The following is a 71,340-nucleotide window of genomic DNA, read 5'->3' on the forward strand; positions in this document are numbered from 1 at the left end:
TAAAAAAAGTTAGGAGAACTAGGGTTGAAGGAACTCTAAGACAGTAAGCTAAGTTTCAATGTTAGGAGTTTAGATCTGTTAGGAGCAGATGCGTTGCTGAATGATAAGAGAAGATTGAGGGTGATTGAGTATCTATACTTACAGTTCCCAGCAGGAAGATCAAGGTAATTGTGGGTGTATTTTTTTTATAATCAAAAGTTTGAAAGTCAGGGATTAGAGGTAGGACTGAGAGTGGAAAAAGTGACACTAGTGGTGATAGATGGAAGTACAAGCAAAGAGTTCAAAGCTTTGGGGAAAATGAATGAAGTAACAACAATGACATCAACACTTCAGTCTATTATAACAACAGTGAGAAGCAATTTAACTCTTTCAACATTGATAGTTATTAAAGCCATAAATATATCGCATTTGATTATAAGGGAACCAATAGCTCCAGCACCAATTTTAGGGGGAAAAAGACTTTTTAGGGTTAGGATGTGGACGTTCCTCCCACATGGAGAGATAATTATGGAGAAGAAGTATTGTTATCAGGACCAGAAGTAGAAGCTGTTGCACCTAATCAAAGGAGGTATAGTTTGTACAACAATATGAAGTGGAAGAGGGTTATGAGTGATTGTTCACTTATTTTGCATAATGTTACAGAGAAAGATCAGGGAGAATATACTTATCTAGTGCAAGCATAAAAATGTGTTCCGGTTAAGAATTATTGGTTAAAGGGCTATGTAATTCGTAAAGTGACGCTTATAATGGAAGATTTGAAGTCTGTTGAAGTTTCCGCAGTCACCAAAGGAGTTCAGGAAGAATATGTTACAGTAGTCACTCCAACAGTAAATAATGCACATAGGATATCGGTAGCTTTCCCACTAGAAATAATTAAGGTTAATACATCAACTAAATCAACTACTTTAATGGTAACTTTGGAAAGGGATTAATGATACGATGGCAATAGCAAATGTAGGAAGTATGACACCGACACCGACAACAACTTTTCTGAAAATAAAGGAGGTAGCAAGAGAGACTCAGGGGTTTATGATACGGATAGAGAGTCAATATAGATTCATCTGAAATAGTGAAGGATACTATCATGGAGGTACAGGATGAGGTCTTTGATTTTAATGACAGACAAGGAGAGGTATCTGATCAGTACCGCTCGTTAGGGAAGAGAGAAACTAAATGCATGTAGTTTGATTCTTCTGTTGTGAAAATTAAAGATAGCTGGGCAGGGAGGAATCTTTGGTTCCAGCTAGCTCATTCTGTAAGATCAGTGAGGAATCTTGAGGGTCCATGTCTGTTGAGAATTCCAGCACCAAACATTTTAGAGACGGTCGTTCGACCTCTATCAAGTATGTGTCAATCTTATGCTTTGTCATGACTGTGGTATCAGCAACAGTCAGTAACAGATAAAATAATGTCGTTGTCAGAACATTTGTTTAAGCCTAGGTTTAAGTGTTATTGGGTTAAGTGAATTAACTTGGGGGAATTTGTTAGATGGGAAGTAAAATCAGGTAACAGCGAACCCTGAAGCATTGGAGGTGAAACCAGTGAGGGCTAAAAGTTGGTTTGTTCTAATAAAACATATGATGTAAGGGGTATGTTTATGGGAATATCAGATTGTGATGATTATATGATGACTTTGGGTGTGCATGACCTTAAGGGTAGTAATGAGAAATATAATGTTACTTTTTATGTTCCAGTTAGTAAGAAAAGCAGGACTTTGATGGTTAAAAGATTAGCTTTTGCCTGGCAATGTGACTATTGGGAATTTTAGAGATATTTTGTGGGTTTGTGGTGATAAAGCATATATATTCTTACCCTATGGATGGACAGGATGTTGTTACATGTCAACGTTGAAGCTTCCATATGAGGCTTTTACCATTAAAAGAGGGGTAGCACCGAACACAGATCAATCTGAAACTAGAGTTGAAAATAGGGTGAAAAGAGACATGGCTACATTTCATAGTCTTGAAGCCTACCATTGGAGAATAAGTCTGGGAGAGAAGTGGGGACTCGGTCTTTTTCCATGGTATGGTGTAACATTTTTGGCAGATCATATTGATAATATTACATATATTTTGCAGGGGTTTGCGAATGAAACAATAAGAGGGTTTAACCTTCTGTCAAATACTCAAAGAAGTCACAGACTGACGCTGTTGAAACATGACATGGCTCTTGACTATATTTTGGCAAAACAAGGTGGCTTATGTTTGGCTATGAATCTGACGGGGGATGATTGTTATACTTTGATCCCAGATAGTTCCGATAATATTACGAGTGTTATAGATGCGTTGAAGAATATAAGGGATGCGTTTGGTAGATCTGAAGGAGCTGGATGGTCAGCGAAGTCTTGGTTGCAAGATCAGTTAGGCCCAGTAGGGGCAGTGATGGTTCAGATTTTAGTTGCAGCTCTGATAGCGTTGTGTGTGATGTTTTGCTTTTGTACTTTGTTACTGACCTTTGCGAAAGCTATGATTTTAAGATGGGTTGGTGTTGTGATGCCTGGAGACAACACTCAGATGCCGTTGTTGACTGTTCCTGATCTGGATGAAGATGGACAAGGGGGTCTGGATGGAGTACTAATGGATAAATATCCTTTTTGATTATTTGATAATTAAAAAAAAAAAAAAATTCAATATTAGTGTGATTTTTAGTATGATTTTATGAATCAAAGGGGGGAATAGGATAATGTGATTCATACATCATTTATATATCATTTTTATATTCTTAGTTGATATCATTTATATATCATTTTTATATTCTTAGTTGATATTGATGTTTAATTTGAAAGTGTTGTTTTGCAAAAGATACTGTTTGGTCTTTTCTTTTCTTCCAGAAGCATTTGGGGGAATATGTGGAGATTGAAATACTCAAACAAGGACAATATGAAGGGACAATATGAAAGGACAATGACTGGAGGAGATGGAACCAGGAAGGAGTGGAAAGGTTCTGATTCCATCATCAACAATGCATTGGAAGTCGAGACTACGGGAGGAGATGAAGTGTAGTGGACTACATTCCAGTGTCTGCAATGAAATATAGACATATTTGCATGTGTAATACATAATTTGTGTCATAGTCTTAGGTATTAATTTTTGTAGAATGATATTTGATGTTATTGGATACATGTGGGGATCTTAGATGTTTTTGTTTATTTCGTTGATGCTTAGGGACAGGGAGTCTAGGCAGGGAGAGGTCCACTGTAGGGTCCAATGGGTTGACCAGCCTTAGAGTGGAAATTTTTTGGATAGGATTTTGTTTGCAGGGGCTTTCATGTGTATTTAATTGCATCATAGTTTCAAATGCATTAATAAGGATTTATGAGTTCATCGGGAGTACCTAGGTGGTTGCCTGGGGCAGAGGGACTGTGAGAGAATTTTACTGTCTTGATTGATGGATGGATATTTGGAACGAAGGTTGCCAGACAGTTTTTCGCTCTCACACTCCATAAAGATTTGTTCATATTTCATAGTAATGTATTCACACTTCATAAACAGTTATTCATATTTCATAGAAAGGTATTTACACTCTAGAGGAGAATGTTTTTGGTTTAATGTTAAAAGATACTCAATAAGATAAATTGTTACTGGTCATAATCCTATTCTGTTTGTTTTCGAGACTTTTAGTTAGTCTCGAAGGGGGGAAATGTAGTGTATTAGGATTATGCCTTTGTTAAATGTTTTTCATGAAGAAATGGAATGTTGTTTATGTTAGTTCAAAAGTAGTCAGTTGTAGGGTGACGCCCTAGGGGAGACCGGTGATTGGACGGAAGAGGGAGCAACCCATATTCTGCCATTGTTTATAAGTATGAGCTAGACAAAGAGGGGGCAGAAACAGACAGATTATGTTTGGGATGCTGTTTCTCCAGACCCTGCAAGTCTGTAACTCATGCTGAAAGCTTGTGATATGAATAAACATGATCAAAGGTTCAGTATGAGCGGACTCCTTTGTTTGACAGCAATGAGCACCAGCATTCGACGCGACACGATATTACCACAGCCACAAATTCATAATTATGGCTAAACCCAGCCTATTTCTACAATGTATCTTCTTAAAATCTGATTTTAAACCTAACCTTAACCCTAACTTTAACCACACTGCTAACTTTATGCCTAACCCTAACATTGAAATTAAGACCAACAAGCACATTTTTGTTCCCATGACCACAAGCACCATCAGGAACCTGTTTCTTTTCAAGCCATTACTGGTGATTTCAAGACAACTGGGAACTCGCCCCCCCAAAAAAAACGAGGTCAAATCATGACATCAGTGATCTTCAGGTTGGAAAGTCGGAGCTCTAGAAAGATGCCATAGTTTCCGACCAGGAATTCCTCGTTGGTTGACCGTTCAAAACGATTTTACCAGTCGGAGCTCGTTTTTTCCCAGTTGTCTTGAACACATTGAAGTCTGAGATTACCGAGTTGCGAGTTCCCAGTTGTTTTTAAGCGCTTCTCTGTAACCACAGCAGGCCTGTCCATCTGGCCTACATCGGCTATGTAAAACCAGTTCTGGAGTATGCTCTCCATGCTTGGCACCCTGTCCTCACTCCAACCCTTACTACTCAGCTGGAGCGTGTCCAGAAGATAGCCTGCAGAATAATTATGGGTGGGTCGTACACCAGCTACCGGGAAGCCCTCGAAAACCCTCAGAATCATGTCCTTGAAGAGCAGACGGGAGCGGGAGCAGATCTGCTAAATCCCTGCAGAACTCCCAGTTTGCAGACTTGCTCCCCCCAACCAGACAGCAGAAAACTGCACGGTAGGCCTAGAGGTGCGCGTGTCAGCTTTTTGTTCATCCGCACCTGCCCGCAAATGCTAATAACACATCAGCAACTGCCCGACTATAGGCCTAACCCGCTAATAGCCAATAGAAAATGGCTATAGGCTACAGTCAGAGACGGATGAATTTGTCTGATTCAGATAGGCTAACAGGGCTGCCAACTTTTGAAGAAAGCTTGGAGTGAGATTTGCTATATGAATTTCATTGCCCCCTGGCACAACCCCTAAATGGAAAATGTTAATGTTTTAAAGCTAATTTCCTGCAATTCTACATATTTTGACTTGGCTTAGGCCTATGACCAGGGTGGAAAATAAAAATGTTTAAACCACAGGTCAGGTGTATTCAGTATACTTTGAACATTAAATAAACACTCAAAATTCGACGACTTTGTTTCTTTAAGATTTTCTGGGGATTAAATTGAAATGATAATATTTTTGTAAACATATTTTTTGGGTGGTTTGACACTTTATTCAGACAGTAATGAGATGGGTAGACAGGCAAATGCTAACAGTGGGAAGGTTGGAAGCAGGGATTGAGCCCTGTTCTCAGGTGGAAAGTTGAATGCGACACGAGCCGGGGAGTGTTACCACTACACCAAGGCTCTGCACAGGAAATAATAATATTAATGGTTGATGGCAGTGGGTAATCAAATCATAGATTTCAAGGTAAGGACACAGACATTTTGTATTTTGTAATTTGGGTGAACTGTCTCTTTAAAATAGGGCTGGAAGAAAATGCTGCTTGCTCTCCGGGAGTGTTGGCCATCCCTGATCTATGCTTCCTGGGTATTTGAAAATGTTCTTGTTATAACAATAATTTCTCAAAATCACCCAACCTTAAAGAAAAATCTAATGAATATCGATATTCAGGTGATTTATGCCTACTAGTTAAAGATCCCTGTCATCTTACTCTACATTGACAAAATATGATGTTTATGAGTTGTGAATCCCCCTACCATCTCTGCCTAGCATGTGCACAATACTAAAATGTCAAAACGTATATTTGATTCCTGGAGCATTTCAAATCCAATGCTTATTTGCATGACTTATTAAAAACTGGCCATGACTGGCTGCAATAACACATAGCCTCATATCATTCATTTTCAAAGACAAACGTAGGCAATATCAGATTTCAAATATGTGATTACACTGGCAAAATTGGGAAGAAGTGCAATAATAGAATACGTGTGGGGAATAACAGTAGGGTTCTTGCTGACAAGCACAGTAATTACCCTGTATTTTAGCCCATTGTTAAGAATGAGAATTGTTCCACTGATCGGACTAAACAAAGTAAATAAATAATACAATCTCCTGAAGACAAGATTACATAAATCTGCCCCTACACCCTAATTAAATTATTTGTATATTCATTGTCCCTCCTCTAGAATCAAATTTAGACTTTTCAGGTTCACAATTTGTTTGATAAAATTATTTTCATAGTTACAAATCAGGTCACCCTACCAAACTTCCCTGCTAAAACATACTGTAGGTCTGTCTGCTGCTGCCTTTTCGTTGTCACAGCCTAAATGCCAATCACCAAACGAGGGAACTAATGCAAGTGTGGATTAAATCGAATTTAGTACATGCTGTCAAAAGGCAGCATTCTGCAATAATAGGGACGTGAGTAACAGCAACCTAATTTTGTTGACAACACTGTACATAAAACAGCATTACCGTGGTGCTGTAAACTCAGCGGAGAACGTTCTCGCTCTCCTTTCAGCTCCACTCTAATTTTGAGTGGCGTTTCTTTAAAATATGCATCCAATCCCCTTGATCCCTTACATAACTAGACAAATCAAATGATTCAATGTGCCGTGGTTCACAGCGCCGTGGAAAAACAGGACAATGATATAAGTTCCGCTCGTGATGTTAAATTGCAGGCGCAGATGCTCCGAATTCAAAACGATTTGGAGCACAGTTGAAAAGTTAACGCGCTGGACTAATTAGAAAAATAAAAGCAGTACTTTTCAATGCGTGAGATATAAGAGGTGTGCGGTGAGAAGAGGGTCAAATGTGTGTGTTTCACGGCCAATGCGTGAGAGTGGCCGCTCTGTTTCTGTTTATAATTTCCGACATTTTGGTGGTAGGCTATTTGTTAGTCAACTTGTCTATTATTAGATACATGCAGCTTCTCTTATGTCATTAGGCTATATGTTGCCCTAGAAGACTAAATAAACCATTGCTCTCCAGAATAATGTCAGAAATCGATAGAATGAATGCTTCAATCCACACTGAACAAAAATATAAACGTAACATGAAACAATTTCACAGTTCATATAAGGAAATCAGTCAATTGAAATAAATAAATTAGGCCCTAATCTATGGATTTCACATGACTGGGAATACAGATATGCATCTGTTGGTCACAGATACAGTGAGGGAAAAAAGTATTTGATCCCCTGCTGATTTTGTACGTTTGCCTACTGACAAAGAAATGATCAGTCTATAATTATAATGGTAGGTTTATTTGAACAGTGAGAGGCAGAATAACAACAAAAAAATCCAGAAAAACACATGTCAAAAATGTTATAAATTGATTTGCATTTTAATGAGGGAAATAAGTATTTGACCCCCTCTCAATCAGAAAAATTTCTGGCTCCCAGGTGTCTTTTATACAGGTAACGAGCTGAGATTAGGAGCACACTCTTAAAGGGAGTGCTCCTAATCTCAGTTTGTTACCTGTATAAAAGACACCTGTCCACAGAAGCAATCAATCAATCACATTCCAAACTCTCCACCATGGCCAAGACCAAAGAGCTCTCCAAGGATGTCAGGGACAAGATTGTAGACCTACACAAGGCTGGAATGGGCTACAAGACCATCGCCAAGCAGCTTGGTGAGAAGGTTACAACAGTTGGTGCGATTATTCGCAAATAGAAGAAACACAAAATAACAGTAAATCTCCCTCGGCCTGGGGCTCCATGCAAGATCTCACCTCGTAGAGTTGCAATGATCATGAGAACGGTGAGGAATCAGCCCAGAACTACACGGGAGGATCTTGTCAATGATCTCAAGGCAGCTGGGACCATAGTCACCAAGAAAACAATTGGTAACACACTACGCCGTAGAGGACTGAAATCCTGCAGCGCCCGCAAGGTCCCCCTGCTCAAGAAAGCACATATACAGGCCCGTCTGAAGTTTGCCAATGAACATCTGAATGATTCAGAGGAGAACTGGGTGAAAGTGTTGTGGTCAGATGAGACCAAAATCGAGCTCTTTGGCATCAACTCAACTCGCCATGTTTGGAGGAGGAGGAATGCTGCCTATGACCCCAAGAACACCATCCCCACCGTCAAACATGGAGGTGGAAACATTATGCTTTGGGGGTGTTTTTCTGCTAAGGGGACAGGACAACTTCACCACATCAAAGGGACGGTGGACGGGGCCATGTACCGTCAAATCTTGGGTGAGAACCTCCTTCCCTCAGCCAGGACATTGAAAATGGGTCGTGGATGGGTATTCCAGCATGACAATGACACAAAACACACGGCCAAGGCAACAAAGGAGTGGCTCAAGAAGAAGCACATTAAGGTCCTGGAGTGGCCTAGCCAGTCTCCAGACCTTAATCCCATAGAAAATCTGTGGAGGGAGCTGAAGGTTCGAGTTGCCAAACGTCAGCCTCGAAACCTTAATGACTTGGAGAAGATCTGCAAAGAGGAGTGGAACAAAATCCCTCCTGAGGTGTGCAAACCTGGTGACCAACTACAAGAAATGTCTGACCTCTGTGATTGCCAACCAGGGTTTTGCCACCAAGTACTAAGTCATGTTTTGCAGAGGGGTCAAATAATTATTTCCCTCATTAAAATGCAAATCAATTTATAACATTTTTGACATGCGTTATTCTGGATTTTTTTGTTGTTATTCTGTCTCTCACTGTTCAAATAAACCTACCATTAAAATTATAGACTGATCATGTCTTTGTCAGTGGGCAAACGTACAAAATCAGCAGGGGATCAAATACTTTTTTCCCTCACTGTATCTTGAAAAAGGTTGTGGATCAGGAAACCAGTCAGTATCTGGTGTGGCTTCCATTTGCCTCATGCAGGGCAACATATCTCCTTCGCATAGAGTTGATCAGGCTGTTGATTGTGGCCTGTGGAATGTTGTCCCACTCCTCTTCAATGACTGTGTGAAGTTGCTGGATATTGGCGGGAACTTGAACACGCTGTCGTACACGTCAATCCAGAGCATCCCAAACATGCTCAATAGGTGTCTGGTGAGTATGCACGCCATGGAAGTACTGGGACATTTTCAGCTTCCAGGAATTGTAAACAGTTCCTTGCGATATGAGGCAGTGCATTATCATGCTGAAACATAAGGTGATGACGGCGGATGGTCTCTCTGTGCATTCAAATTGCCATCGATAAAATGCAATTGTGTTCGTTATCCATAGCTTATGCCTGCCTGCCCATACCATAACCCCACCGCCACCATGGGGCACTCTGTTCTCAACGTTGACATCAGCAAACCGCTCGCCCACACGACGCCATACACGCTGTCTTCCCATCTGCTCGGTACAGTTGAAACCGGGATTCGTTCATTAATGAGTCCCCTGTAGCTCAGTTGGTAGAGCATGGCGCTTGCAATGCCAGGTTTGTGGGTTCGTTTCCCACGGGGGGCCAGTATGAAAAAAAATATGTATGCACTCTGGATAAGAGCGTCTGCTAAATGATGTAAATGTAAATGAAGAGCACACTTTTCCAGCGTGCCAGTGGCCATCGAAGGTGAGCATTTGCCCACTGAAGTTGGTTATGGCGCCGAACTGCAGTCAGGTCAAGACCCTGGTGAGGACGATGAGCATGCAGATAAGCTTCCCTGAGACGGTTGCTGACAGTTTGTGCAGAAATTCTTCAGTTGTGCAAACCCACAGTTTCGTTAGCTGTCCGGGTGGCTGGTCTCAGACGATCCCACAGGTAAAGAAGTCGGGTGTGGAGGTCCTGGGCTGGCATGGTTACACGTGGTCTGCGGTTGTGAGGCCGGTTGGACGTTCTGCCAAATTCTCTAAAACGACGTTGGAGGCGGCTTATGGTAGAGAAATGAACATTAAATTATCTGGCAACAGCTCTGGGGACATTACTGCAGTCACCATGCCAATTGCAAGCTCCATCAAAAATGGAGACATCTGTGGCATTGTTATGTAACAAATCTGAACATTTTAGTGGCCTTTTATTGTCCCAAGCACAAGGTGCACCTGTGTAATGATCATGATGTTTAATCAGCTTCTTGATATGCCACACCTGTCAAGTGGATGGATTATCTTGGCAAAGGAGAAATGCTCAGGGATGTAAACAAATTTGTGCACTAAATTAATGACAGAGAAATACGATTTTTGTGTGTATGGAACAATTCTGGGATCTTTAATTTCAGCTCATGAAACATGGGACCAACACTTTACATGTTGCGTTTATATTTTTGTTCAGTGTAGTTGACATCAGTAAAGTTTTCTCTGTCATCTCTGCTTCGTTCAGAGCAAAGACGTTTAGGGACCGGGGAGAAAATGCAGTAGCCTAACTAAAAAAACGGGAAACATTTCCAGTTTGACCGGTTGTAGGGAAATAGAAAGCTGTGAAAACTGCCCAACATGTTTCTGATAAGATTTCATTTTGGCTTGGATGCATATTTTATGTGCTGAAATACTATCAGCTTTCATTATGCTGATAAAAATAGCACCTCTACAGACGGTATCTAACTGGTACATTCACATTCTCTCGAGATCCTCAAATAAATCAATCATATTTCTTCCACTCCTGTCCCCAAGTCAAAATTTAGTCTACATTTAGTGTATCATTTTACTGTTAAGAAATTCTTCATTCTACAGGAGTTACTATTAAGGCTATGTGAGAGGTTATAGACCTACAGTCACTGTCCAGATTTCAGTTTCCATCTAACCCATCTGAACAGTAGGCTACAGTTCCCTTGACGTGCCATAGGCCTATTTCAAGCTCCCTCTTGTGACTGTCAAATTTGTATCGCGCCTCACAGTAATTACACATAACATGGCCGGCACTGCTATCATCCTCTTAACACTTCACCAAATCTTTCCCAAACAGTACTTTTCAGACCCTCCCTTGTCTTTATTTTCAACTCTCCATTTCGCAGCTTTTCTCTTATTGAATAAACTCCAACATTGTCCTTTTTGCCTCTGTGGATCGATTTTTCTGCCCATTCCCAAAAGCATTTGGTGATTGGCATGTAGGCTATTTGTCGCACTTAGTTAGGCCCAAAAGCTTAGGCTTATGCACTAATGCCAGATAGCCTAAAATAATGAACTAAAACCTCAATATATCCTATAGATATAAATTGCACAAGAATGATACATTTATGGATTTTTGAATTTGTTGTTTTCTCTGTATTCAATCCGCCAGCCACCGAACCGCCCTTAATCCACACAATATTTAATGACCCTAAACCCGCCTGCCCCACGGATATAACCGTGGGAACTCAACCCACACATCACTACTGGAAGGGCAATCCGCAAAAGCAACAAACTGAACACTCCCAACGCACAGGCCCCTATCAGAACTCTCCCATTCCATACTTCACTAAACTGATGAATTCACACACCATATAGCCCAGGGGCCTTAGAAATACCTACCTAAGAACTCAAAATATTTATTTTCTAAAGCTGCCACCCAAACCTTGTTGTAGTATTGTTGTTTGTATATATTGCATATTATAACATTGTATTATGGTAACCCAGTGGGGAAAACCTGGTTGAAAAGACGTCAGTATGACATCTTTTTATGACATCTTATTCGGTTTGCAAACTGGTTGAAAAAGGTTTGACCAAATATGAGGTGTTTTTCTGACCACCATACGACCAGTTAGTCATAATTGTGACCTCTATCTGACCAGCTGGTCATAATTACGACCACTATATTAAGTGTTTTGCTAGTTTAGGATTTTACTATTTGATCATTATATATGATCGATGTTATGATTTTAAATTGGTGTACAAGTGTCTGACTGCGAGAAACGAATAAAACCTACTATTACTACTACATACATTTTTACAATAGACAATTTTTACTTTGTGGCTGTGGTAATTAGTGACAACCATAGAACACTCTCGGCTTGTTTACTCATAATTGAAAAATCACTTTTTGCTCAAGACAATTCTTATGAGTAATGCACTCAGTTCAGTGCATACAAATGTCCACTAGAAGAAAAAAAAATGGTCGTCTTGATGGTCCAAATATAATTGCTTTTCACTTATGCCAGAAAGATTGAAGATTAGCTATTTTCAGTGGCGTGTATTCATGGATGCCAAGGGAAGCCAGGCTTCCCCAAAACATTTACCAAGAAAAGAAACATATGAAATAATTTATCTTTCGTCTCTCCGTGTTTCATAATTTTCCTTCAATTCGGAAGTGGCTGAATGTATCTCACCGGAGAAAGCATCAGAGCGAGCGAAACAGCGCCCCTCTGTCTCTGTATGTGTAGCCCATCTATCTGATGCTGTCTGGTCAAAAAGAGTATGACACTGTTACTGCCTGTAGCATTGAATGCAAGGGGAGCAAGCGAGCATTTGGCCTCCCTTGATATTTAAAAAAATTTAATAATAGCCAATCAGCGTTGAGTTAAACTGAGTGAGCTCAACTGTGAATGGTGCTGGCACACCAGAGCAAATTGTCAAGGGAAGCCAGTTTGGATTTGGCTTCACACCAATCACATCAAAGGCTAAATGTAATTGACATAAAAAAAAACTTGTGTCGTTGTCCTCCGGTGGCTAGCTAGCTAGCTAAAAATGTCCCTTTCCTAAATTAGCAATAGATGAAGATAGGGATTTGGACTTGAGGTTTTACTTAATTCTCCGTACTGGCCAATGATTATAACTGCTATTCTGATCCAACCATAAATGCATACATTGTGTCCCTTGCCTGAGAGGATGGAAATTCAATATGTAGCTAGATGTAGTAGGCTAATTTTAACTGACTGGCTCATCGTTGCCCATGAAAGGATGTTAGGCTAGCGAGCAAGCATTTTAGCCAGGTAGCCTAGGATAACAAAAACTAAAAGCATGTACTGCATGACAGAGTCATAGACCGTTCCGTCAACATGAAAGAGAGGAGGATGGCATTGGTGTTTCTCTACAAGTAGGGTCAGTTTTCTACTCGCACGCACGCACGCACACACACACACACACACACACACACACACACACACACACACACACACACACACACACACACACACACACTGTTTTAAAATCACCATTGGCCTCATGGTGAAATCCCATAGCGGTTTCCTTCCTCTCCGGGAGCTGAGTTAGGAAGGATGCCTGTATCTTTGTAGTGACTGGGCGTATTGATACACCATCCAAAGTGTAATTAATAACCATGCTCAAAAGGATATTCAATGTCTGCTTTTTTTTTATTACCCATATACCAATAGGTGCCCTTCTTTGCAAGGCATTGGAAAACCTCCCTGGTCTTTGTGGTTGAATCTGTTTTTGAAATTCACTGCTCGACTGATTGACCTTACAGATAATTGTATGTGTGAGGTACAGAGATGAGGTAGTCATTCAAAAGTCATGTTAAACAATGTTATTGCACAAAAAGTGAGTCCATGCAACTTATTATGTGACCTGTTAAGCAAATGTTTACTCTTGAACCTATTTAGGCTTGCCATAACAAAAGGGCTGAATGCTTATTGACTCAAGACATTTCAGCTTTTCATGTTTAATTAATTTTAATAAACTTGAAAAACATAATTCCACTTTGACATTATGGGGTTTTGTGTGTAGGCCAGTGACAAAAAAATCTAAATTTTATCCATTTTAAATTCAGGCAAACACACAACAACATTTGGAAAAAGTCAAGGGGTGTGAATACTTTCTGAAGGCACTGTAGCTAGCAATGGTAATGTTACCCCCTCCCCCACCCTCCCATAAAAAAAAAGAAAAGTGTGGTTGTCCCACTGGCTATCCTAAGTTGAATGCACCAATTTGTAAGTCGCTCTGGATAAGAGCGTCTGCTAAATTACTTAAATGTAAATGTAAATCTAGCTAAAATGTCAGTGCTCTCCCCTAAATCTTAGCTAGCTAGCTAAAGTTATACTGTATCTAAAGTCAATCTGGCGACATCACAATGATGACAAAAAGCTTGTCCTACTAATTATTTGACTCCTTTTGAAATGTCATCGCGTTTCCAAGCCAAAGTAATGCACTTTAGACTAAATCTTCATCAGCACCCATTGAGACTGCATTGAGTAGAATGTTCAGCTGGGCATCAGTCCTAAAACGAACATTTAAAACAATATTGTGATGAAACGTGCAATCCATGAATATAAGGCCACGTGTGCTTTCCCAAATTGTTTTCAAAGTGACAGAGAACATCTGAAAGCATTTCCTTTTCATCAAATGGCAGGTAGCACAGACTATCATACCAAAAGCACTTTCCCAAAGTTTTGGGATATATATTTTTATTTATTTTACCTTTATTTAACTAGGCAAGTGAGTTAAGAACAAATTCTTATTTACAATGACGGCCTACACCTGCCAAACCCGGACGACGCTGGGCCAATTGTGCGCCGCCCTATGGGACTCCCAATCAACAGTTCACAAGTGGCATGAACCCTGATCAACCCTATCTCACAAACTGATATTGCTAGAGTTGAACAAGCCTTAGCCCTAACCTAATTCCAAGGTCATGTAGGATTTTCAGCTGACGCTCCATTGCTTTGATTGTTGCTGCCATCAGGTGGGGCCTGTCCTTTGAAGGTCCTCGCAGCCCCGTTGGTGGACACGCATGTGCTCAGTGACCCGGTACTGTCTGGAGAAGGTCATGGGACACTGGGGGCAGGAGTAGGGCCTAACACCCAGGTGGGAGCGCATGTGTCTGTTGAGGGAGCCTCGCTGGCTGAAGGCCCTATCACACATAGTGCACTGGTAAGGCTGGACAGAGGCAGAGGCAGAGGCAGGCACACTCAGCTGACTCCCATTGGAGTCAGGGTATCCTGCCGAGGGATGTTTGGCTGAAATGTCCAGTAAAACGAAATCTGAGGCGCTGGCTTTGACATTTATGCCAAGACCTTCTCGGAGGTCAGAGTTAGCAATAGCACTATACAGACCATCGTCGTCTGAGTCACTGGATTGTACAGGGTGATGTTTTTCCCTTGCAAGATAGTGATAGCGAACTTGTCCTTGATACGTTTCCATTTCGTTGGTGTTAGTGTTACTGCCCTTGCTATCACTTCTGCTCTCGTTTGATGTTACCTCCTCAGATAATTTGGGGTTTAGTGTAGAGTAGCTCGCTGCCTTAGTCCATAGATTTAATCTAGAGGCACTCTGAAAGCATTTTGTTTCGTCGCCCTGGGGACAATATCCACTGGTGACCTTTGAACTCCATAAATCCTTGAATTTACCCATAGGGGTGTTTTCTTTGGCATTATCAGGGATGTACTCATTAGCGGCTGAAATATTTTCTAATTGCCGTGTGGGGTGGCATTTAAAACATTTCTCTTTGTTTGACTCTAACTGATCTATTGTAGAAAACCCCTCACTGTTACTACCTTTGGAAGTTTTATCTAAGTGAGGACAACTATGAATCCTGGAGTCATGACTTGAAGTATTGAAGTGGGATGTAACTTCCTGATTTGTGGTGTTTCCAGTATCATCCTCCTCACCAATTTCTGAACATACAACAGTATGTGTCAGGATAGCATTCCCAGAACTTTGTAATACAGATTTTCCATCCAACTCCCTTTGACGCCTTCCTTTATAATATGCAGCATCCTCTGGGGCAGCCATGGGCAGATCCTGGACATTGGAGCCTGCACTGCCAGATACAATCTTTATTTGTTTTGGTTGTGACTCATATAAAGCTGCCTCATAATTAACATCCTTTTGTAATCTATAGTGCTTTAAATTGTGTCCAGGGCCAAGTGTCACCTTTCTCTCACTGACTCCTGCCTCCTTTCTGGTCACGTCAAACTCAATGTTCAATTTTCTGCTTTCAGGTCTGGGTTCTGACAATAGAGAAGGCTTTCCAGTTGTACTGACATGGCATATGACGGGGACGACTTCACAACTTAGAGGGGATGGTGTGCAGTGCGATAGAGAATGTTCATTCGTCTTGTTTTGCTGCTGATCTGAACATTCCCTCTTTAGATTGGGTTTTATGTCTGCTGGACGAATGAACATAGAAATGAGAAAGAATAGATGATTTTAGAAATTAGAACAACAATGTGATATTATTCTTACACAATTTAAATAATTAATAGATGGATCATTTTACCTGCAACAGTGCAGTCAGACACAGGTGTTGTGTCCAGTCTGCTCCTTCTTATTAAAGCCTTCTGGAGTTCCTCCATTTGCAGATAAGTAGCAGCAGAGAAAATAGATTCATCCTGATCTGGTGGGGGTAGTGTCCCAGTGTAGATAAATTCCAAAAGAGACCCTAGAATTTCAGTCGAAGGGGATGGAAACTGCAAGTCCAGCAGTGCACCTTTACTGGGGAGAAGGGAAGCCAATACGGGACTAGAAGCTGACAGGACATTTTTGTGGGCCAGATAAAGTTTCACCGGGTTCAGATGTTGTCGAATCACACAGTCACAAAATTGCCCCTCCATTCTCTGAAAATTGAGTTTCCTCAGCAGGGCCACAGCATGGGTGCTGACCACTAAAGGATATGTTCTCATCTAGGTAACAGATTAGAACGAGTCATTAAAACAAACTCATCATGGTGTGGCATGAGTCTTTTTGTTCAATATGTTTGAAGTTTGCACATACTGTATTGAGCATGTTGAGATCTGTAGGCTAACTAGACCATTGCAAATATTATGATAATATTATGACAATTTAAATAGGCAATGATTCTAGAGGGGCTTCTGTCCCAATTCTATGGTGACAATAAACAACTTTTCAGACCTATAGAACTGTTGAGTTTCATGCACAGAACAGGTTGATTTGGTTTTGCATTTATAACATACAAATAATCTCACAATATGAAACAAGACAGAATAACAAGAATGTATAGGCCTATCAATAACTAGATTATATACCTATTATTACAGCCTATTATTACATTCTGAAACAATAACATTTTCATTCAGTATAGTTTTATATGCTTCTAAATAGCCTAACAAATAAATTGTGTTACTTACATTAATCGTGAACGCACTCTTCTTAAATAAGTGCATAGAATCCTTGCAAAAGTGAAAACTAAATAGAAGTACCCGTGTATATACTCCGCTGCCGGTGGCTACGTGCGCTTTCATTCGGCAAATAATCTCATGCTTTTGATACTACGAGCCTGGCAACGTGACACTCTTCAACAGCTGCTTTTAGGGAGTCCCTGCCATGACGCCAAAGTCTCCATGTCCGGATATGGTGAGACCCAACCCACATTTCCACTGCAGTGTCCTCTCTTGTTCCATGCAATGATGTATACAAACATCATTGGTTAACGACCCTGCGCAACCCTCAGTGACGCTTTGTTGACAACTCCATAAATGCGGTCTCCTCCTGTCCCCTACCCCACGTGTTCGTCACATCCCCACTGTACACTTACTAAGGTTACACTTATCACCGTAGTTCCGTGGGTATGTTTCTAGCGCAATGGAAATACCACCACAGATATAGCTTGCTGCAGCCTCATTCGGAAACAGGGATTATGGTTACATTTATAATGAAGTGTAGGCACTATTTTAAATATAGTACTAAAATAGAACACAACATATACAATAATATCCCCTATTAAGAAATTACCCGAACCAGTGTAGGCTGGTGTTGAGGCTGTCTTTGTGGAGGACCCAGACTGCACACATAAGGAGCGTTTAGACAGGCAGCCCAATTCTGAACTTCTTTACTAATTGGTCTTTTGACCAATCCTATCAGCTCTGAAAAAGATATGATGTGAAAATATCTGATGTGATTGGTCAAAAGACCAATTAATGGAAAAAATATCACCACCCCGACTATTTACATTGACCCTAAAAAACACAATTCTGCTCAAAACATATTTCTATACTTATACGTGGGATTTTGTTTTTCAACAGGAAAAGTTCAAAAATAGCTGGAGTGCTTCTTTAAACAGTGGTGGGAAAAGTACCCAATTGTCATACTTGAGTAAAAGTAAAGATACCTTAATAGAAAAGAACTCAAGTAAAAGTAAAAGTCTAAAAGTATTTGGTTTTAAACATACTTAAGTATCAAAAGTAAATGTAATTGCTAAAATATACTTAAGTATCAAATGTAAAAGTATAAATAATTTCAAATTCTTTATATTAAGCAAACCAGACGGCACCATTTTCTTGTTTTTTAAATGTATGGATAGCCAGGGGCACACTCCAACACTCGGATATAATTTACAAATGAAGCATGTGTGTTTAGTAAGTCCGCCAGATCAGAGGCAGTAGGGATGACCAGGGATGTTCTCTAGATAAGTGCATGAATTTTGAAAAATTTTCTGTTCTGCTAAGCATTCAAAATGTAACAAGTACTTTTCGGTGTCAGGGAAAATGTATAGAGTAAAAAGTACATTATTTACTTTAGGAATGCAATGAAGTAAAAGTTGTCAAAAATATAAATAGTAAAGTACTGATACCCCAAAAAAAACACTTAAGTAGTACTTTAAAGTATTTTTACTTAAGTACTTTACACCACAGTCTTTAAGCCAACATATCCAAAAGCGAAGGTGTTGGGTTGAGTCGCTGAACCCGGGCTCGAGTCTTGGTTGGGGCTCCCCCTGAATTTGCTGCTTTAGTAGTAGTAGGCGTAGTAGTAGGCGTAGTATTAGTAGGGTAGTAGTACTGGTAGTAGTAGTAGTGATAGTAGTAGTAGCCAGTGGAGGCTCCTCAGAGGAGGAATGGGAGGACCATCCTCCTCAGTAAATTTCATAAAAAATTTAATTGTAAAACATTAAAAAAGTTCAAAATTCTTGATAAAACTATACTAAATATAATCACGTAACCAAATAACTGATTAAAACACACTATTTTGCAAAGAAGGTATACAGTAGCCTCAACAGCACTCTGTAGGGTAGCACCATGGTGTAGCCGGAGGACAGCTAGCTTCCGTCCTCCTCTGGGTACATTGACTTCAATACAAAGCCTAGGAGGCTCATGGTTCTCACCCCCTTCCATATACTTACACAGTAATTATGACAACTTCCGAAGGACGTCATCCAGCCTATCAGAGCTCTTGCAGCATGAACTGACATGTTGTCCACCCAATCAAAGGATCAGTGAATTAATCTAGTACTGAAAGTATAAGCTACAGCTAGCTAGCACTGCAGTGTATAAAATGTGGTGAGTAGTTGACTCAAAGAGAGAGAAAGACAATAGTTGAACAGTTTTGAACAAATTAATTTCTTCCAAAATGAAGGAGAAGCAACTACTCTAGCTAATATGGTGACAACGATGTAGGCTGTGTGCAGCGGTTTGGCTTGGAAAGTTTTTTTGCCTGGTCACATACAGCTGATGTGTTGTGCATTAAAAGTCCACAAGCGAAGGGAAGAGGTGAGAGGAAGAGAGCCATAGATGCGAGAAGGAATACAATATGGCTGCTATGAAAGTGAACTGTGTTTACGTGTGATTGGGTCATTCAATTCTGTTGAAAAACGTTTCTTAAACGGAATAGAAACTCTTGTTTGCAACTGTTGGACTAATGATTACACCCTATATCAGCTTAGATGCAGGCAAGAGTGTATTGAATGTCACTGTCTGTCCATGTGTCAAATTTGAATGTCACTGTCTGTCCTGTGTACACCTACATTGTAAACTTTAATTCATAGGCTAGGTTGTAGTAACCTCATGATGGGTATAGGGAAAATGTGAGTATCATGTAGTAGCCTAAACCTATTGCTGTTACATTGAACTGGGTGAATGGAATATGAATGAGAGTCATCCAATATGCTGTAATAAAAATAAGGCCATGCTCATGAAAAAAAAGTGTCCTCCCTCATCTTAAATGGCACTGACCGCCACTGGTAGTAGCAGTAGCAGTAGTAGTAGAGATAGTAGGTGGTAGCAGGACGCCTAGAAGGTGGTAGTAGTAGTAGTAGTAGTAGTAGCAGCAGCAGTGATAGTAGGTGGTAGCATGAGGCCTAGAAGGTGGTAGCAGTAGCAATAGTAGGCCTAGAAGGTGGTGGTGGTAGTAGTAGTAGTAGTAGTAGTAGTAGTAGCGGTGGAAGTGGGTGGTAGCAGGAGGCCTAGAAGGTGGTGGTAGTAGTAGTAGTAGCGGTGATAGTAGGTGGTAGCAGGAGGCCTAGAAGGTGGTAGTAGTAGTAGTAGCAGCATCAGCAGCAGTAGTAAGCCTAGAAGGTAGTAGTAGTAGTAGGCCTAGTAGGTGGTAGTAGTAGCAGTAGTAGTAGTAGTAGTAGCGGTGATAGTAGGTGGTAGCAGGAGGCCTAGAAGGTGGGGGTGGTAGTAGTAGCAGTAGTAGTAGCGGTGATAGTAGGTGGTAGCAGGAGGCGTAGAAGGTGGTGGTAGTAGTAGTAGTAGTAGTAGTAGTAGCAGCATCAGCAGCAGTAGGCTTAGAAGGTAGTAGTAGTAGTAATAGTAGTAGTAGCAGCATCAGCAGCAGTAGTAGGCCTAGAAGGTGGTAGTAGTAGTAGTAGTAGTAGTGATAGTAGGTGGTAGCAGGAGGCCTAGAAGGTGGTAGTAGTAGCAGTAGTAGGCCTAGTAGGTGGTGGTGGTGGTAGTAGTAGTAGTAGGCCTAGTAGTAGTAGTAGTAGTAGTAGTAGTAGTAGTAGATGGTAGCAGTAGTAGCAGGAGGCCTAGAAGGTGGTAGTAGTAGCAGTAGTAGGCCTAGTAGGTGGTGGTAGTAGTAGTAGTAGGCCTAGAAGGTGGTAGTTGTAGCAGTAGTAGTAGTAGTAGCAGCAGCAGCAGTGAGAGTAGGTGGTAGCAGTAGTAGCAGGAGGCCTAGAAGGTGGTAGTAGTAGCAGTAGTAGTAGTGATAGTAGGTGGTAGCAGGAGGCTTGGAATGTGGTAGTAGTAGTAGTAGTAGTAGAAGGCCTAGAAGGTGGTAGTAGAAGTAGTAGTAGTAGTAGTAGTAGCGGTGGTAGCAGGAGGCCTAGAAGGTGGTAGTAGTAGTAGTAGTAGTAGTAGTAGTAGCGGTGGTAGCAGGAGGCCTAGAAGGTGGTAGTAGTAGTAGTAGTAGTAGTAGTAGTAGTAGTAGTAGCGGTGGTAGCAGGAGGCCTAGAAGGTGGTAGTAGTAGTAGTAGTAGTAGTAGCGGTGGTAGCAGGAGGCCTAGAAGGTGGTGGTGGTAGTGGTAGTAGTAGTAGTAGTAGCAGTGGTAGCAGGAGGCCTAGAAGGTGGTAGTAGTAGCAGTAGTAGGCCTAGTAGGTGGTGGTAGTAGTAGTAGTAGTGATAGTAGTGATAGTAGGTGGTAGCAGTAGTAGGCCTAGAAGGTGGTGGTAGTAGTAGTAGTAGTAGTGATAGTAGGTGGTAGCAGTAGTAGGCCTAGAAGGTGGTGGTAGTAGTAGTAGTAGTAGTAGTAGTAGTAGCGGTGATAGTAGGTGGTAGCAGGAGGCCTAGAAGGTGGTAGTAGTAGTAGTAGTAGTAGCAGCATCAGCAGCAGTAGTAAGCCTAGAAGGTAGTAGTAGTAGTAGGCCTAGTAGGTGGTAGTAGTAGCAGTAGCAGTGATAGTAGGTGGTAGCAGGAGGCCTAGAAGGTGGTAGTAGTAGTAGTAGTAGCAGTAGTAGTAGTAATAGTTATAGTAGTAGTAGCAGCATCAGCAGCAGTAGTAGGCCTAGAAGGTGGTAGTAGTAGTAGTAGTAGTAGTGATAGTAGGTGGTAGCAGGAGGCCTAGAAGGTGGTAGTAGTAGCAGTAGGCCTAGAAGGTGGTAGTAGTAGCAGGCCTAGAAGGTGGTAGTAGTAGTAGTAGTAGTAGTAGTAGTAGTAGCAGGAGGCCTAGAAGGTGGTAGTAGTAGTAGTAGTAGCAGGAGGCCAGGAAGGTGGTAGTAGTAGCAGTAGTAGGCCTAGTAGGTGGTGGTAGTAGTAGTAGTAGTAGTAGCAGTAGCAGTGATAGTAGGTGGTAGCAGGAGGCCTAGAAGGTGGTGGAAGTAGTAGTAGTAGTTGTTGTAGTAGTAGTAGTAGCAGTGGTAGCAGGGGGTCTAGAAGGTGGTGGTAGTAGTAGTAGTAGGAGGCCTAGAAGGTGGTAGTAGTAGTAGTAGTAGTAGTGGTGATAGTAGGTGGTAGCAGGAGGCCTAGAAGGTGGTAGTAGTAGTAGTAGTAGTAGTAGTAGTAGCAGGAGGCCTAGAAGGTGGTAGTAGTAGCAGTAGTAGTAGTAGTAGTAGTAGTAGTAGTAGGCCTAGAAGGTGGTGGTAGTAGCAGTAGCAGTAGTAGCGGGGATAGTAGGTGGTAGCAGGAGGCCTAGAAGGTGGTAGTAGTAGTAATAGTAGTAGTAGTAATAGTAGGCCTAGAAGGTGGTGGTAGTAGCAGTAGCAGTAGCAGTAGTAGTGATAGTAGATGGTAGCAGGAGGCCTAGAAGGTGGTAGTAGTGTAGGGCTGTAGGCCTAATTATTATTATAAAAACTGCCTATTTTATTTGTAGCTTTTCAATAATGCAGCTGAAAATTGTCCAAGGCTCAGAAAACCACCTGGATGTAAGCCATGCCCATTGAGCTTGGGCTGCCTGCTCTGGCCGGCTGTCCCTCTTTCAGGGCGGAAAAGGCAGGGGCTACGTGCGTTTCCATTCAGTGGGCACTCTGCGCCATACCTCACGTACAGATCAGATGAGAGGGAGTCCCCTTGTAGAGTCTTGTTCTAGAATAAGCCAGCTGTTCACCTCATGCCTCGTTGTTCCAAATTTATCCCTGCGCCAAGCAGCAGACACTGGTCATGGCAATATTAGACAAGTGCCAAGTGCTATTATTAACTTTTTATAAATGACCCAACCTATATGTGTAGCACAATGTATAATAATATAATGGAACGTTATGGACTATTTTATCTCCTATTTGCAATATATTTTCTGCCCTTTTACTTAGACAAGCACATTGTTACCCTAATATTATAGGGGAAAACATTTTTATGTATATTTTTCTGGGGGTTTTATTTTTATTATTATTATTATTATTATTAGGTCTAATTACCCAGTAAGTATATGTCGCACATTGAAATATAGTTGGAAATCATTACATTTACATCATTTAGCAGACAGTGTTATCCAGAGCGACTTACAAATTGGTGCATTCAACTTATGACAGCCAGTGGGACAACCACCTTTTTATGTTTTTTATGGTGGGTGGGGGAAGAAGGATTACTTTATACTATTCCAGGTATTCCTTAAAGAGGTAGGGTTTCAAGTGTCTCCGGAAGATGGTCAGTGACTCCGCTGTCCTGGCGTCGTGGGGGAGCTTGTTCCACCATTGGGGTGCCAGAGCAGCGAATAGCTTTGACTGGGCTGAACGGGAACTGTGCTTCCGTAGAGGTAGGAGAGCTAGCAGGCCAGAGGTGGATGAACGTACTGCCCTCGTTTGGGTTTAAGGTCTGATCAGAGCCTGAAGGTAAGGAGGTGCCGTTCCCCTCACAGCTCCATAGGCAAGCACCATGGTCTTGTAGTAGATGCGAGCCTCAACTGGAAGGCAGTGGAGTGTGCGGAGGAGCGGGGTGACATGAGAGAACTTGGGAAGGTTGAACACCAGACGGGCTGCAGCGTTCTGGATAAGTTGTAGGGGTTTAATGGCACAGGCAGGAGCCCAGCCAACAGCGAGTTGCAGTAATCCAGACGGGGAGATGACAAGTGCCTGGATTAGGACCTGTGCCGCTTTCTGTGTAAGGTAGGGTCGTACTCTGCGAATGTTGTAGAGCATGAACCTGCAGGATCGGGTCACCGCTTTGATGTTAGCAGAGAACGACAGGGTGTTGTCCAGGGTCACACCAAGGTTCTTTGCACTCTGGGAGGAGGACACAATGGAGTTGTCAACCGTGATGGCGAGATCATGGAGCGGGCAGTCCTTCCCCGGGAGGAAGAGCAGCTCCGTCTTGCCAAGGTTCAGCTTGAGGTGGTGATCCGACATCCACACTGATATGTCTGCCAGACATGCAGAGATGCGATTCGCCACCTGGTTATCAGAAGGGGGAAAGGAGAAAATTAATTGTGTGTCGTCTGCGTAGCAATGATAGGAGAGACCATGTGAGGATATGACAGAGCCAAGTGACTTGGTGTACAGAGAGAATAGGAGAGGGCCTAGAACTGAGCCCAGGGGGACACCAGTGGTGAGAGCACGTGGTGCGGAGACAGATTCTCGCCACGCCACCTGGTAGGAGCAACCTGTTAGGCAGGACGCAATCCAAGAGTGAGCAACGCCGGAGATGCCCAACTCGGAGAGGGTGGAGAGGAGGATCTGATGATTCACAGTATCAAAAGGCAGCGGATAGGTCTAGAAGGATAAGAGCAGAGGAGAGAGAGTTAGCTTTAGTGGTGCGGAGAGCCTCCGTGACACAGAGAAGAGGGGCCAGTATAAAAAAAAAAAAAATTATTCACTAACTGTAAGTCGCTCTGGATAAGAGCGTCTGCTAAATGACTAAAATGTAAAATGTAAAATGTAAGAGCAGTCTGAATGACCAGTCTTGAAACCTGACTGGTTTGGATCAAGAAGGTCATTCTGAGAGAGATAGCAGGAGAGTTGGCTAGAGACGGCACGCTCAAGAGTTTTGGAGAGAAAAGAAAGAAGGGAGTTGTTGACATTGGAGGGATCGAGTGTAGGTTTTTTGAGGAGGGGTGCAACTCTCGCTCTCTTGAAGACGGAAGGGACATGGCCAGCGGTCAAGGATGAGTTGATGAGCGAGGTGAGGTAAGGGAGAAGGTCTCCGGAAATGGTCTGGAGAAGAGAGGAGGGGATAGTGTCAAGCGGGCAGGTTGTTGGGCGGCCGGCCGTCACAAGTCGCAAGATTTCATCTGGAGAGAAAGAAGTCAAAGCATAGGGTAGGGCAGTGTGAGCAGGACCAGCGGTGTCATTTGACTTAATAAATGAGGATTGGATGTCGTCAACCTTCTTTTCAAAATGGTTGACGAAGTCATCCACAGAGAGGGAGGAGGGAGGGGGAGGAGGATTCAGCAGGGAGGAGAAGGTGGCAAAGAGCTTCCTAGGGTTAGAGGCAGAGGCTTGAAATTTAGAGTGGTAGAAAGTGGCTTTAGCAGCGGAAACAGAGGAAGAGAATGTAGAGAGGAGGGAGTGAAAAGATGACAGGTCCCAGAGATAAAGTCACCCAGAACTGTGAGGGGTGAGCCATCCTCAGGAAAGGAACTTATCAAGGCGTCAAGCTCATTGATGAACTCTCCAAGGGAACCTGGAGGGCGATAAATGACAAGGTTGTTAAGCTCGAATGGGCTAGTGACTGTGACAGCATGGAATTCAAATGAGGAGATAGACAGATGGGTCAGGGGAATAAGAGAGAATGTCCACTTGGGAGAGATGAGGATTCCTGTGCCACTGCCGCGCTGACCAGATGCTCTCGGGTATGCGAGAACACATGGTCAGACGAGGAAAGAGCTGTAGGAGTAGCAGTGTTTTCTGTGGTAATCCATGTTTCCGTCAGCGCCAAGAAGTCGAGGGACTGGAGGGTAGCATAGGCTGAGATGAACTCTGCCTTGTTGGCCGCAGAACGGCAGTTCCAGAGGCTGCCGGAGACCTGGAACTCCACGTGGGTCGTGCGCGCAGGGACCACCAGATTAGCGTGGCAGCAGCCACGTGGTGTGAAGCGTTTGTATGGCCTGTGCAGAGAGGAGAGAACAGGGATAGACAGACACATAGTTGACAGGCTACAGAAAAAGGCTACAATAATGCAAAGGATATCGGAATGAAATGAACTAAACATCTGGGAAAGCGAGAGAGCGGGGCCTCCCTCACTTACGTTTCACTAAAACACTCAAATATAACTCTCCCAACTTCCACCTCAGAAATTGTAATTGTTGTAAACTACAGCAGTTCAATGTTTTCTAGGAATAGACTCTAACTTAGTTTATTCAGCTAGCTAACTTGGTACAGTATTCTTCCGTGAAAACCGTCCAGGGCACCGAATCCTATGACGCCATAGCCAACTAGCATGCCAGCTTCCAATAACACGGTTTAGCACCAATACTCGGTTACAACAAACCACCAGTGTGTTAACACGCCAAACAGATCATTCGTGTCCGTGTCTAACGTTGTTTAAAGTTTTGATTTAGTTTTGCCAAACAGATCATTCGTGTCCGTGTCTAACGTTGTGTAAAGTTTTGGGTAAGTTTTGACAGTTTGAGTGAGTACTTCGTCAACTTATTCAGCCAGTTAGTTAGCTAGAATAGTTAGCATAATAGCTATCCATTGCTCTCTGCCAACGAACCAACCCCTCCTCCCACGGCACGAAACACAGAGAGAGCCAAGCTAACGTTAACTAGTCACCCATGTCCCGAATTCCCTTGAATGACTCTGGTTATCAGTATGTAAAAACAAAACAAAAATAAATGTAGGTTATAACTTACCCTTAGTAGCTACTGTTAGCCAGTTAAGTGCAAAGCTAGCCACTGAATCGATTCAGCCAGTTCGCGTATGTCCCAACGGAGAGAAAGCGTCTCCAAATATTACAGCTAGGTCGTTCTAGCTATTGTTTAGTTAGCTATCCAGGTAGCAACAAGCTAGCTACATTTCGAGTACAGTAGCTACTAACTACCTAACGTTAACGTTTCAGATAATGAGGTTAGAAAAACAGCTAGCTGGCATAATTACAGGTACTCTTAAGCGTGAAATAACTTTGGAAACAACTATCCACAGTTGCTAATAGTTACCAGTAGTTTATTGGTCCAGGTAGTGGGTTAGCTAGCCTCGTGCTTCACCAGGCTCAGCAGAATACAATACTTACCTACAATAACTACCTAGATAAACAACCTACAATACCTAACTACAATCTAAATACATGTTTTAAGCTTTACTCAACACCATATAAGAAGCCAAGCTTACCTTCCGCTAGAGAAACACAACCTCACCCGACCAGTATCCTGTTGAAATCATGGCCCATTTGATGCAGACCTGGGTTTAAATACATGCATATTTAAGTTAAATACTTATTTTCTGTGTATTTGAGTATTTTCAAATAATGTGGCTGAATCCAACTACTTCTATTTGAAGTATTTTTTTAATAATCTCCTATAAAAATACATACCGTTTTAAATTATTTTAAAATAGCCTACTTGTTTCCAAATACATTTCAAATACCCATAGGGCCAAACAGACCTGGGTACAAATGCATGTTAAAATATTTGTCTTTGAAAATACGCTTGTCTTTGTATTTTAGTATTTTCAACTACTTGTATTTTCACATAAAAAATATCCAAACGCTTACTTCAAAATGTAGGCTATTTGAAATGAATTGAAATACTTAAAATAGATTTGAACCCAGATCTGATTTGATGGGCCATTTGCAACATATGTTCTGATATTTGACGTTTGCAATCATTGTTGTTGCCTTATATCATAAGGAAAATATAGATTATTATTTTTCTGTATTTTCATGAGATCGGCTATCATGACCAACAACTGATTGGAATCGGTCCAGAATATCAGTGTGTTTCTCTGGTGTTGGCCGAGGTAGGCTAGAGAGACCGGTCAGCAGTCGCACGATTGCCATATCAAATCGTCCAACAGTGAGTGAACTGGCAACTCTTCGAGGTGTTGGGATAATGCAAAAAGACAAAATAATATCCGTGTGCGCTGACAATAGATAAAACGTTTTCTTCTTCTACTACAGTATTTCAACATTGTGATTGAGCAAAAACATCCCCACACTAAGCATCGCAAGACCAATCTGGGTTGACTCCTCGGGGGTTCCGTCATATCCCTAGAAGAAGAACAAGTAGAATAAATATAGATATATTTTGTACATTATTTTTCATAAAACGATCATATGTCAGCGCAGATTAGATTAACATTGTTATGAATGGAGTACAAGGCGCATAAAACACCTAAAAAGAAGAAGACACACATATTTGTAAGTTAAAGAACCAACCTAAAGTTCCACATCACGGCTTTTAAATTGCTATGTACTGGCTTCCAATGGGAGGACCGTTCTACCTACTCAATTTCTATGCTTGTAAAAGCTCTAGCTCGACACCGCACTCCGGTGTCGTTCCTTTCTGTACGCGTACCGGTAGGGTTAGCTAGTGTCCATTCTAAGGGAAAACAACCGGGGAAGATGCCATCAAAGATAACTTTTGAAACCGAAGACATCGGGAAGGAAGGTGAAATGGACATTAGTTCGGGCAGTACGACACCCAAAGTAAGTAAAATGGAACACAAATAGCTGGTTGTTAACGTTTGCTAAATAGCCGAAACTGAACAAAACCCGCTGGCTAGCACCGCCATTCTGCTAGCTAGCTAGCTAGTGACATTCTACATCCGCGTGGTAGCTAATGGTATATCATGTCGTCACAAATGTCATAGTGTTCATATTGTATTGCCATTATGCTAGAGGCAAGCTGTACGGAAAAATATAAGTAGAGATTTAAAGAACTGTCAATCTTTGGAGAAAGGAACTAGCTAACGCCACATGGCATGGTCATTGCTACTAGCGTGCAGCCTCGTGCACATGACACGTGGTCAGCTGATCTGCAAAACAGAAGGATCAACTTGCCACCATGGACTCGGGGACAGGCACAGCCTATGGACTCGGGGACAGGCACAGCCTATGGACTCGGGGACAGGCACAGCCTATGGACTCGGGGACAGGCACAGCCTATGGACTCGGGGACAGGCACAGCCTATGGACTCGGGGACAGGCACAGCCTATGAATTTGTGCAGCGTACAGCACTTGATGACGTTGCTCGACATGTTTCAATTCTAACTAGCTGATTAGCAACAATTTATGCAATACTGTATGTCAATGTATCCATCTATCTTTCTAACTCTGTTATGTGGTTGGTCTATGTATGAACTACACATAGATAATAAATATAGCTATACATTGAACTAGCTTGCAACTATTCATTCCCCTTACAAATGTGTGGTGCACGATGTTAATGTGTGGTGCACTATGTTTGGTTGGTAGAAAATAAAGGAGAAGAAGACCAAGGAGGGAAAGAAAATCAAGAAACAGAAAACGGTTGTTGAAGAGGAACCTGACTGTGAACCTCCTGCTCCCAAGAAGAAGAAGAAGAAGAACAAGAAAGAAGAAGTGGAGAAAGCAAACGGGGAGGTGAACAAATCAATTGATGTTAATGGCAACATAGAAGAATCACCTTTGAAGGACAACACATCTCATTCCAATGAGGAGTCTGCAGACAATGACAAAGCAACCGAGGTTACTTATATTATATTGTTTTGATAAAACATGCCTACACTCAGTACTGCGTTACAACGGATATGTATTGATTTGTTTTGACATCTGTTTATCAAATACATTGTTTATTTTAGCTAGTGTTAAGATGGGAATGAATATAATCATTTCATAATCAGACCTTTTGAAACTAGCTAGGTCAATAGAATAAATGTTAATCAGCATGGCAAGGCATCGTTTTACCATGTCCCGTTCTGCCATTGCCAACAGAAGAAGAAGAAGAAGAAAAATAAAAAAAAGACAGAAGAAGAAGTCGTCGTCAACGGAGTGTTGCCTGAGACTCCCAAGCTGATCGCACAAACCAATGGGCATACCGCGGCGACAACTCCAGGACAATCAAGCGAGGACTCAGACAGTGGAAAAGAAACCGTGAGTCTTTCCAGTGATGTTCTGATTCATCAGTGAAGTGGTTTGTGGAAAAACTATTTATAGGACTTTAATAACATTGTCAGTCTGTTGCTTTCTGTTTGCATGCCATTAGGAGACACCAGAACAGAAAGAGGGATCCTTCTCTAACTTCAGAATCTCCCCCAACACCATTAAACTACTTCAAGGTATTTTTTTCTTCTTTGTCAATTTTCGTGCAACTAAAATGCTTTTTGAGTTGAGTTACCCATTTTTAAAGGTGCAGTCTGTTATTTGGTAAAAACAACTTACCAAGTGTATTAGGGCTACCTACATTTTAACTGTCTCATTTCCCTCAAGCAAGAGGCATATCTTACCTCTTTGACATCCAAACCCAAACCTTCAATTCTGTGTACGAGGGAAAAGATGTGATTGGCCAGGCAAGAACAGGCACTGGTAAAACGTTAGCTTTTGCCATTCCGCTGATCGAGAAACTCCAAAATGACCCCGATGACAAGAGGAGGGGCAGAGCCCCAAAGGTAGGTCTGCTGCAGATACTGCCATCAGATATTCAGCATGTGCTGTTAGTGCTAAGATATTGTCAATTAGCTACATTATATAGTCTTGTGGAGCATGTATAATTTTTTGACCAAAATTCTTATGGAATGCTTGATGTTTTTTTCCCATCATTAACCGTGTCCACTTCATTAGGTTCTGTGCCTTACTCCAACCAGAGAATTGGCAATTCAAGTATCCAAGGATTTCAAGGAGATGACAAATAAACTGTCTGTTACCTGTTTCTATGGTGGGAGCTCCTACCATCCCCAACGTGAGTTTTATTCCTATTTCTTACTTTTTCAATTTAACATTCTCTAGTTGTGCACAATTTGGCTTCATTGTAAAGTGCCTGTTATTTATTTGTGAAAAGTGATGCTGTAAATTGCATATACGGTTAAGCTGATAATATTTGTGGGAAATCATTTCGATCTGTTTTCTCTCAGTTGACGCAATCCGCAGTGGCATCGATGTCCTAGTGGGAACTCCAGGTCGTATCAAGGACCATCTACAGAATAACAAACTTGACCTGTCTCAATTGAAGCACGTTGTATTAGATGAAGTCGACCAAATGCTTGATATGGGCTTTGCAGAACAGGTGGAGGAGATACTTTCTGCATCTTACCAAAAAGGTAACGAGACATTTTCATATGGGATTGATTGAATTAGGTAGATTTACTATAGATTTGCCTTGGGTTGGATGGGAGGCCAAGAACGTATGTCTTAACGTTAGTACTGAATCAGAAGAGGGTAAGTGCACATAACTGATCCAATGTTTCTTTGTGGGCAGGCTCTGAGACCAACCCCCAGACCCTGCTCTTCTCTGCCACATGCCCAGCATGGGTGTATGATGTGGCGAAGAGGTACATGAGGCCAACCTATGCGCATGTTGACCTCATTGGCAAAAAGACCCAGAAAACTGCCACCACAGTGGAGGTAAGATATACAAACTATTTTATTATGCTTTCAACAAGTGATGGTTAATTTTGATTGACAATGGTTTCCACTTTGGTTTACATTTTTCTCACACTTCAGATTAATTCAGATTGTATTTTTCATCTTTGAAATTGTACATTTTAGAAACCAAATGTATAATTTGACGTTTTCTATAGAGTAACATAAAGCCATCAGGTTGCCATTAATACATGTCCATAATAGGGCCACGATACTTAAGAAATACACATTTTACATTTACACAGCAAGTTTCTTTCACATCATACTTGCTGAAGCAGTTTCTTCTGACTAAAGCTACTGTAGCCTTTTAACACATATTTTTGTATCCCCAGACTCATACTATTGTAGTCTCTACTTGGCTGTAATCCAGCGATAAAGATCAAGTGTGTCTTACCTTGAAGTTACTTTGCACTACAAATCATTTTAGGCTCTTCTGATGCTCACACGCAAACCAGTTAACATATAGCAGAGATATTTAGCAGCATTCCCCATATTTAGCCCTCCCCATATTTTATTATTATTATTATTATTATAATACATGCCATTTAGCAGATGCTTTTATCCAAAGTGACTTAGCCATGCGTGCATACTTTTTACGTATTCTGTGGTTCAAACTGGTAAAAGACCACGCAATACTGAATTGGCTGTCATTTCAAAATGTTTCTCATTTTGTAATGTGTAGTTCACTCAGGCCTACTTAACATAGTTGTTTTCACACTGACCAGCACTTTTATTAAGTCCTCTCCGTCTCTTCCTCCCCACCCAGCACCTTGCCATAGCATGTCACTGGTCCCAGAGGGCTGCAGTCATTGGGGATGTGGTGCAGGTGTACAGCGGGAGCCACGGCCGCACCATCGTCTTCTGTGAGACCAAGAAGGATGCCAACGAGCTGTCAATGAATGCCTCCATAAAACAGGTACCAGAAACCTGCCAGAGCGTTGATTGTTCGTTTTAATTTTGTCACACAGTGAACACTGAAAATGTAGTGAGGTAGAACATTGATAGAAGGATCAACCTGGAAGGTTTGACTGACGGACGTAAATGACATTGAAAGTCAAGTGAGATAGTTGACTGTATTTCTAATGGGTTCACTGGCTTATTCATTCTCGGGCCTGATTGTGATGAATGTTGAATGTTGCAGAGTTCCCAGTCACTTCATGGGGACATTCCTCAGAAGCAGAGGGAGATCACACTGAAAGGCTTCAGAAGTGGCACCTTCGAGGTCTTAGTGGCCACCAACGTTGCTGCCCGTGGGTTGGACATCCCAGAGGTAGACCTGGTTGTGCAGTGCTCACCCCCAAAGGTAGATGAATACTGTGATAATACCATGTTAGATGCTCTTATACATGTGTAGTAACACTGTAATTGATCTAGCAACAACAACAATGTATTAACGTGAACGCTTCGTTGTCCCTCTACCAGGATGTGGAGTCCTACATTCACCGGTCAGGTCGAACTGGTCGGGCTGGCAGGACTGGCGTCTGCATCTGTTTCTACCAACGCAAAGAGGAAGACCAGCTCCGATACGTAGAGCAGAAAGCAGGCATTACATTTAAGCGAGTTGGAGTGCCCACTGCCAATGACATCATCAAATCCTCCAGTAAAGATGCAGTGAGGTTTTTAGACTCTGTGCCTCCCCAAGCCATTGAGTACTTCCGTGTGTCTGCTACCAAGCTGATTGAGGAGCGTGGGGCCGTGGAGGCCCTGTCTGCCGCCCTGGCACACATATCAGGAGCCACTGCCCTGGAGCAAAGATCCCTCCTCAACTCTGACGCTGTGAGTGTAGACCCTACTAGCTCAGTCTACATGTAGCAATTTAATAATGAAGGACATGTCAACATGTGTAAATGCCCTGAACTGTTTAAAATGCATCTTTAACTTGTATTTCATGTTTTGTTATTCAATCCATCCAGGGCTACACCACAATGACAATGAACTGCTCCCAGGAGCTGCACAACATTGGCTGCGCCTGGCGTGGTCTGAAGGAGCAGCTGGGAGAGGAGATTGACAACATGATCCGGGGGATGACCTTCCTCAAGGGCAAAATGGTACGTTTGTCATTCAATGTGCCTCTGTTTTCACCTTTTGAAATAAAACCATCCTCCTTCACTGTTTTGTACTATAATCACAATACTATTGGGGCTCTGTAATTGACCTGCCTGATGTTAAGTGAAAATTTGATGAGTGAGCTTTGTTTTTTTCTCTGCAGGGAGTCTGTTTTGACGTTCCGGCTGACAAAGTAAAGGAGTACCAGGTAAGTCGAGAGCAGATACTATTCCTCTCAACTGTGACGAATTGGACACATGTAAAAGGCTTGGTTTAATGTGATTTCAAAGCTGAGGAGCAATTATCCAAGACCATTTTCTCAAACTGCATTTTAAAGAGTATTTCCCAAGCCTTACTGTCAAGCTCTGCCAGAGTGATCCTCAAATTTCACAACACATGCAATCAATCCATAATCACTTTTTTTTTAGTAAAAAACAAAAGGCTTCATTAATTAAGGCCACAGTAGATAATGTGATTAGTAACGCAGAGACTCTATTGTCCTTGCGGTGATCACTCCAATCGTCTTCTCCTCAGGATGCCTGGCAGGACGGCAGACGTTGGCAGCTGTCAATCGCCACAGAGCTTCCTGAGCTGGAGGAGAAACAGCGCATGGGTGGTGACGGCGGCGACCGTGGATACGGACGTTCCTTCGGAGGACGGGGAGGTGGCCGTGGCTTCAGAAATGGCGGCGGTGGAGGCGGCGGCAACTGGAGAGGTGGAGGCAGTCATAAACGAAGCTTCAGCAGTGCGTTTGATTATTAACCACTAACTTCCCATTCTCTGGACTGTTGACATGGCTGTCTGTTTCCTGGTTTTTACTGGTGTTTGGTGGACTGACTGTTACCCGCGCGAAAGGAAATTCTGCAAAATATGTATGACCTGATTGCTTTGCAATAATGCGTTCAACTATCTGTATTGGAATGAGATGTCTTCATTAAAGGTGGTCTGAGGAAATTAAATTCTAGGTCTGTTCTTTTTTCACCTACTCTATTTTTAATCCTAAAAAAAAAGAAATTCCTCCTTGGACATTCATCCGCTTCATGTATCTTGAAGGGCATTTCCTGAGATGCTATGCTAATACTCTCAATTTTAGTTATAATGAAAACAACATATATAGGCCTATTGTGTCAATTAAGTTAAATAAAAAGCAAACATTTAAGACAACTCAGTAATTCTACAGTGCCAGTCTGCTTGTTCAGCTTTATGTGATGTGTCTGCTAAATGATGTCAATGTGTGGCACTCAATAGTTCTTAATGGACTGTATGTGTGCTCAGTTGCTTGGTCGATGTCTTGCAGTTCATCTGAATATGGTATTTTAGAGCTTGTTTCAGCACGGCTTGGAATGTGGTATATCCACCTTTTTCAGAGATTTTAGTTTGCCATTCTGTTCGATGCATGTTTCTCCCACTCGTCTTATAGAAATGGCATTTGCTGTGCACTGTGTGTGTCGCAGTCAGTCTCCATGGGATAGGCCAAGTAATCCATATCCTCACCTGTAAAGTGGAGGATAAACGTATTGACAAGGATTTACCACCCAAAAAAGTGAACCATATCTGAGGAAATTATTTGAAAGTTGTCCGCTTGGAGAGTGAAGAGAAAATAGTCAGTTGCCAAGTGCCTTACTTACAGTAACTGTCCGCCCAGCAGATGTCTGCTGCCCTCCAGCTTCTGTTGTCATTAGACTGGCTCCAGTGCTCCAAGTGTTTTAGGTGATCAACTATCTGCAGGAGCACATATCACTGGTTTGATATTGTAGTTGCATTTAATGTATGTACATATATTATCCATAGTAACGAGCTTACACAAATCCCCTCTGAAATCACAGGAACTGATAGTTTACCTTGAATACAGCCTCTGCTTTCTCATTGTCATCAGCATCAGAGTTTTCTGTATAGGGACAAATAAGACCATGCAAAATGTTATCATTCTAGAAAGGAATAGTCAAAAATACTTTTGTATGAACATTGACACTTTAGCTTTAGAAAGTGCCTTCAGAAAGTATTCATACCCATTGACTTATTCCACATTTTGTGTTACAGCCTGATTTAAAAATATATTTATTTTTATTTATTTTCTCACCCATCTACACACAATACCCCATAATGACAAAGTGAATACTTTTTTTGTAAATGTATTGAAAATGGAATACAGAAATATTTAATTTAAAGTACAGTACCAGTCAAAAGTTTGGACACCTACTCATTCAAGGGTTTTTCTTAATTTTGTCTATTTTCTACATTGTAGAATAAGAGTGTAGTAACCAAAAAAGTCTACAATAAATCAAAATATATTTTATATTCTTAGTAGCCAGCCTTTGCCTTGATGACAGCTTTGCACACTCTTGACATTCTCTCAACCAGCTTCACCTGGAATGATTTTCCAACAGTCTTGAAGGAGTTCCCACATATCCTGAGCACTTGTTGGCTGCTTTTCCTTCACTCTGCGGTCCAATTTATCCCAAACCATCTCAATTGGGTTGAAGTCGGGTGATTGTGGATGCCAGGACAGCACTCCATCACTCTCCTTCTTGGTCAAATAGCCCTTACACAGCCTGGAGGTGTGTTGGGTCATTGTCCTGTTGAAAAACAAATGATAGTCCTACTAAGCGCAAACCAGATGGGATGTCGTATCGCTGCAGAATGCTGTGGTAGCCATGCTGGTTAAGTGTGCTTTGAATTCTAAATAAATCACAGACAGTGTCACCAACAAAGCACCATCACACCTTCTTCTCCATGCTTCACGGTGGGAACCACACATGCAGAGATCTTCCGTTCACCTACTCTGCGTCTCACAAACACACGACGGTTTGAACCAAAAATCTCAAATTTGGACTCATCAGACCAAAGGACAGATTTCCACCGGTCTAATGTCCATTGCTCGTGTTTCTTGGCCCAAGCAAGTCTCTTCTTCTTATTGGTGTCCTTTAGTAGAGGTTTCTTTGCAGCAATTCGACCATGAAGGCCTGATTCACACAGTCTCCTCTGAACAGTTGATGTTGCGATGTGTCTGTTAGTTGAACTCTGTGAAGCATTTATTTGGGCTTCAATTTCTGAGGCTGGTAACTCTAATGAACTTATCCTCTGCATCAGAGGTAACTCTGGGTCTTCCTTTCCTGTGGCGGTCCTCATGAGAGCCAGTTTCATCATAGCGCTTGATGGTTTTTGCGACTGCACTTGAAACTTTCAAAGTTCTTAAAATGTTCCGTATTGACTGACCTTCATGTCTTAAATAAGCAAAGAGAAATGACAGTCCATCATTACTTTGAGATGTTCTTGCCATAATATGGACTTGGTCTTTTACCAAATTGGGCTATCTTCTGTATACCACCCCTACCTTGTCACAACACAACTGATTAGCTCAAACGCATTAAGAAGGAAATAAATTCCACAAATTAACTTTTAACAAGGCATACCTGTTAATTGAAATGCATTCCAGGTGACTACCTCATGAAGCTGGTTGAGAGAATGCCAAGAATGTGCAAAGCTGTCATCAAGGCAAAGGGTGGCTACTTTGAAGAATCTCATATAAAATATGTTTTGATTTGTTTAAGACTTTCTTGGTTACTACATGATTCCATATGTGTTATTTCATAGTTTTGATGTCTTCAAAATAAAGAAAAACCCTGGAATGAGTTGGTGTGTCCAAACTTTTGACTGGTACTGTAAGTATTCACACGCCTGAGTCAATACGTGTTAGAATCACATTTGGCAGCGATTACAGCTGTGAGTCTTTCTGGGTTAGTCTAAAAGCTTTGCACACCTGGATTGTACAATATTTGCACATTCTTTTTTAAATTATTCAAGCTCTGTCAAGTTTGTTGTTGATCATTGCTAAACAGCCATTTTAAAGTCTTGCCATACATTTCCAGGCTCTGTCGTAGCCGGCCGTGACCGGGAGACCCATGGGGCGGCGCACAATTGGCCCAGCGTCGTCCAGGGTAGGAGAGGGAATGGCCGGCAGGGATGTAGCTCAGTTGGTAGAGCATGGCGTTTGCAACGCCAGGGTTGTGGATTTGATTCCCACGGGGGGCCAGTATGCAAAAGAAAAAATTATAATGTATGCACTCACTAACTGTAAGTCGCTCTGGATAAGAGCGTCTGCTAAATGACTAAAATGTAAATTTCCAAGCTGATGTTAAGTCAAAACTGTAACTAGGCCACTCAGCAACATTCAATGTCGTTTTGGTAAGCAACTTCAGTGTATATATTGTCCTGCTGAAAGGTGAATTTTGCTCCCAGTGTCTGTTGGAAAGCAGACTGAACCAGGTCTTCCTCTAGGATTTTGCCTGTGCTTAGCTCCATTCCATTTATTTTTATCCTAAAAAACTCCCTAGTCCTTGCCGATGACAAGCATACCCATAACATGATGCAGTCACCACCATGCTTGAAAATATGAAGAGTGGTTACTCAGTGATGTGTTGTGTTGGATTTGCCCCCAAACAACGCTTTGTATTCAGGATATAAAGTCAATTTCTCTGCCACATTTTTGGGAATATTTTAATTCGTAACAGGCTTCCTTCTTTTCACTCTGTCATTTAGGTTAGTATTGTGGAGTAAATACAATGTTGTTGATCCATCCTCAGTTTTGTCTTATCACAGCCATTAAACTCTCTAACTGTTTTAAAGTCACAATAGGCCTCGTGGTGAAATCCCTGAGCGGTTTCCTTCCTCTCCGACAACTGAGTTAGGAAGGACGCCTGTATCTTTGTAGTGACTGGGTGTGTTGATAAACCATCCAAAGTGTAGTAACTTCACCATGCTCAAAAGGATATTCAATGTCTGCTTTTTTAAAATAATTTCTAGCCATCTACCAATAGGTACCCTTCTTTGTGAGGCATTGGAATACCTCCCTGGTCTTTGTGAAATTCACTGCTCGATTAGGGGTCCTTACAGATAATTGTATGTGTGGTGTATAGAGATGAGGTAGTCATTAAAATAATCATGTTAAACACTATTTTTGAGTGAGTCCCTGAAAATTTTAAAGCACATTTTTACGCCTCAATTTATTTAGGCTTGCCAATACAAAGGGGTTGAATATGTATTGACTCAAGACAGCTTTTCATTTTTTATTAATTTGTAAAAATGTGTAAAAACATAATTCCACTTTGACATTATGGGGTATTGTGGGTAGGCCAGTAACACAACAAAATGTGGAAATGTGAATACTTTTTGAAGGCACTGTACTTTGCAAGTTGACGTTTATTGTCATGAGTCTTGCCCTTTAGGCAGAACTGAGCGGTTTCCGCTAGATGGGCCAACTAAAGTCAAAATTGTCTGTATCGTAAAAATTCATGAAAACAAAAAAATTGCTTTTTGGTCTTAATTTAAGGTTAGGCATTAGGGTTAGCAGTGTGGTTAAGGTAAAGGGTATGGTTAGGTTTAAAATCAGATTTCATGACTTTGTGACTGTGCCAGCTAGTGACCACCCTGCAGCGCTGCCTCCAGTACATGAGTCATCCCAGTAAATACCAACCTGCATTTCCTTTGCAGCTCTTACCATGCACTTCAGGTGTGAAGGAAGACTGGTAGGACTGTTCTGGGAACCTTTCCTCCTCGCTGGTGTTGTTGGGAGGGTAGTTGTCCTCGACATGAAACATACCAGGGTTGTGACTGGTCTGTCCCCTTCTGTACTTCAGGAAAACCTCTATGGAAATGGAGACAAGCTGATGCTTAAACACTGAATTTGAGTTAATACCAAGAGAACCCCAATGCACTAATCAACACGCCATAAGAGAATGCAGGACGGTGACTTTCTGCCAATACACTACATAGTGAGTTGTCCCTACCTGCAAACCCATCCAGTGGAGCAGAAGAACATGCCTCAGTTTCTGAGAGGGAGATCGGACTATGTTTTATATCAACTTCTGACTTCTGTAGTCCTAGACAGGAACAAAGAAAGGGACAGGAAACAACACATTATTATTATTATTATTATTATTATTATTATTATTATTATTATCAGTGGGCTGTATTCCATCACTGAGATGTATACTCTTGATCATATGAATCAACTTAATATGATAAACAACCTGTGTTGTGGAGCAGTGAACTACATGTAATGTACATAGCAATGGCTAGCTAGTATGCTAACTATTCTAGCTAACTAACTGGCTGAATAAGTTGACGACGGACTCGCTCAAGCTGTCGGGACTAACCCACAACGTTAGACACGGACACGAACGATCTGCTTGGCGTGTTGACACACTGGTGGTTTGTTGTGGCAGAGTATTGGTGCTAAACTGTGTTGTTGGAGTCCGGCATGCTAGCTGGCTGTGGCGTCTTATGACTAGGTGCCCTGGACGATTTTCACGGAAGAATACTGTACCTAGTTAGCTAGCTGAATAAACTAAGTTAGTCTATTCCTAGAAAACATTGAACCGCTGTAGTTTACAACAATTATAGATTCTGAGGTGGAAGTTGGGAGAGTTATATTTGGGTGTTGTGGTGAGGGAGGCCCCGCTCTCTCCTTTCCCAGATGTTTAGTTAATTTCATTCCGATCTCCTTTGCATTATTGTAGCCATTTTCTGCAGCCTGTCAACTATGCCTCTGTCTATCCCTGTTCTCTCCTCTCCGCACAGGCTATACAAACGCCTCACACCGCGTGGCTGCTGCCTCTCTAACCTGGTGGTCCCTGCACGCATCACCCACGTGGAGTTCCAGGTCTCAGGCAGCCTCTGGAACTGCCGTTCTGCTGCCAACAAGGCAGAGTTCATCTCAGCCTATGCTACCCTCCAGTCCCTCGACTTCGTGGCGCTGACGGAAACATGGATTACCACTGAAAACACTGCTACTCCTACTGCTCTCACCTCGTCTGACCATGTGTTCTCGCATACCCCGAGAGCATCTGGTCAGCGGGGTGGTGGCACAGGAATCCTCATCTCTCCCAAGTGGACATTCTCTCTTGCCCTGACCCATCTGTCTATCTCCTCATTTGAATTCCATGCTGTCACAGTCACTAGCCCATTTAAGCTTAATATCCTTGTCATCTATCGCCCTCCAGGTTCCCTTGGAGAGTTCATCAATGAGCTTGACGCCTTGATAAGTTCCTTTCCTGAGGATGGCTCACCCCTCACAGTTCTGGGGGACTTCAACCTCCCTACGTCTACCTTTGACTCATTTCTCTCTGCCTCCTTCTTTCCACTCCTCTCCTCTTTTGACCTCACCCTCTCACCATCCCCCCCTACTCACAAGGCAGGCAATACGCTTGACCTCATCTTTACTAGATGCTGTTCTTCTACTAATCTCACTGCAACTCCCCTCCATGTCTCCGACCACTACTTTGTATCCTTTTCTCTCTCGCTCTCCTCCAACACTACTCACTCTGCCCCTACTCAGATGGTAATGCACCGTCGCAACCTTCGCTCTCTCTCTCCCGCTACTCTCTCCTCTTCCATCCTATCATCTCTTCCCTCTGCTCAAACCTTCTCCCTCCAATCTCCTGATTCTGCCTCCTCAACCCTCCTCTCCTCCCTTTCTGCATCCTTTGACTCTCTAAGTCCCCTATCCTCCCGGCCGGCTCGGTCCTCCCCTCCAGCTCCGTGGCTTGATGACTCATTGCGAGCTCACAGAACAGGGCTCCGGGCAGCCGAGCGGAAATGGAGGAAAACTAGACTCCCTGCGGACCTGGCATCTTTTCACTCTCTCCTCTCTACATTTTCTTCATCTGTTTCTGCTGCTAAGGCCACTTTCTACCACTCTAAATTCCAAGCATCTGCCCCTAACCCTAGGAAGCTCTTTGCCACCTTCTCCTCCCTGCTGAATCCTCCTCCCCCTCCCCCCCTCCTCCCTCTCTGTGGATGACTTCGTCAACCATTTTGAAAAGAAGGTTGACGACATCCGATCCTCGTTTGTTAAGTCAAATGACACTGCTGGTCCTGCTCACACTGCCCTACCCTATGCTTTGACTTCTTTCTCCCCTCTCTCTCCAGATAAAATCTTGCGACTTGTGACGGCCGGCCGCCCAACAACCTGCCCGCTTGACCCTATCCCCTCCTCTCTTCTCCAGACCATCTCCGGTGACCTTCTCCCTTACCTCACCTCGCTGATCAACTCATCCTTGACCGCTGGCTATGTCCCTTCCGTCTTCAAGAGAGCGAGAGTTGCACCCCCTTCTCAAAAACCCAACACTCGATCCCTCTGATGTCAACAACTACAGACCAGTATCCCTTCTTTCTTTTCTCTCCAAAACTATTGAGCGTGCCGTCTTTAGCCAACTCTCTTGCTATCTCTCTCAGAATGACCTTCTTGATCCAAACCAGTCAGGTTTCAAGACTGGTCATTCAACTGAGACTGCTCTTCTCTGTGTCATGGAGGCTCTCCGCACTGCTAAAGCTAACTCTCTCTCCTCTGCTCTTGTCCTTCTAGACCTGTCTGCTGCCTTTGACACTGTGAACCATCAGATCCTCCTCTCCACCCTCTCTGAGCTGGGCATCTCCGGCGCGGCTCACTCTTGGATTGCGTCCTACCTGACCGGTCGCTCCTACCAAGTGGCGTGGCGAAAAGCTGTCTCCGCACCACGTGCTCTCACCACTGGTGTCCCCCAGGGCTCAGTTCTAGGCCCTCTCCTATTCTCACTATACACCAAGTCACTTGGCTCTGTCATATCCTCACATGGCCTCTCCTATCATTGCTACGCAGACAACACACAACTAATCTTCTCCTTTCCCCCTTCTGATAACCAGGTGGCGAATCACATCTCTGCATGTCTGGCAGACATATCAGTATGGATGACGGATCAACCTTGGCAAGACGGAGCTGCTCTTCCTCCCGGGGAAGGACTGCCCGTTCCATGATCTCGCCATCACGGTTGACAACTCCGTTGTGTCCTCCTCCCAGAGTGCGAAGAGCCTTGGCGTGACCCTGGACAACACCCTGTCGTTCTCCGCTAACATCAAGGCGGTGACCCGATCCTGAAGGTTCATGCTCTACAACATTTGGAGAGTACGACCCTGCCTTACACAGGAAGCGGCACAGGTCCTAATCCAGGCACTTGTTATCTCACGTCTGGATTACTGCAACTCGCTGTTGGCTGGGCTCCCTGCCTGTGCCATTAAACCCCTACAACTAATCCAGAATGCCGCAGCCCGTCTGGTGTTCAACCTTCCCAAGTTCTCTCACGTCACCCCGCTCCTCCGCACACTCCACTGGCTTCCAGTTGAAGCTCGCATCTGCTACAAGACCATGGTGCTTGCCTACGGAGCTGTGAGGGGAACGGCACCTCCGTACCTTCAGGCTCTGATCAGTCCCTACACCCAAACGAGGGCATTGCGTTCATCCACCTCTGGCCTGCTGGCTCCCCTACCTCTGCTGAAGCACAGTTTCCGCTCAGCCCAGTCAAAACTGTTCGCTGCTCTGGCACCCCAATGGTGAAGCAAGCTCCCTCACGACGCCAGGACAGCGGAGTCACTCACCACCTTCCGGAGACATTTGAAACCCCACCTCTTTAAGGAACACCTGGGATAGGATAAAGTAATCATTCTAACCCCCCCCCTTACCCCACCCCACCCCCCCAAAAAAATAAATAAAAATAATAATAATTGTAAAGTGGTTATCCCACTGGCTATAAGGTGAATGCACCAATTTGTAAGTCGCTCTGGATAAGAGCGTCTACTAAATGATGTAAATGTAAATGTAAATGTAGTTCAGTGGAGGCTGCTGAGGGGAGAACGGCTCATAATAATGGCTGGAATGGAGCAAATGGAATGGCATCAAATGCATGGAAACCATGTGTTTGGTGTATGTGATACCATTCCATAAATTCCGCTCCAGCCATTACCCAGAGCCTAGAACTAGTAGTTTAACTACATTTAAAATAAAATAAAATGTTATTGGTCACATACACGTGTTTAGCAGATATTATTGCGGGTGTAGTGAAATGCTTGTGCTTCTAGCTCCGACAGTGCAGTAATATCTAACAAGTAATATCTAACAATTTCACAACATATACCTAATACACACAAATCTAAGAAAGAATGGAATTAAGAATATATACATATATGGACGAGCAATGACAGAGCGGCTTGGACTAAGATACAGTAGAATAGTATAAAATACAGTATATACACATATGAGATGATTAATGCAAGATATGTAAACATTATTAAAGTCATTTTGCAGTAGCTTGGTGATAGGTTTTTATTTATTTATTTTATTTCACCTTTATTTAACCAAGTAAGCCAGTTGAGAACAAGTTCTCATTTACAACTGCGACCTGGCCAAGATAAAGCAAAGCAGTGCGATAAAAACAACAACACAGAGTTACATATGGGGTAAAACAAAACATAAAGTCAAAAATACAACAGAAAATAGAAAATATATATACAGTGTGTGCAAATGTAGCAAGTTATGGAGGTAAGGCAATAAATAGGCCATAGTGCAAAATTATTACAATTAGTATTAACACTGGAATGATAGATGTGCAAGAGATGATGTGCAAATAGAGATACTGGGGTGCAAATGAGCAAAATAAATAACAATATGGGGATGAGGTAGTTGAGTGGGCTAATTTCAGATGGGCTGTGTACAGGTGCAGTGATCGGTAAGGTGCTCTGACAACTGATGCTTAAAGTTAGTGAGGGAGATAAGAGTCTCCAGCTTCAGAGATTTTTGCAGTTCGTTCCAGTCATTGGCAGCAGAGAACTGGAAGGAATGGAGGCCAAAGGAGGTGTTGGCTTTGGGGATGAACAATGAGATATACCTGCTGGAGCGCATACTATGGGTGGGTGTTGCTATGGTGACCAATGAGCTAAGATAAGGTGGGGATTTGCCTAGCAGTGATTTATAGATTGCCTGGAGCCAGTGGGTTTGGCAACGAATATGTAGTGAGGACCAGCCAACAAGAGCGTACAGGTCACAGTGGTGGGTAATATATGGTGCTTTGGTGACAAAACGGATGGCACTGTGATAGACTACATCCAATTTGCTGAGTAGAGTGTTGGAGACTATTTTGTAAATGACATCGCCGAAGTCAAGGATCAGTCGGATAGTCAGTTTTACGAGGGCATGTTTGGCAGCATGAATGAAGGAGACTTTGTTCCGAAATAGGAAGCCGATTCTGGATTTAACTTTGGTGCTTAATGTGAGTCTGGAAGGAGAGTTTACAGTCTAACCAGGCACCTAGGTATTTGTAGTTGTCCACATACTCTAGGTCAGACCCGTCGAGAGTAGTGATTCTAGTCGGGTGGGCGGGTGCCAGCAGTAGCGTTCGATTGAAGAGCATGCATTTAGTTTTACTTGTGTTTAAGAGCAGTTGGAGGCTACGGAAGGAGTGTTGTATGGCATTGAAGCTCATTTGGAGGTTTGTTAACACAGTGTCCAATGAAGGGCCAGATGTATACAAAATGGTGTCGTCTGCATAGAGGTGGATCTGAGAATCACCAGCAGCAAGAGCGACATCATTGATATACACAGAGAAAAGAGTCGGCCCAAGAATTGAACCCTGTGGCACCCCCATAGAGACTGCCATAGGTCCAGACAACAGGCCCTCCGATTTGACACAATGAACTCTATCTGAGAAGTAGTTGGTGAACCAGGCGAGGCAGTCATTTGAGAAACCAAGGCTATTTAGTCTGCCAATAAGAATGCGGTGATTGACAGAGTCGAAAGCCTTGGCCAGGTCGATGAAGACGGCTGCACAGTACTCTCTATTATCGATCGTGGTTATAATATCGTTTAGGACCTTGAGCGTGGCTGAGGTGCACCCATGACCAGCTCGGAAACCGGATTGCATAGCAGAGAAGGTACGGTGTGATTCGAAATGGTCGGTGATCTGTTTGTTAACTTGGCTTTCAAAAACTTTCGAAAGGCAGGGTAGGATGGATATAGGTCTGTAACAGTTTGGATCTAGAGTGTCACCACCTTTGAAGAGGGGGATGACCGCGGCAGCTTTCCAATCTCTGGGGATCTCAGACGTTACGAAAGAGAGGTTGAACAGGCTAGTAATAGGGGTTGCAACAATTTCGGCGGCTAATTTTAGAAAGAAAGGGTCCAGATTGTCTAGCCCAGATGATTTGTATGGGTCCAGATTTTGCAGCTCTTTCAGAACATCAGCTGTCTGAATTTGTGTGAAGGAGAAGCGGGGGGGCATGTGCAAGTTGCAGCGGAGGGTGCAGAGCTGGTGACCGGGGTAGTGGTAGCCAGGTGGAAAGCATGGCCAGCCGTAACAAAATGCTTGTTGAAATTCTCGATTATTGTAGATTTATCGGTGGTGATAGTGTTTCCTAGTCTCAGTGCAGTGGGCAGCTGGGAGGAGGTGCTCTTATTCTCCATGGACTTTACAGTGTCCCAAAACTTTTTGGAGTTAGTGCTACAGGATGCAAATTTCTTTTTGAAAAAGCTAGCCTTTGCTTTCCTAACTGCTTGTGTATATTGGTTCCTAACTTCCCTGAAAAGTTGCATATCGCGGGGGCTATTCGATGCTAATGCAGTACACCACAGGATGTGTTTGTGCTGGTCAAGGGCAGTCAAGTCTGAGGAGAACCAGGGGCTATATCTGTTCTTAGTTCTGAATTTTTTGAATGGGGCATGCTTATTTAAGATTGAGAGGAAAGCACTTTTAAAGAACATCCAGGCATCCTCTACTGACGGAATGAGATCGATATCCATCCAGGATACCTGGGCCAGGTCAATTAGGAAGGCCTGCTCGCTAAAGTGTTTTAGGGAGCGTTTGACAGTGATGAGGGGTGGTCTTTTGACCGCGGACCAGTTACGGACGCAGGCAATAAGGCAGTGATCGCTGAGATCCTGGTTGAAGACAGCAGAGGTGCATTTAGAGGGTAAGTTAGTCAGGATGATATCTATAAGGGTGCCCATGTTTACGGATTTAGGGTTGTACCTGGTAGGTTCCTTGATAATTTGTGTGAGATTGAGGGCATCTAGTTTGGATTATAGGATGGCCGGGGTGTTAAGCATATCCCAGTTTAGGTCACCAAGTACTACGAACTCTGAGAATAGATGGGGGGCAATCAATTCACATATGGTGTCCAGGGCACAGCTGGGGGCTGAGGGGGGTCTGTAGCAAGCGGCAACAGTGAGAGACTTATTTCTGGAAAGGTGGATTTTTAGAAGTAGGAGCTCAAACTGTTTGGGCATAGACCTGGATAGTATGATAGAGCTCTGCAGGCTATCTCTACAGTAGATTGCAACTCCACCCCCTTTGGCAGTTCTATCTAGACGGAAAATGTTGTAGTTGGGGATGGACATTTCTGAATTTTTGGTGGCCTTCCTAAGCCAGGATTTAGACACTGCTAGAACATCAGGGTTGGCGGAGTGTGCTAACGCAGTGAATAACTCAAACTTAGGGAGGAGGCTTCTGCAAAAAGCCGTGCAAAAAGCCAATGCTTTTACGGTTACAGAAGTCAACAAATGATAGCTCCTGGGGAGTAGGAGTGATACTGGGGGATGCAGGGCCTGGGTTAACCTCTACATCACCAGAGGAACAGAGGAGGACTAGAATAAGGATACGGCTAAAGGCTTTAAGAACTGGTCTTCTTGTGCGTTGGGTACAGAGAGTAAAGGGGGCAGATTTCCGGGCATTGTAGAAGAGATTCAGGGCATTATGTACAGACAAGGATATGGAAGGATATGAGTACAGTGGAGGTAAACCTAAGCATTGGGTAATCAATCAATTTTATTTTATATAGCCCTTCTTACATCAGCTAATATCTCGAAGTGCTGTACAGAAACCCAGCCTAAAACCCCAAACAGCTAGTAATGCAGGTGTAGAAGCACGGTGGCTAGGAAAAACTCCCTAGAAAGGCGAAAGCCTAGGAAGAAACCTAGAGAGGAACCAGGCTATGAGGGGTGGCCAGTCCTCTTCTGGCTGTGCCGGGTGGAGATTATAACAGAACCATGCCAAGATGTTCAAAAATGTTCATAAGTGACAAGCATGGTCAAATAATAATCAGGAATAAATCTCAGTTGGCTTTTCATGCCGATCATTAAGAGTTGAAAACAGCAGGTCTGGGACAGGTAGGGGGTTCCATAACCGCAGGCAGAACAGTTGAAACTGGAATAGCAGCAAGGCCAGGCGGACTGGGGACAGCAAGGAGTCACCACGGCCGGTAGTCCCGACGATGGTCCTAGGGCTCAGGTCTCTCAGTTGGCTTTTCATAGCCGATCATTAAAGAGTTGAAAACAGCAGGTCTGGGACAGGTAGGGGTTTCGTAGCCGCAGGCAGAACAGTTGAAACTGGAATAGCAGCAAGGCCAGGCGGACTGGGGACAGCAAGGTGTCATCATGCCCGGTAGTCCTGACGTATGGTCCTAGGGCTCAGGTTCTCAGAGAGAAAGAGAGAACGAGAGAATTAGAGAGAGCAATGAAAGAGATAGCATCACTGGAGGCACCGATTGAGTTGGTCTCCGCGTGTATGGGGGGTGAAACAAAGGAACTATTTGAGGCAGTTTGAGAGGGACTTGGTGCTTTACAGTGAAATTGTATAATAAGAACTAACTGGAACAGCAATCGGCAAGGCATATTGACATGGGAGAGAGGCATAAAGCAATCACAGGTGTTATTCGAGAGAGCTAAGACAACAACTGGTAATGGCGATGAAAGTTTGGGCTGAGGCTAAACAGATAAACAGGACAGGGTACCGAGTAAAGGAACAGTCCAGCAGGCATCAGCTGTGCAGCTGAGTGATCATAAGGTCCAGTGAACAGCAATATGTGAGTTTGAGAGCAGTTCGAATTGGTGCTACAGCACTGGCTAGCAGGAAGCAAGGCTGTTGTTTGCGTGTGCTAGCGGGCCGGGGCTAGCAGATGGATCTTCGTGGTCGTCGCAATGGGAAGCCTGTTGAAACCACAGACGATTACGTCGGCAGACCAGTCGTGATGGATCGGCGGGGCTCCGTGTCGACTCTAGGAGGTCCAGTCCGGTTGACAGAGAGGTAGATAGCCGGGAGATGGGCCTGACTTGAGGCTAGCTCAAGGCTGATTAGCCAACAACAACATCCATTTGGTTGCAGCTAGCTAGTTGCGATGATCCGGAGTTAAAGGTTCAGTGATTCCGGCAGAAAAACCGATATGTTCTGGGTCGATAACGCGCTGTGCAGACAGTGCAGACTGGCCGATAATAGTCCAGGCTAGAGCTGGCTGGTAGGTAGTGCAGGCCACGGACAATGGTGAAAAACCGCTAACGGTGGCTAATAGCAAGTAGCTAGTTAGCTGGCTACTCCCGTCCGGTAGACAGAGAGGTAGATAGCCAGGATATGGGCCTGGCTCGAGGCTAGCTCAAGGCTAACTGGTGCTTGCTTCGGGGGCAGTGGTGATTAGCCAACAGCAACATCCATTCGGTTGCGGCTAGCTAGTTGCGATCCGGTGTTAATGTCCAGTGATTCAGTTATTCCGGCAGAAAATCTGATGTTCTGGGTGAAAACCGCTAACGGTGGCTAATAGCAAGTAGCTAGTTAGCTGGCTAGCTAGTTTCAACTGGAGATTCTAGATAAAAGCTAAGTCAATAATAGAATCTGAACTAAAGTTTAATCTTGGTAGTGTTTTCAGTAGCTAATTACTTTACTGCCATGTAGCGTTGTAGCAAACTACTGGAACTAAACACTACTGTTGTTGCAAAAATAAAATATGGGTGAAGTAGGCAAGAATTTCATCAGACCTGCCTAATTCTCACGTAAAACATTGTTTTTGTGTTAAATAGGCTAAATTAAACATGCTGTTAACATATGACCCAAAGTTATATGTTCTTGCAATTTGTAGTCTATGACATTTCAGATTTACATATGATAATATTTCACGAAGTAGTTTGGATGTAGTGAACTACTTTTTCAAAGTAACTTAAGTAAACTTTTTTAAGGGTAGCTTAAATTCTTCCAGTGTGAAGTTATTGGTAGCTTGGTGAACTATATTTTCAGAGTAACTTCCCCAACATTGTAAACAACATAAAGAATGCTTTCTAAAGCTACTCACCTCTTCTTCGTTTGGTACATTTAACAACAGGCAGCATCATGTAAACCCTGGAGGCATTACTGCCCTTTTTGATGCTCTTGCGCTGTAGCTCTTTCACATCGGTTAGAGAGTTCAGGGCACATCGGAAGTTGGCTTTCCATGTCTTGGGATCAGGCTTGTCTATCCCAGGTTTGTATCTGCCTTGAAACAAAGGGATACAATTAGTTAATCAAAGCAAACCTGTGAACTGTGTCATTTTACATACAAGCAAGTACGAGCAAGTAGTGTTTTATCCCAAAGGTTCCGAGTACTAACTTGGAAAACGCACGCTCAAATTGGTCAATTTGTTGCCCTTCTTTGTACAGAGAAAATAGTAGCAATTGATAAAACTATCCATATCCACAACAATTAAATTGCATTTGACCATCCATAGATCCATAGTGTTGGGGAGTAGTGACCTACATGTAGTTCAACTAGTAATTTAACTACATTTTGCTGTAGCTGGGTGGTAGTTGAACTAAATTCTAATCTAGGTAGTGTTTTCAGTGTAAGGGATCGGGGGTTGGCAGGGTCTAGACAGAGTCTGACACTTCCCCGATCTACTGAGAGGGGGAGTCATCAGACTCGATCTGGTTCACCTGAGTTCTGAGCACACCTGTCAGTAATTAGTGTAGGATTTAAGGTGTGCTCAGAAGCTCAGTCGGGCGCGAGGTATTGTTCCTTTGTGACTTGCTAAGTGTTTTGTTTCTGGGGAGAGAGAGAGAGAGAGAGAGAGAGAGAGAGAGAGAGAGAGAGAGAGAGAGAGAGAGAGAGAGAGAGAGAGAGAGAGAGAGAGAGAGAGAGAGAGAGAGAGAGAGAGAGAGAGAGAGAGAGAGAGAGAGAGAGAGAGAGAGAGAGAGAGAGAGAGAGAGAGAGAGAGAGAGAGAGAGAGAGAGAGAGAGAGAGAGAGAGAGAGAGAGAGTTTGTTGTTTTTGATTACCCGTGTATCCGACCTGTGCCTTGTTGTTTGACTCCCCGTATTGCTTAATCCTCTGCTTGCCTACCCCAGTGATTACCATCCTCTGATCCTGTGCCTGTGCCTCGACTACACTAAGCCCGCTCCATTGGTACCTCTGCCTGTCTATGCCTGGCCCGGGTGTTGACCACAGCCCGCCCGACCACGATTGCTATTCCCTTGTCTGTACTCTAATAAAGCATCGCTATTCTGCGATTGGATCTTACCACTCTGTCTGAGTATTCATTACAGAATACCTCGCCATTACCATGGATCCAGCGGAATTACAGAGGCGATGGGAGATACAGGAGAAACGGATGGATGAACTCCTACAGTTACTCAACGCTGGTGCGGTTGAAGGCACCACCCGAGCACGGTCAGTCCTCGTCATGCACCTCCGATTTCTCTACCTACAAGGTACGACGGGGAACCTGGCAAATGTCAGGGGTTTCTACTCTAGACGCCCCTGTATATGTCGTATAATCGTGCTATGTTTTCCGATGACCGTAGCAGGGTGGATTTCATGATTTCTCTGCTAACGGGAAGAGCACTGGATTGGGCTACTGCGCTTTGGGCAGCTGAGGTCCCCGAGTTGAATGCGGAAGTTCAGTTCAAGAGACTGTTTCAAGAGGTGTTCGACCAACCAGTATCTGGGCGTAGTGTGGAGACCAACTATGCGAACTTCAGCAGGGCCGTCGGTACTGTAGCCGACTACGCTTTAGAGTTCCGTACTATAGCAGCCGGTAGCGGATGGAGCGAGACTGCTTTGCTCACAGTTTTCCGAAGAGGGCTGCGCAAAGACGTACAGACTGAGTTGGCTTGTCGAGGAGATATCACTGCGCTACATGAGTTTATCAAAATAGCCATCTCTATTGATAATCTTATAGTGCAACACAAGGCATCCACAGTCCGGGAGTCCTCGATCACTGGTCCTATGCAATCGACAGAGCGGAGGAGAGAATCTGAGGAGGAACCTATGCAACTGGGATGGTCACCTCTACAAGGTTCGGTGAGACAACAACGTCGGCAAGACGGACTATGCCTGTATTGTGTTCAGTCGGGTCATTTCGTTCGTCAATGTCCGGTACGACCTAACCGATACACCAGGATATCGCCTCGAACTGCCAAACCGGGTGAGTGAGAATCAAGTTTTGAACATTACATCGAAACAAATGTATGTGCCAGTTACCTTATCTGTCGGAGAGAAAGTGCGCAGGTTGGAAGGACTTATTGATTCCGGAGCGGTTGCCAGCTTTCTGGATATGGGTCTTGCTGAGGAGTTGGGAGTTCAACTTATTCCAATTCAACCTCCCCTGCGAGTCAACGCGCTAGACGGTGAGCCCATGGGCACTGGGTTCATTACGCACCGTACAGAGGTAATCAAGTTACAAGTGGGCTCCATACACCAGGAGAACATCTTTTTTTCGTCATCTCCGCTTCCACGGGAGCCACTAGTTCTCGGCCACCCCTGGCCTCGTCCTCCATGATCCGGTCATCTCCTGGAAATCTGGCGATATCACAGCTTGGAGTGAGGTATGTAGGGCAGAGTGCCTCAATTTACCGTGCAAAATGTCTACTGTGGAGGATGCGCAGGGTGCGGTGTCTACTGTGGTCCCTACAGAATACCAGGATTACGCGCAGTTGTTCTCCAAGGAGAGGGCTACCGTGTTACCACCTCATCGGGCCTGGGACTGCGGGGATTGATCTGCTATCCGGAGCTACACCTCCTCGTGGAAGAATCTACCCGTTGTCACAGCCGGAACGAGAAGCGATGAGCCAGTATATTGATGAGGCGCTACAGCAATGGGCCATTCGCCTATCGCGACGTCTCCAGCCGCATCCAGTTTTTTCTTTGTGAAGAAAAGGGATGGCGGACTGCGTCCTTGTATAGACTATCGAGGTTGAACGATATTACCATCAAAATCGTTACCCTCTTCCTTTGATTCCAGCAGCCCTTGAACAGGTGGGACAGGCCTCCATGTACAGTAAACTGGACCTCAGGAGTGCGTACAATCTGGTGCGTATTAGAGAGGGGGATGAATGGAAGACCGCCTTCATCACACATCGAGGACACTACGAATATTGTGTCATGCCCTATGGACTTACCAACGCGCCCTCAGTATTCCAGGCGTTCATGAATGACATTTTCAGGGACATGATTGATCGATTTGTTATAGTGTACATTGATGACATCCTAATATATTCTAACTCTCTGAGTGAACATGTGTCCCATGTACGACAGGTTCTGGATCGGCTCCTACAACATTCTCTGTTCGTGAAGGCAGAAAAGAGTGAATTCCATGTCACTACGATTTCCTTCCTTGGGGCCATACTCACTCCCGACGGGGTTAAACTGGATGAATCCAAGGTGCAAGCGGTACAAGACTGGCCTCAACCCAAGACGGTGAAGGAGCTCCAGAGGTTCTTAGGGTTTGCCAATTACTATAGACGGTTCGTGCGTAATTTCAGCACAACCGCAGCGCCCTGTCGGCGATGACCAGCTACAAGGGTCGCGGTCTGAACTGGACGGAGGGGGGCAGTGCGTGCGTTTGAGACGTTGAAACAACGCTTTACCACCGCTCCTATTCTATGTCAGCCGGACCCTACCCTTACCGTTTATCGTGAAGTGGACGCTTCGGAGGTTGGAGTTGGAGCCGTGTTATCCCAACGCCAAGGTGAGCCGCCTAAATCACGATCCTGTGCTTTCTTTTCAAGGAAACTGAATTCTGCCGAGCAGAACTATGACGTGGGTAATCGGGAATTACTGGCGTGAAGTTAGCACTGGAGGAGTGGAGACATTGGTTGGAGGGAGCAGAGCATCCGTTCCAAGTGCTCACGGACCACCGCAACCTGGAGTATCTTCACAGTGCCAAACGACTGAACTCCCGACAGGCAAGGTGGTCTTTATTCTTCAACCGTTTCCGATTCACTGTCTCTTATATCCCCGGGTCCAAGAATGGTAAGGCGGACGCGCTTCCCCGACGGTTCGAGCGCACGGAAAGACCCGTGGAGCCAGAACCTATTCTCCCCATGAGTTACCGTGCTGGTCCGGTGAGGTGGGCTATTGATGACACGATTCAGGAGAGCTTACAAGCGGAACCAGCCCCTCCAGAAACCCCGGGGTCTAAGGTGTTTGTGCCAGCTCCTCTTCGACCTCAACTGATGGAATGGTGCCACACGTCGCTGGGATCTGGTCATCCCGGAATCACTCCAACTACACGACTCATCAGCCAAAAATACTGGTGGGATTCCCTCACAGATGACGTCAGAGACTATGTCTTATCCTGTCCAGTATGTGCTCAGTCCAAGGTACCTCGTGCACTACCGGAGGGTAAGCTGATGCCATTGCCAACTCCTCAACGACCATGGTCGCACATTGCTATGGACTTTGTTACCGACCTACCAGAATCAGAGGGCCATACTGTAATTCTCGTGGTCATCGATCGCTTTCTCCAAGATCTGCCGGTTAGTACCCAGACCCGTTTGCCTAACGCCACTCAGATGGCTGAGACTATGTTTACCCAGGTGTTCCGGCAGTTTGGTGTCCCGGAGGATATTGTTTCCGACCGGGGACCCCAGTTTGTATCCCGGGTATGGAAGGCCTTCTGCGAACGCTTGGGCATCTCGGTTAGCTTAACCTCCGGATATCATCCCCAGGCCAATGGGCAGACAGAACGGCTCAACCAGGAAATTGGGAAATATCTACGGCAACAATGTTCGCGGCAGCCGCAAGAGTGGAGTCGATTCCTTCCTTGGGTAGAGTATGCTCAGAACTCACTCATTCACACCTCCCTACGCTTAACGCCCTTCCAGTGTGTTCTAGGGTATCAACCCCCTGTTCCCGTGGGATACCGCATCAGGGATGGTACCGGCGGTGGACGAGTGGTTCCGCCGGAGTGCGCAGGTCTGGGAGACGGCCCATCAACATCTCAGTCAAGCCTCACAACAGCAAAAGACCTACGCCGACCGACGCCAGAGACCTACTCCCACATATCAACCCGGCAACGAGTGTGGCTGTCTACCCCGAGACCTGCGGTTCCGACGGAGCTGCAAGAAGCTCCAACCCAGGTACATTGGTCCTTTCAAAGTTCAGAGACGTATTAACCCTGTCACCTACCGTCTGTTACTCCCTCGACACTACAGGATAAACCCCTACGTTCCACGTCTCCCTGTTGAAACCTGTCCATTATAGCCCGATGTATCCACCAATCGCTCAACAACCTACTACACCACCTTTGGAGGATGAACAGGACACCACCTATACAGTCCACGAGATACTGGAGTCAAGACGGAGACGAGGGGGCATCGAATATCTCGTGGACTGGGAGGGATATGGACCTGAGGAACGGTCCTGGGTTCCGGCTAAGGACATACTGGATCCCGCTCTCAAGGCCACTTTCCACGCTGAGCACCCAGATCATCCAGGACCCCGACCCAGAGGAAGACCACTCAGTAGAGGTAGAAGGCCGTCAGGAGCCGGCCCTGGGGAGGGGGATACTGTAAGGGATCGGGGGTTGGCAGGGTCTAGACAGAGTCTGACACTTCCCCGATCTACTGAGAGGGGGAGTCATCAGACTCGATCTGGTTCACCTGAGTTCTGAGCACACCTGTCAGTAATTAGTGTAGGATTTAAGGTGTGCTCAGAAGCTCAGTCGGCGCGAGGTATTGTTCCTTTGTGACTTGCTAAGCATTTTGTTCCGAGAGAGAGAGAGTTTGTTGTTTTTGATTACCCGTGTATCCGACCTGTGCCTTGTTGTTTGACTCCCCGTATTGCTTAATCCTCTGCTTGTCTACCCCAGTGATTACCGTCCTCTGATCCTGTGCCTGTGCCCTCGACTATGACTAAGCCTGCTCCATTGGTACCTCTGCCTGTCTATGCCTGGCCCGGTTTTGACCACAGCCCGCCCGACCACGATTAAGCTATTCCCTTGTCTGTACTCTAATAAAGCATCGCTATTCTGCGATTGGATCTTACCACTCTGTCCGAGTATTCATTACATTCAGTAGTTAATTACTATTTTTTTTGCCATGTAGCGTTGTAGCCAACTACTGGAACTACATAATACTTTTTTCTGAAAAAAGAAAAGAAAATGTGTAGGCAAGAATTTCATTTATTTGTCGGCATCAGGACCGCCTAATTCTCACTTAAAACATAGGCTTTTGTGTTTAATTGGCTAAATTAAACATTCTGTTAACATATGACCCCAAAGTAATCTGCTCTTGCAATTTGTAGTCTATGACATTTCAGATTTACATATGATCATTTTTCACGAAGTACTTTGGATGTAGTGAACTACTTTCTCAAAGTAACTTTAGTTACGTTTATTTCTTAAGGGTAGCTTTAGTGTAGCTTAACTTCTTCCAGTATGACGTGATTGGTAGCTTGGTAAACTATATTTTCAGAGGAGCATCCCCAACACTGGATCTGAATACGTCACAAAAATGTGGTTTGGCTTGTGTGACATCTGTGTTTCCAGGCAAGTGGCTTATCGGGGCTTCCTAAGAATCTCTGCTTGTATAACAATGCATCGAAACACTGCTGTTTGGAAAGGCTCCAGGTGAAATGGCCAATTGAACATGGAAGTTGAGAAAAAAGTTCAATGCACAAGGACCATGCACAGCCGCGGGAAGTAGGGGTGCTGAGGGTGCTGCATCACCCACTGAAAAATCACAACAAAAAAGAAAAAGTATCTTAAAAAAATTGTTTTAACCCTCCCGTTGTCCTAGGGTCAAAATGACCCGCCACTGTGTTGAACCAACTTTATTTAATTTTTATATTTTTGGGATCATTTGTGAGAAGGAGGCAGTGAGACTTTCTTTAAAGTCTCACTGCCTCCTTCTCACAAATGATCCCCAAAATATAAAAATTAAATAAAGTTGGTTCAACACAGTGGCGGGTCATTTTGACCCTAGGACAACGGGAGGGTTAACCAAAAGTAGTGCACAGGCCTTTACTAGTCCTGTATTAGCGGACTGATATAGCTGTCTGTAGCGGGCAAAAATATATAATACTGGAACAACGCAAACTGATAAATGTACTGCTGCTATTCTAACTCGCTTTAGGAACATGTGGCACTTGGGTATACATAATTGCATTGTGCAATCAGAGAGCTTTGTCTATTGGTGTCTGGAATTGCTTCTTACCTGTGTGCATTGCCCAGTTTCGGAACAAAGTGGCGTCCTTGTCTATATTCCAACCCTGTCGAGCCGCATGCTTCCAAGGAATCTGGAAAACTTGAGCTGTCTAAAGTTCAAAGCAGAGTAGTCAGAATGTTTTACCATTCACCTTTTCCCATCTGCACTGTGACAAAAGCGGTATATTCCCAAAGAACGAAGCGATACCCCCATTAGAGATTTGACTTAAATTATATTGGCTATGATCAGAATGATGTTTCACTTGAGATATGATATCTGTACACAGGTTGTTAGTGGCACCTTAATTGGGGAGGACAGGCTCGTGGTAATGGCTGGAGCGGAGTAGGTGGAAGGGTATCAAATACATCAAACACATGGTTTCCATGTGTTTGATGCAATTCCATTTGCGCCGTTCCAGCCATTATTATGAGCCGTCCTCCCCTCAGCAGCCTCCACTGATCTGTGGGATATGGATTTAAGCATTTTCTGGTGGGAGCAGTCTTACAGAATATCTAACATAATCAAGGTTTGTGGCTTAAAAGCTTTTTATGCATTAAACTTTAGACCTAAATGCATACAGAGAGTACAATGCAGTACAGTATGCATACTGAGTACAGTGTAGCCATACTATAAATATCTAAGAACAAAAGTACTGACAATCTGGATTATGAAAATATTCTTGTAAAATTATTGAAAACATGCGAAACAATATCTTACCTCATCAAGCCAGGTGACCCCTGGGTATTTCCCTGACTGTATCTGCTTCTCAAGCCAGGGTCGCAGTCTTAGACGACCGTGTTGCATCTTCTAATGATCTTAGGGTTGCAGTCTGCCTTAGTGCACACCTGACAAAGTACACCACACAAAATGGATGTGTACCTTGTCCAGGGGGATTCAGAATTCAGATCTGTGCTTGATTAGTGACTGTATGTCCTCATGATTAGAAAATGAGGTGTGAAATGCCCCTACATTGTCAGGCGAATCTCACAAAGATTATAACAAATAGTAATAAATACAGCAGAACAGCTTTTTTTCTTAAACGATCCCCACTCAACTATTTATACAACTGACTCAATTCCGCAATCACCACACTGTTTCGATTTAGAGCATGCCTGATTTTGTCCAACTAGAATGCTTTTCAGACATTAAACAGATCATGATTAATGAGTGGTGTCTATGTTTTGTGATAGCTATCATCACATATTTGATTATCATTTATCGCCCTGCTATTAAGAATAATCTTGATAATAGCAACTTCACTTACCAGTGCATGGAATCCTCAAACCTCCTGTGTGCTCAGACTGACCGGTTTCCTCAAACCTCCTGTGTGCTCACACTGACTGGTTTCCTCAAACCTAAGGTGCCCACATTGGCAGGTAGCCAGGTTTCCTGAGAAGTGCATATGAATTTCAAGGAAACTCTTCCTTCACACAGCACCCTTTAAGGCCCCTCCTCCATGTACATAATATACAGAAATGTGACACCCACACAACAAAACTAGTTTATAACGACTTGCAGCGTGACATATTTGTCTGAAAGTAGTGCAAATACTGGTCAGTGGCCAAGATGTGGACCATCAGACAAGACAACAAAGTTTTATTTGAGCATTTCCTTAAGCTTATGAAGATAGTTTGAGTACCGCCATATGCATTCAGAAGAGAAAAAGATCATCTTGAGATATAATTTCAGTGAATAGCTTACATGAATGTTGTGTGGTAAGGATTACAGCATATTGGATGACTCTCATTCATATTCCATTCACCCAGTTCAATGTAACAGCGATAGGTTTAGGCTACTACATGATACTCAAATTTTCCCTATACCCATCATGAGGTTGCTACAACCTAGCCTATGAATGAAAGTTTACAGCGTAGGTGCACACAGGTCGAGAGACAAATTTGAGGTGACAGACAGTAACACATGGAAAGACAGTGATATTACCGCCTTGCACACTCTTGCCTGCATCTAGCTGATATAGGGTGTAATCATTAGTCCAACAGTTGGAAACGAGAGTTTCTATTGGACAAATTCAGGTATGTTTATCCCTGTTTTGTTCCGTTTGCTTCCGTTTAAGAAATGTTTTTCAACAGAATCTGTGAAATGAATACACCCCTGATCACGCGTAAACACAGTTCACTTTCATAGCAGCCAAGTTGTATTCCTTCTATGCGCTCTACTCCTCTCACCTTGTCCCTTCGCTTGTGGACTTCAATGCACAACACATCAGCTGTATGTTACCAGGCGAAAAAACCTTTCCAAGCCAAACTGCTACACACAGCCTACATCGTAGTCACCATATTAGCTAAAGTAATGTCATAGTCAGCATAGCTAATAGAGCTAACGCGTTAGTAAAGCCGCTACAATCATGCAGTAACGTTAGTGTACAGTCAGTAAGCAGTTACACCGGCGGACCCCGGTGGCAATAAATTAGTAATACCAAAAAGCTTACCTTGACTTGGAAGAGTTTCAGTGTTGTGTTGGATAGTCAAAGCCAACTAGCTAACATAGCACCCCTCTGTTTGAGCAGGGTGTTTCAGTAGGCTAAACTAGCTAGCTGCATTTGCTAGCTAAGTAAGTGAAGCTGAAAGTGAAAAAAAAGACAATCTCTCCATTTCTCTCTTGCTTCTCCTTCATTTTGGAAGAAATTAATTTGTTCAAAACTGTTCAACTATTCTCTTTCTCTCTCTTTGAGTCAACTACTCACCACATTTTATACACTGCAGTGCTAGCTAGCTGTAGCTTATGCTTTCAGTATTAGATTCATTCTCTGATCCTTTTATTGGGTGGACAACATGTCAGTTCATGCTGCAAAAGCTCTGATAGGCTGGAGGACGTCCTTTGGAAGTTGTCATAATTACTGTGTAAGTCTATGGAAGGGGGTGAGAACCATGAGCCTCCTAGGGTTTGTATTGAAGTCAATGTACCCAGAGGAGGACGGAAGCTAGCTGTCCTCCGGCTACACCATGGTGCTACCCTACAGAGTGCTGTTGAGGCTACTGTATACCTTCTTTGCAAAATAGTGTGTTTTAATCAATTGTTTGGTGATGTGATTATATTTAGTATGGTTATATCTAAAAAGGATATATTTTTTAATGTTTTACAATTTACATTTTTATGAAATTCACTGAGGAGGATGGTCCTCCCCTTCCTCCTCTGAGGAGCCTCCACTGTCCCATATAGAGGAATTATAGATGGTCATACTATCAACAAAATATCTGTGGATAAGCAACTGCTTGCTAAGGTTGGGGTTAGGGTTAGTAGATAGTTGAAATGGTGTTGACAGTTGTTGAACATCTACAAACCATCTACTTGGGACTATCCAAGTAAAGTGTTATCTAATATTGTACTGCTTATGTTTACAGAATGGAACTTCAGTGATGTCATAGAGGATGAGTTAAGAGCTGGCAGTTTGGCTCATTGTGTCATACCGTACAAAACCGTATCTTGTCTCCATGTGTCCACTTTCTGCTCAAGATTAATGGTCAGATTTCTTTTGAAGTGTAATGTTTGTTTGTGTGTGTACAAGTGAAATCTGACCATTAATTACCATGAAGCCAATAGGAAATAGCCCTATACTATGGACATTATTAAGCAGAAAGTATGTGAGTATCATAGAGTTCCCTTGAAATTCCTACGTACTATGCACTTCTCAGGAAACGTGGCTACCTGTCAGTGTGGGCACCTGGGGTTTAATGAAACCTGTCTGTGCAAGCACATACAGTTGAAGTCGGAAGTTTACATACACCTTAGCCAAATACATTTAAACTCAGTTTTTCACAGTTCCTGACATTTAATCCTAGTAAAAATTCCCTGTTTTAGGTCAGTTAGGATCACCACTTTATTTTAAGAATGTGAAATGTCAAAATAATAGTAGAGAGAATGATTTATTTAAGCTTTTATTTATTTAATCACATTCCCAGTGGGTCAGAAGTTTACATACACTCAATTAGTATTTGGTAGCATTGCCTTTAAATTGTTTAACTTGGGTCAAACGTTTCAGGTAGCCTTCCACAAGCTTCCCACAATAAGTTGGGTGAATTTTGGCCCATTCCTCCTGACAGAGCTGGTGTAACTGAGTCAGGTTTGTAGGCCTCCTTGCTCGCACACACTTTTTCAGTTCTGCCCACAAATGTTCTATAGGATTGAGGTCAGGGCTTTGTGATGGCCACTCCAATAGCTTGACTTTGTTGTCCTTAAGCCATTTTGCCACAACTTTGGAAGTATGCTTGGGGTCATTGTCCATTTGGAAGACCCATTTGCGACCAAGCTTTAACTTCCTGACTGATGTCTTGAGATGTTGCTTCAATATATCCACATAATTTTCCCTCCTCATGATGCCATCTATTTTGTGAAGTGCACCAGTCCCTCCTGCAGAAAAGCACCCCCACAGCATGATGCTGCCACCCCGTTCTTCACGGTTGGGATGGTGTTCTTCGGCTAGCAAGCCCCCCCCCCCTTTTCCTCCTAACATAATTATGGCCAAACAGTTATATTTTTGTTTCATCAGACCAGAGGACATTTCTCCAAAAAGTCAGATCTTTGTCCCCATGTGCAGTTGCAAACTGTAGTCTGTCTTTTTTATGGCGGTTTTGGAGCAGTGGCTTCTTCCTTGCTGAGCGGCCTTTCAGGTTATGTCGAGATAGGACTCGTTTTACTGTGGATATAGATACTTTGTACATGTTTCCTCCAGCATCTTCACAAGGTCCTTTGCTGTTGTTCTGGGATTGATTTGCACTTTCCGCACCAAAGTACGTTAATCTCTAGGAGACAGAGCGGTATGACGGCTGTGTGGTCCCATGGTGTTTATACTTGAGTACTATTGTTTGTACAGATGAACGTGGTACCTTCAAGCGTTTGGAAATTGCTCCCAAGGATGAACCAGACTTGTGGAGGCCTACACATTTTTTTCTGAGGTCTTGGCTGATTTCTTTTGATTTTCCCATGATGTCAAGCAAAGAGGCACTGAGTTTGAAGGTAGGCCTTGAAATACATCCACAGGTACACCTCCAATTGACTCAAATGATGTCAATTAGCCTATCAGAAGCTTCTAAAGCCATGACAACATTTTCTGGAATTTTCCAAGCTGTTTAAAGGCACAGTCAACCTAGTGTATGTAAACTTCTGACCCACTGGAATTGTGATACAGTGAATTATAAGTGAAATAATCTGTGTGTAAACAATTGTTGGAAAAATTACTTGTGTCATGCACAAAGTAGATGTCCTAACCAACTTGCCAAAACTATAGTATGTTAACAAGAAATGTGTGGAGTGTTTGAAAAACGAGTTTTAATGACTCCAACCTAAGAGTGTGTAAACTTCCGACTTCAACTGTACATTTAAGATGAGTAATGCAAGATATGTAAACATTATTAAAGTGACTAGTGTTCCATTTAATAAAGTGGACAGTGATTTCTAATCTATGTATATAGGCAGCGGCCTCTAATGTGCTAGTGAAGGCTATTTAACAGTCTGATGGCCTTGAGATAGAAGCTGTTTTTCAGTCTCTCAGTCTCTCGGTCCCAGCTTTGATGCACCTGTACTGTCCTCGCCTTCTGGATGATAGCGGGGTGAACAGGCAGTGGCTCGGGTGGTTGTTGTTCTTGAGGATCTTTTTGGCCTTCCTGTGATATCGGGTGCTGTAGGTGTCCTGGAGGCCGGGTAGTTTGCCCCCGGTAATGCGCTCTGCAGACTGCACCACCCTCTGGAGAGCCCTGCGGTTGCGGTCGGTGCAGTTGCCGTACCAGGTGGTGATACAGCCCAACAGAGGGGTTTTAGGTGCCAAGCCAAATTTCTTCAGCCTCCTGAGGTTGAAGAGGCGCTGTTGTCTGTGTGGGTGGACCATTTCAGCTTCTCAGTGATGTGTACGCAGAGGAACCTGAAGCTTTCCACCTTCTCCACTGCGGTCCCGTCGATGTGGATAGGGGGGTGTTCCCTCTGTTGTTTCCTGAAGGGATAGGGCTTGTGCTGTCACGACTTCTTCCGAAGCTGCCACCTCCTTGTTCGGGCAGGCTTCGGCGTTCGTCGTCACCGACCTTCTAGCCACTGCCGCTCCTCATCTCATTATTCCATTTGTTTTGTCTTGTTTATTACACACACCTGGTTCATATCCCCTCATCAGTACCTGTATAAGTGTTCCCTCTGCCCCCTTGTCTTTGTGTGTGATTGTTTATTGTGGAGGATAGGGAAGCTCGGTGGAGCTCAATGTATTTTGTATCGCCGGGATATTTCCCTGTGTGCCTTGTATTTTCCAGTGTGGCTGTTTTGCGCACTGAAGTGTTTTTGACGCATTTCTGCGTAACTCTGTATTTGCTGAATAAACCCTGTTATTCTGTGATTTACCCTCCTGCGCCTGACTCCTTTGACATCACCTCATCACATGTGCAGTGTGATGGCGATTACATCGTCTGTGGATCTATTGGGGCGGTAAGCAAATTGAAGTGGGTCTAGGGTGGTAGGTAAGGTAGAGGTGATATGATCCTTGACTAGTCTCTCAAAGCACTTCATGATGACAGAAGTGAGTGCTACGGGGCGATAGTCATTTAGTTCAGTTACCTTTGCTTTCTTGGTTACAGGGACAATGGTGGCCATCTTGAAGCATGTGGGGACAGCAGACTGGGATAGGGAGAGATTGAATATGTCTGTAAACACACCAGCCAGCTGGTCTGCGCATGCTCTGAGGACGCGGCTGGGGATGCCATCTGGGCCGGCAATCTTGCGAGGGTTAACACGCATAAATGTCTTACTCAAGTCGGCCACGGAGAAGGAGAGCCCACAGTCTGTGTGATCAAAACAATCTTGAAGCGTGGATTCCGATTGCTCTGACCAGCGTTGAATAGTCCTTAGCACGGGTACTTCCTGTTTGAGTTTCTGCCTATAGGAAGGGAGGAGCAAAATTGAGTCTTGGTCAGATTTGCCGAAAGGAGGTCGGGGGAGGGCCTTGTATGCATCCCGGAAGTTGGAGTAGCAGTGGTTGAGTGTTTTAGCAGCATGAGTGCTACACAGTGGAGGCTCCTGAAAAAATTCTCAGGAGGGGCAATTTTTCTGATGATTTAGGTGACCTACACACATTTAAAAAAAGATATGTCCAGCAACAACATGAAGACAGGGGCAGCATATAAGTCAATACCAGAAGCATTTATTGACTGATCTCAAAAGTGTTGGCTTACCAGGGTTGGTGGAGCCCTCAGTTTCATCTTTGCCTCGCAAAGCTAACTCAAACACTCCGCAAAACTTCACACACTGGATTAGCCGGCTGAGGATGTGGCGGTTCTTGCTAATGTCGTAGTAAATATATTTGTTATAGTGAATATGGAATATGATATGTTGAGTAAAATGTTGTGCTAAGATCTATTTAGGTCAGGAGCTGGTTATAAGTTATGTTCCTATCCAATAACAATGGACAAAAGGGTCCTATCTTGTCAGCCTTGTCAGCAGGTGGCCAAGGACAACACCCACGCCATAGGCCTCTCAGTTCTTCCAACTCACGAGTTCTTGCTCTGAGGACACACACACACACAAACACACACACACACACACACATCATCACTGTTAAACACACACACACACACACATCATCACTGTTAAACACACACACACACACACACACAAAAAATCCCTCTCTTAGGCTGAACATTTGAAGACAGAGAACCCGACTCAGAGCCAATGCAACAGTGACAGTAGCCTGGAGGGGACCTCGCCAACTCATCAGGACCAATCAGAAGATCAGAACTACTAGATTGAACCTACTTCATTTATTGCATAAAATGTCTGCACACAATGTTTCGGGGGCTCTCTTCAGATAATAATAATAATAATAATAATAATATGCCATTTAGCAGACGCTTTTATCCAAAGCGACTTACAGTCATGCGTGCATACATTTTTGTGTATGGGTGGTCCCGGGGATCGAACCCACTACCTTGGCGTTACAAGCACCATGCTCTACCAGCTGAGCTACAGAAAGTGGATACTCATGGATGCGCATTGCAATTGTAAAATGTCAACACAATTGGAGACACCACGTCATTTTTGGAGACATGTTATTGACAGTAAACTATTGTAGATGCGACTGCTAACTAAATAAAACATTTTAGCTGGCTAGCTAATCATCTTAGCTAAATGTGGGGCAAACAATTCAGTTATTTACCGTTAATTTGAGGGATTGGGGTGAAAGAAATCGAGTTACATAGTGATACTTTACGATATACTGTATTGACAATATCGCAATATTTTAGCGCTAGTTGGCTGTACCTGCACCAAAACACCATTATTGTTCCTTCATAGCTTGTTCTCAATCTTTTCACATTGGGAGCCAATTTGTTTTCAGCACTTTTATTTCCATGACTGATCAAAACTCGTTCTCATGGCTTTCTGATCCCTCTGCAACAGACATATGGTGCGCAATAAAATCACAGTATCGAATCGCAATACGTATAGAATCATGAGACTCGCAATGCTGATGCATATATCTTATCGTGAGGTTCCTGGCAATTCCCAGCCCAAGTTCATTTGCCACAACAAATCTCTTCGCTAGCAAACGCAATGTGTCTCCAGCAATGTTTACTTTTTTGACGTTCTATGGCATCTCCACTTTCCAAGCATAATATGACCACATGTAATATTTTGGTAAGTGATGCAAATAGTGAACTATGTAGGGCCAGGATGTAAAATATATGTAGCTGCAGCAATTTCTCTTATCTGATATGGTAAGTAATGGGGCTTGATTTATAGCTCCCTAAGAGTTTGACGAACGGGTCCGTGAACGCGATTGCAGATATCTTTACCTCTGAATAAACTGCCTTATATTATACAATTATCCACCTTGTCCAAAAGTCTCTACTTTTTCTCCGTTCTCCAGTAAACTTGTTTTATCAACAATAGTAAGGTTCAATGACACAGAAAGCAGTTCAATGTCGGGGTACAGTCGCTCTCTTACCAGGATCGCGGTCCGCTCTGACCAGGGTGAAGGTGGCCGGCTCCACCTCTCTGCCAGCAGCGTTTTCATTATTTAGTCCGTTCGTAGCGGGTATGTACACGATCAACAAGATCAGTCCAAAACCGAAGATCAGTCCAAAGCAGAATGTTTGCAGAATGTTTGTAAACTAAGTCTACAAATTAAAAACATAAAATAACGCCACACTGCAGGTCGCAACATAGACGCTGATAGCCGCCATTGTCTTAGTTACGTTCAACGTTACGTCACGTATGACGAAAGCGCCGTAAGTGCATGCACACAGACACCCATAGAGAATGTATTGAAAGCTTTGAAATGTGAAAAAAATAGATTTTACATGACAGGCTATGAGAGACTTCTGGGCGATTTTCAACCTGACTGAAATCGCCCAAAAAAACGAGCGGGGCCATTTGAAGCACGACTTTAGCCTGATTTGACATTTAGTGGCTGGCAGATCAGACGTGAACACTGATAACTGCTGTTGCCGTGATATAATTTTTTATAAATTTATAAAAAAAATATATATATATATTTTTTTAAATAATTGATTAGAAAAAAAATCCCTTCCTTTTCCCGTTTGGCAGTGCGTCGCCCATATCGCCCTATTGAACAAGCCGTCCCTGGTGCTACAGTCGATGTGTTGATAGAACTTCGGAAACCTTTTCCTCAAATTTGCTTTGTTAAAATCCCCAGCTACAATAAATGCAGCCTCAGGATATGTGGTTTCCAGTTTGCATAGAGTCCAGTGAAGTTCTTTGAGGGCCGCCGTGGTATCAGCCTAGTGACTATAACCTAAGAAAATTATCTTGGGAGATAATACGGTCGACATTTGATTGTGAGGTATTCTAGGTCGGTTGAACAAAAGGACTTGAGTTCCTGTATGTTATCACAATTACACCATGAGTCGTTAATCATAAAACATACACCTTCGCCCTTCTGCTTCCCGGAGAGATATTTATTCCTGTCTGCGCGATGAACAGAGAACCCAACTGGCTGGACCGACTCGGACAGTATATCCCGAGAGAACTATGCTTACGTGAAACAGAGTATGTTACAATCCCTGATGTCTCTCTGGAAAGAAACCCTTGCCTTGAGCTCGTCAACTTTATTATCCAGAGACTGAACATTAACGAGTAATATACTCGGAAGCGGTGGGTGGTGTCCACGCCTCCTAAGTCGGACTAGAAGGCCGCTCCGAGTCCCCCTCCTCCGGCGTTGTTTTGGATCGGCCTCTGGAATCAGTTTAATTGCCCTGGGGGGTGCGAACAAAGGATCCGCTTCGGGAAAGTCGTATTCCTGGTCGTAATGTTGGTAGTGCTGGTGAGTTACCGCCGCTCTGATATCCAATAGTTCTTCCTGGCTGTATGTAATAACACAAACAATTTTCTGGACTAATAACGTAAGAAATAATACATAAATAAACAAAATACTGCAAAGTTTCCTAAGAGCTAGAAGCAAGGCAGCTCTCTGGAACAAGCTGTCGTAAACGTCGATCCATAGCATCCCAAACATGCTCAATAGGTGTCTGGTGAGTATGCAGGCCATGGAAGAACTGTGGATAATACAACTGGTGGGTCTAATCCTGAATGCTAATTGGTTAAAACCGCATTCCAGCCGGTGTCTATTCCACAAGTTGCCACCGGCTAAATCTATGATGTTAAAATGCCTATTTACTCTGTTCCATCTGACGACACAATCCACTGTCTCTTCAGCCCAGCCAGGCAATTTAGAAACTTGATCTCCACTATAAAAATCTAGACATTATCTCACATTTCTTTTAGACTAACATTTCATTTTCAACAGCGGAGATTTGTATAAAACTTGCTGTCTGTCTCTCCGACATTTGCAACATTGTTTCAATATTGAAATTCAATCTCCTGCTGTCCCAGGATAATGGCAGGGTTTCTCAGCCAGTCGAAATCATGAATCAGCTGGCATCATTTTTATGGATATATACAAAAAAAAAAGGTAAATTGAAAAAAAGTCAAACGAAACGCAGCTAATTTGCAGTCTTTCCAGCTTCAGGTTTAAGTGATTGTGTTACTGTAGCTGTGTTGTTGGCTAGCTCCTCTGAACAACAGTGGCCTGACGAGTGAGCACATGTTCTATGCCAGACGAAATCGCGCCTCATTAGCTCATTGTTATGGATGTATCCAAAGAAACGTAATTAGAAAAAAGCTTAAACAAGTTCAAATGCAGCTACTTTGCTGTTATTCTAGCTGCACTTTTTGACGCGACTGTAAATTAGCCGTAGTTGGCTAGCTAGCAAGCAAGGGATAAGAACGTTGCCAGCCAGTATGGCAATGGAACATTTCGAATGAACGACTGGGTCACGTCCATAGATACAGAACAAAAAGACTGAATGACTGGGTCGCGTCTCTAGCAACCGAACCGATAGAACGAACGACCAGCCGACTTGGGTAGCAACCCGAGATTTGTGTCGGGACTATATCATGTGGAAGGATGAAATAGTATTAATAAATTCATCAAAATAACGTTTTTAATGAAAATATGTAAATCAATATTTGAATATGTTGGCAACTCGTTGTATAAAAGTGCTAATGCTCGTTTTTGTTTTCTGTTGCAAAAACGTTTAGCAACGGTGTGCCCTAATGGACACGACTCTGAGCACCCCCAACTACGGGTCCTCGGTTGAGTCAGACTGAAATAACAAACATGGCTTCCCCATACAGTCATGAGTGGAGAGCAGTTTGCGACAAATTTAATAATGCTCAAAATCTATCTGAAGTAGAATCAAGAAAAGACCCAGAAAATGACCCTTTTCGGTCGAAGTATAAGGCAAGGGAGCTTTTGAGAGAGATATACTGCTCTTTGAAGAATTTCGATGTCGGTGAAAACGAGAGCGTCAATGATGAAGCCGACCAGCGCCCGACAGAGCAGCCCGTTGACGGAGGAATGCAGGAGGGCTTTGGGAGAGGCCACTATGGAGCCTCCCCAGCCGGATCAAGAGCAGCTAAACTCGGGGCGGTGGAGTATTATCTTGGTGTAAACCACGTGGAAACAGAAGAGCTGTCTGCTGGAGAGGAACATTTGATGAATTGCATGACATTGCTGGAGAAGTGCAGCATATCACCAGAGAACGTGTCTTTGTTCATCCAAGTCAGGGTAATTAAATTAAATTAAATTGTATTCGTCACATACAGTTTACAGCCGGTATGTGCCAGCTACCTCAATCTAGCTATCTTTAATTTAGTTGCAACTAGCAGTCCAGTGCATAATATTTGTACAATGATCTATGCACACACATTGTCTAACTAACCTTAGCTAAAGATAATGAAGTAAGTAGCTAGTAAAATTCTGTGAACTGACTTTATTTTTATTTTTTCAGAATCAACTGGGCATTCTGTGGGCTGGCAGGGATGAAATTGAGAAAGCCCAAGGATTTTTGGAAACTGCAGAAGCAATGTATATTCGGTACATGAAAGAGGTAGCAAGGCATGAGACTGTCTAGATGCATAATTTACCTACTTAGCTAGGTTCGTTTTGGGACAAGAGCAAACAGCAGCATCATCATGCCTCATCATCTTTCATCAGGAAGGCCAGCCGCAGTGCATTCTGGATTATTGTCCTGTCAGACTGAATCCTATGGCGGCTGTTTAAGAATTTTGACCTTGAAAATGCTGAAGAGATAATCTATTGTTTTGTTTTATTCACACCATAGGATGGGCAACCCCCAATGGACCTAACTGAGTTCTTTGTGGCAGAGGAAGATGCATTACCCCAACAGGAGAGGACCAAGAGGTAGTGATGTCATTCTTGTGTGGAGTCTTTCAACAGTTTCAGAAATAAATGACATTGCTCTTTTAACTTTTCCCTTTTCAATCTCTTCAAACAGATTTGAAATGGCTTATACCCACACACTGTACTATCTTGCACAAGTGTACAAGAACTTGGAGCAGTATGAGAAAGCTGGGGGCTACTGCCACAGCACTCTGCAGAGACAGCTGACATTCAACCAGTTCATTCCTCTGGAATGGGCCATCAATGCAGCCACGTTATCACAATATTACATCACCAAGGTAAATGATAAACTGTAAATATGTGTTGTCTTCATCAAGATGAATGACTTGTCATGTATTTACAGTCGGTACATTACTTGATTTCTTCATAATGATATTTTGTATTTTATTAGGATCCCCATTAGTTGTTGCGAAAGCAGCAGCTGCTCTTCCTTGGGTCCACACAAAACATGAAACATGACATAATACAGAACATTAACTATGGATTAATCTCACATGTTTTGTTCTTCCTCCCAGACCCTCTACATGGAGGGCAGGCACTGTCTATCTGCTGCCAGTGTCATAGCAGACCTGGCCGGGGAGGTCCCCTCAGAAGCCGCTGCCCAGGAGAGTAAGTTCTCACTCTGAAGTCATATACTCAGCCTTGACAGTATATGTTATTTCTGAAATGTTTAAGTTGTCTTTCTTTCTATACTCATTAATACACATCTCAAACCTTTTTCTTTAGGTGAAGCTGAAGCTGAGAAGCGAGACCAACTTAGACAGAAGAGAGCTGAAATAGCCAGGTGTTGGATAAAATACTGTCTTAATTTGTTGCAAGATGCCAAGAAACTTCTCGAGGTAATTTAGATATCTTCAGATCTAATGTAATTCCGTAGATGATTAGCCTGTAATTGTGAGACAATATCTTATTGTTATGTCTACTGCTCTGCACAGGACAACATTGGAGAGCTAGATATGGATCGTCAGGCGGAGCTGAGAGCAACACGGCTACATGAGGAGGAGAAGAAGGAGAGGGGAAGGAAGAGTGCTGTTCTGTTTGGTTCCAGTGACACCTTTGACTCCATCTGTGGCCTGGAGGAGAAAGTGAGTTGTGTCTTCCCCGTGGACTTTGAGGAGGCCCGCGCCATCTTCCTGGTTGGCCAGACCTACGTAAACCAAGCCAAGGAGTACTTTGAGATGGACGGCCACGTCACAGACCACATCGAGATCCTGCAGGACCACAGCGCTCTCTTCAAGGCCCTGGCCTTCTTCGAGGACGACCTGGAGAGGCGCTGCAAGATGCACAAGCGGCGAGTGGACATGATGGAGCCCATCTGCAAAGACCTGAACGCCCAGTACTACCTCCTCATCTGCCGCCAGCTGCAGTTTGAGCTGGCTGAGACCTACTACGAGATGATGGATCTGAAGCTGGCCGTGGCCAACAAGCAGGACGACCTGGATGCGCACACAGTCAAGAAGTTTAACCACCTCTGCTCCTCCTCCACTAAGTTCTACCAGATGTTCCTCGACTCCGTCCGCTCGCCAGAGGGCAAATGGCCGGAGAAACTGGAGGACGAGGTGCTGAGGCCGGCACTGGTGGCTAAGTTCCGGGTGGCTCGTCTACACAGCAGGCTGATCTCGTCCAGCACAACCGTTCAGCTGGAGAACCTGAGCCGCTCCCTGGAGTGCTACAACTTTGTGGTCCAGTACTGCAAGGACAACCCAGAGGCTAAAAGCGCCATCGAGACAGAGCTGGAGCTGAGCGAAGAGATGTCCAGCCTTCTGCCCCTCAAGATCAACCGACTCAAGGCAAAGTTGGCCTCCTCTAACTGACTCTGAATATGGACCTAAACTCCACACTACAAAGCCTGCTTAAACACCCCTATCATATATTGCATATGTAATTCTCCTCAACCCCCATCTGCATTTCCTGATGTCACTGTGTAACGTCTGTTACTTTTGGATAAATTAACCACACCTTTAATAACTTAAAACAATTAGCTATATGCATGATACCACATTATTTGCCTAATTTATTTGTTCTCCTAGCTGATTGAAAATAACTGTCATGTTGTATGGTATGTAGATCTGTTTATTTCCAACTGACAACACAAAATAAACATAAGGTGCAAATAACCTTACTTGTCTCTCAAAAATGTTCATTGTTGAAGTTAATTTGAACAATTAGGTTGGTTATGACGATCTGTATGTGTTCTTGTCCAGCAAGTGACAATTGTGTTTTTAATACAGTATCAAATCGTATCTATGTATTAGAGTTCCAAGCAGATTTGTTGCTGCATCAGAGCGGTCAGCCCTCGTCTGAGAGTAGGGCTTATAAGGAAACTGTAGAGGGCGCTGTTACTCATCAAATGGCTTCTGACGTAGATTTGCATGAAATGCGTTTAACAAAAAAAAACATTTTTCTCAGACCCGCACATACGATGATAGATTCGTGCAATACTTTTATTAATAATATCCACAGGCAGAGGGTACAGTGGAAGTCATTTCTCTAGCTACTTCATTCTATTAGTAGTACTACAATAACTTTCATTGTCAGAACTATACTAATTTGAAATGTAAATATACCCATTGCCCTCAGGCTAGTACAAGCATACAGTGGGGGAAAAAAAGTATTTAGTCAGCCACCAATTGTGCAAGTTCTCCCACTTAAAAAGATGAGAGAGGCCTG

The 71,340-nt window shown here is 43.5% G+C and overlaps 3 protein-coding genes across 4 annotated transcripts; 2 read left to right on the plus strand and 1 right to left on the minus strand.

Annotated features, from left to right (window-relative positions):
• Nucleotides 1-27,815: 27,815 nt before the first annotated feature.
• On the plus strand, nucleotides 27,816-33,888 carry LOC121547691 (nucleolar RNA helicase 2). Of its 2 annotated transcripts, none has more exons than XM_041859084.2 (14): nucleotides 27,816-27,972; nucleotides 28,742-28,993; nucleotides 29,237-29,398; nucleotides 29,511-29,583; nucleotides 29,735-29,913; nucleotides 30,086-30,203; nucleotides 30,376-30,561; nucleotides 30,720-30,865; nucleotides 31,650-31,799; nucleotides 32,025-32,186; nucleotides 32,306-32,659; nucleotides 32,797-32,931; nucleotides 33,093-33,137; nucleotides 33,464-33,888. In XM_041859084.2, exons 1-14 carry the CDS (start codon nucleotides 27,889-27,891, stop codon nucleotides 33,689-33,691), a joined length of 2,274 nt encoding a protein of 757 aa, XP_041715018.2. In that variant the 5' UTR covers nucleotides 27,816-27,888; the 3' UTR covers nucleotides 33,692-33,888. The 2 variants fall into 2 exon arrangements, with proteins under 2 accessions (XP_041715018.2, XP_041715019.2); XM_041859085.2 differs by having other exon boundaries at nucleotides 29,240-29,398.
• Nucleotides 33,692-57,306, minus strand: LOC121547692 (interferon regulatory factor 2-like). Its single transcript, XM_041859086.2, has 9 exons — nucleotides 57,220-57,306; nucleotides 56,673-56,800; nucleotides 55,965-56,064; nucleotides 48,848-49,027; nucleotides 38,716-38,808; nucleotides 38,427-38,573; nucleotides 34,771-34,817; nucleotides 34,558-34,651; nucleotides 33,692-34,423 (listed from the first exon to the last, which is right to left on the minus strand). Exons 2-9 carry the CDS (start codon nucleotides 56,757-56,759, stop codon nucleotides 34,344-34,346), a joined length of 828 nt encoding a protein of 275 aa, XP_041715020.1. The 5' UTR covers nucleotides 56,760-56,800; nucleotides 57,220-57,306; the 3' UTR covers nucleotides 33,692-34,343.
• Nucleotides 57,307-67,406: 10,100 nt separating this feature from the next.
• On the plus strand, nucleotides 67,407-70,787 carry LOC121548024 (KIF-binding protein). The gene is made up of 7 exons (XM_041859425.2): nucleotides 67,407-68,034; nucleotides 68,258-68,356; nucleotides 68,591-68,670; nucleotides 68,765-68,948; nucleotides 69,186-69,279; nucleotides 69,397-69,509; nucleotides 69,606-70,787. The coding sequence occupies exons 1-7, from the start codon at nucleotides 67,585-67,587 to the stop codon at nucleotides 70,482-70,484; spliced, it is 1,899 nt and encodes a 632-aa protein (XP_041715359.2). The 5' UTR covers nucleotides 67,407-67,584; the 3' UTR covers nucleotides 70,485-70,787.
• The last annotated feature ends 553 nt before the right edge of the window (nucleotides 70,788-71,340 follow it).

Source organism: Coregonus clupeaformis, chromosome 31 (genome assembly GCF_020615455.1).
Source record: "Coregonus clupeaformis isolate EN_2021a chromosome 31, ASM2061545v1, whole genome shotgun sequence".
In the NCBI taxonomy this organism is placed as follows: Eukaryota; Metazoa; Chordata; class Actinopteri; order Salmoniformes; family Salmonidae; genus Coregonus; species Coregonus clupeaformis.

Bases quoted from the DNA above. Each gene is read 5' to 3' on its own strand.
- LOC121547691 (XM_041859084.2), top strand. From the start codon at position 27,889: ATGCCATCAAAGATAACTTTTGAAACCGAAGACATCGGGAAGGAAGGT. The intron at 29,584-29,734 runs GTATTTTTTTCT...ATTTCCCTCAAG, and splicing joins CACCATTAAACTACTTCAAG to CAAGAGGCATATCTTACCTC. The intron at 33,138-33,463 runs GTAAGTCGAGAG...TCTTCTCCTCAG, and splicing joins ACAAAGTAAAGGAGTACCAG to GATGCCTGGCAGGACGGCAG.
- LOC121547692 (XM_041859086.2), bottom strand. From the start codon at position 56,759: ATGCAACACGGTCGTCTAAGACTGCGACCCTGGCTTGAGAAGCAGATA. The intron at 56,065-56,672 runs GTAAGATATTGT...TTTGAACTTTAG, and splicing joins GGGTCACCTGGCTTGATGAG to ACAGCTCAAGTTTTCCAGAT. The intron at 49,028-55,964 runs GTAAGAAGCAAT...CTTTGTTTCAAG, and splicing joins AAACTGGGCAATGCACACAG to GCAGATACAAACCTGGGATA.
- LOC121548024 (XM_041859425.2), top strand. From the start codon at position 67,585: ATGGCTTCCCCATACAGTCATGAGTGGAGAGCAGTTTGCGACAAATTT. The intron at 68,357-68,590 runs GTAGCAAGGCAT...TTCACACCATAG, and splicing joins ATATTCGGTACATGAAAGAG to GATGGGCAACCCCCAATGGA. The intron at 69,510-69,605 runs GTAATTTAGATA...TGCTCTGCACAG, and splicing joins ATGCCAAGAAACTTCTCGAG to GACAACATTGGAGAGCTAGA.